The sequence below is a fragment of the Calypte anna genome, chromosome 9 (genome assembly GCF_003957555.1).
Source record: "Calypte anna isolate BGI_N300 chromosome 9, bCalAnn1_v1.p, whole genome shotgun sequence".
Lineage (NCBI taxonomy): Eukaryota > Metazoa > Chordata > Aves > Apodiformes > Trochilidae > Calypte > Calypte anna.
The window spans coordinates 23,400,442-23,469,912 of NC_044255.1; the positions used below are offsets into that span (position 1 = coordinate 23,400,442).

Here is a 69,471-nt window from a genome sequence, read left to right on the forward strand (position 1 = left end):
TGCCTAGAAGAGACACATTTACATTGATCTCTTAGGAAAAAGGCAGAAGAGAAAGAAAAATCAGCTCTGTCTGGTTATCTCCTCTCCCAGACATCTACCTGGCTTCCTCAGAGACAGAGCTGGGCTAACACAGACCACATGCACCAGGCCTTTCACACAATAAAATAAGGTAATCTGAAATGAGGTTTATCTCCCATCAAACACTTAAACAGAAAGCTCCTGGAGGTAAGGATAGGAGGCTTAAACATTTCTGTTATCTTAGAGGGGCTGCCAAAAGAACTGATTCATCTGTTTCACCCAGCATCTCCCAAAAAACACGGGAACTGGAAATCAATTTTCAAGCTACGCCTTTACACCTCCTGTCCCACTGTAACCTCAGGTAAGCAGCACTGACCTTCAATAAGAAAAAACCCTACAGTTTTCATCCAAATGAGCCCAGGATTTCCAGCAGCATCACTGAGGGAATACAAATGTGGTTCCCCCTCTGGGCAGGGGCAGCCAAGGGGTTGCTGGCCTGGCTCAGGAACAGCGTGGCCAGCAGGTCCAGGGAAGGGATTCTGCCCCTGTGCTCAGCCCTGGGGAGGCCACAGCTTGAGTCCTGTGTCCAGTTCTGGGCCCCTCAGGAAGTTCAGGAAGGAGCTTGAGGTGCTGGAGCAGGTGCAGAGAAGAGCAAGGAGGCTGTGAAGGGATCCAGCAGAATTGCTGTGAGGAAGGGCTGAGGGAGCTGGGGGTGTTGAGGCTGGAGAAGAGGAGGCTCAGGGGAGACCTCATCACTCTCTGCAACTCCCTGAAAGGAGGTTGGAGCCAGGGGGGGGTTGGGCTCTTTTCCCAGGCAACTCTCAGCAAGACAAGAGGGCACAAAGGGTCTCAAGTTGTGCCAGGGGAGGTTTAGGTTGGAGATGAGAAAGAATTTCTTTCTGGAGAGGGTGCTCAGGCATTGGAATGGGCTGCCCAGGGAAGTAGTGGATTCTCCGTGTCTGGAGATCTTTCCAAAGAGCCTGGATGTGGCACTGAGTGCCATGGGCTGGGAACCACGGGGGGAGTGGATCAAGGGTTGGACTTGATGAGCTCTGAGGTCCCTTCCAACCCAGCCAGTTCTATGATTCTAAGAAACGGGCAAGAATTAGAGTTCAGCTCTGAAACTGGGCCTTGAGCATGGAGAATATTTCACTGAGCAGCACAGCTTTGCAAGGTGCTCCATTACCAGAACATGGTCACAAAAAAAAAAAAGAAATTAAAAAAAAAGTTTTTAATTATTTTTAAACCATCACTACCTAGAAAAGAGATAGATATATGGAAAAGTAGAATTACAACAGGTAACCAAACTCTTTTGCATTTCATGGTTTGAGCCTGGCTGATAACAAAGGAGCAGGTGGCCACTCAGCCCTCAACCATTTTGGGGTGGTGAAGAGGAAACCCACTCAGAACCCTCTGGCTCCAGACAAGGGCTGGGAGGTTTTTCACTCCCAGTGCTCCCAGGTAAAACAAACTCAATTTCATTTATCATTATTAAAACAGAGCAAAGGGAAAACACAAGGCAGAGCTTCAATACTTCCCTTTTTCCTGAGCCCAAATGACTTTGTTATCCATCTCTCTATCTTGACCCTACAGTCCCCTCCACACCTCCTGGTCCACATCTCCTCTCTGCTCTTCCAAATTGACACAAACCCACCCCAAAATGGACCTTACAACATTTTGCAGATGCATTTAACTTCAGGCACCTCTATAGAAAGCCATAGATACCATTAAATCAGATATTGCAATACTCTGCTAGAGAAAACCTTTGTCCTCTAAAATGAAGTCATTGCATGGGGCAGTTCTCTCCAATTCCAAACCAATTTCAAGTAATATTTCTGAAACTTCAGCCTCAGAGTTGCAGCTTTGCAGACAGGGCACATAAAAGTGTAACAGAGCTCTTACAGGGAATAAATAATGAGGACTGTATCTAGAAAACGACACCAGCCTACACACTGCTTGATAAATATCCCCTATTAAGGAGCTCCAACATTTTACAAGCATACTGGATAACTAGCAGTGATCACACTGTCAAGGTTTAATCCATTTTAATTCACTTTGGAATGCACTGGGGTTTAGTTTTTTTCTCCTTTCAGGAGAAAAAGCCTCCCTGCAGCCAAAGAGTTATAAGCAAAGTTACAGGTCTCTGAAAAATCAAAGCATATTTTACCTGAATTTGGATTATTATATTGAACTTCCCAACCTGTTATGACTTCCTAGCTCACAGCCAAAATGTCTTCACCAAAACAACACAATTTTAACTATTTTCATCCAAACCAGTCCATAACAACAAGCATTTGCTTACCTGAAAGCTGCAAATCCAGGAGGAAGAAAATTCCAGAAAGGGTGGACGCCTTCTACCAGCCAAGGCCCCCAAAGGACAATACCTGGTCTCCAAGAAGGGAAGGGTAAGATTTTAACCCCCTTTAATTAGCAATAATCACCCTGAGGGTTTGCAGCTGTGCTTCATTCTGGGGCAAACTCAGTTCAGCTGAGGTCTGGCAGCACCTGGTGGCTCTCAGGAGCAGCTGGAAAGCCCCCAACCAAAAGGAAAAAGCATGGGGAGATCCAAAGTATTTCTTGGAGGACAATTCCTGGTGTTCCTCTGGGTAAAAAAGCCACGACCCTGCCAAAAAAAAGCTATGGAAATAAGTGTTGTGTTGTGGCTTCTGGGTAACCCCCAAGATGGGGATGAAAAGGGATGAAAAAAGGGGTTTTTCTGGGGGTATCAGGACAGCTTTGTAGTCTTGCAGCAGGATTTGTGCCCTGACACCACTCCAGGTCCTTAGTGATGAAATCACAACGTGAAGCTGTATCAGGGAAAGGTTTTAGCAAAGTATCAAAAATTCTTTTCCTTCCCAGCAGCAGGTTCTGTTTTCTGAGGGGAGGGAGTGTGCTTGCAGCTCCTCAGAATCCATCCAAAATCCCAAATATCCCCTGGCTTTATACAAAGGGCTGAGCTGCCTAACTCAGGGCTTCAGTGTGGTTTTCCTAGCAAGGCACCCAAACCCTTCTGTAGATTTAGCCCTCAAGATGCTAATTAAAGAATTAGCTGCTTTTTGGGGCCCTATGGCAGCTTGGAATAATTTTTCTTAGTGAAAACAGCTGCTCTTCTGATCAGAAACTGAGCATTTCTTTTCCCCTATCCCAGTGTTAAACCTCTTTGTTTGACAGACAGGAGAGGGTTTTCCAAAATAAATCTGTGCAAAGTAGAAGCAAAATGGAACAAATATTTTGGCATTTTTAGTGGGACACAAGGAGATGAAGCACATCCTCAAGTCAAGTAATTCCCTGCTCTGATACAGGCAGAAAAACAAGAAAAACCTTCAAAAAATGAGGGGGTTTCATACTCCAAAACCTCTTTTGCAGAATAATTTGCTTTCAGCCAGGCAGTGGTTCTGTTCTTCTCCTTCCCTTAACCTCCTGAGAAAGCTGCTGGGTTTAAAACTCTGAACCCCTTTGAGCAAGGAGGTTTTCTTTAAAGGATGGAAAACCCCACTGAGACACCAACCCTGGGGGTCTCTGCCTGTGAAAAGAGGAGGCACCTGCATTTGTTTGAGCAGAAAATTTCAGCTAATTTAGGGCAAATTTTGAGCCCAGCTGTGTGGGGGCTGATCTGATGAAAGGCACTGGGTTAACTAACAACACCTGGTTCAGTCAAGATACAGAAGTTAAAAAAAAAAATAATAATGCAGAGAGAAAACATTTTCCAGGCACTATTCTTGATTCATTTTGATAGCAGGTAAAGATAAATCCCTCTCTTCAAAGAGCCAGATTTACCCAAACCACCCCTTGCTGTGCTTAACACACTCAGCTTTACAAGATACTTGTTTTAATGTTTTTTTTACAGAATCAGTGAATTGTTCTGGCTGAAAAAGACTTCAAAGATCACCAAGTCCAACCATGAACCCAACTCTACCCAGCCCAGAGCTAAACCCTATTCCTAAGCACCACATCTGCATTTTAAGCACTTCCAGGGATGGGAATTCAACCAACACCTGGGAGCAGCCTGGGCCAGTGTTTTTTTAATTTAATTTTTAAATTTAAAAAAAATAAATAAACCAAACAAACATTCTTTCAAAATAAATGTGAGTATTTGAAGTGGAATTAAAGGTACCATTAATTAAATTAAAGGTATGGACTGAGAAATGGATGAATATGGAGCTGTGTGTTTGCTGGGTGTTATTTTAGTAACTTGTATGTAAACTTCTTGCCTTCCACTGGTGTAAAGTTACAGATAAAATACATCTGTAGCCCAGGAACCAGCACAGACACTGAGGGGGTTACAGACCAGTGGCACTCTGTGCATCCCATGTCCATCCCCAAAGTCCCCTGAGTCTGGGGGGGACTCCTGGGGCTCCTGCTGCTTCTGAGCTTCTCTCAGAGCCCCTCTGCAGGATTTCAGCAGCTCAAAGTCTCCTGATCTGCATCAGAATCTCCATTTTATTAAAAATCTACATTTTTATGCAGAGCTTTTTGGAAGGAAGCAGGTGTTTTTCTAGTCTGTACAACACTGCCAGCTCCTCTGTGCCCCAGAGGACCAGGCAATTCATTTATGGAGAGGATGAGATCTGTGCAGAGACCCTGAGTTTTTGCCTTGCTTTCTCAAGAGCATTTGCAGGGGTTTATTTATTTTAAAAAAAGTGGAAGAAACTTCAGCAGGAATAGAGGAAATTGCCACTCAGGTGTCCATGTACCTGCTAAAGGGGCTCTTAGGAGAGCAGCACAAAGTCACAGCAAAAAAACTGAGGGTATTTTGACAGTAGATCACAAAGTGATCATCCTAACACCTTGGTTTTCCTCCATGTTTTACCAGCTGCCAGAGAATTCATAAACTGCATCTTTTATACACTCAGACCTCTGGATTTGAACATCAGGGAGGAAGCATCATGTGAAATCCCAAGTTTTTGACAAGGCCACAACATCCCACATGTGAATTGCTGCTATGGAGAGAGGGCTGTAAAGCTGAGGAGCTGAAGGGCCCTTTAGATTTACCTGAGAGGCAGGATCAGCCTTTTTCAAATTGCTTTGGTTTTATCTTAAAATTTAACAGCACTTCTTTGGTGTTAATTTTCTCACTGTACCAAAAAAGAAATAATAATAATAAAAAAAAAAAGGCTCAGGAACTCTACATCTTGGTACCATGTAAAAAGAAGCCATTAGAGACAGGGACATGATTTATGATGGTGTTTAAATATGGTAGGGAAAGGCAGTTTAAGCAACTGAGAGCAATGGGAATAGGGGTCTAATTCTCCCCACTGGCACTGGGATCAGACCCAGCATTCATCAAATGACTGGGAAAACATCCCAGGCTTGTGACTGCCTGAGAAGACAAGTAAATCCCAGCACCACTGAAGGCTAATTAGGAGACTTGAGTTTTATTTCTAAAAAAAAAAAATAATAATAATGAGTGATTGGAACAATTTTGGTGCCACAGTTATTATGCCAAAGGTGGTATAAAGTTCCTCTGAGGAGAGAAAGTGCATTAATAAGGAAATCCATCCAGCCTGACAGCCAGAGACTATTTCATGTCATACATTTATTTCATAAGATTCAGTTCTGTCCTGGGAAGCCAGCTTTGTATAAACATGCCCACAGGTCCACTGGGCCAGCACAATGCCTTAGGATTTGGGATAGAGCCAAGCCCAGCTCCTGGCTGACCCCACATGGGGTTTTGAGCAGCCTTAGCAAGGTGAATTATGCATCTCCCAGTTATTTTTCAAATCTGCAGGTATATTTTTGCCTAGAACACCAGTCAGGGATTTTTTACACTGATTAGATTATCAGTCTCTCAGCTAAAACTTTATATACTTCATGACCAAGCCTAAAGTACTAGATAACACTGATCTGATGAGAAAATACATCTTTTCATGTGATTTCCAGAAACTTACTGCTCATGTTCACAGCTGATTAAGCTCTATAAATCAAAGTCTGCAACCTTTCCCAAAACCAACAGTTATCAGTACTGATTTCCAGAGAAGCTTTGACAGCAGAAGGGTTGCAGGATCTGGCCTGATTGAAACTGCACTTAATGAGTTTCATTAAATGAGTTGAATAGATTAATTATAATTCTGAACTCTGTGGTGTAAAATCTGCCAGTCCTGCTGGTGTTTCAGTGTCCAGCAATGGTTTCCCTTGCACAGGGGACTCACCACTTCTCAGGGCTGCTCGTTAAAACTAATCCATGCTTTGGAAATAAATTTTTGTTCAAAGATCACCAAACCTAGCAGCTAAATCAAAATGCTACACTGACCCTTACTTCTCCTCTTACTTTCTCAGTAACATCTTTGCCCTTTACACCTACAGCAGGATCTCAAAACCATCTGGATACAGAAGAAACCCCGTGAAGACGCTGTCGTCCTCGGCGCTGGCGTAGACCCCGTTCCAGTCCCTTGAGACCTCCAGCCACACTTGGTCACCAACACTCAGCTTCAGGATGGTCAGGAAGGAGGCTTGGTCAATCTCTTGGCCATGGAGTGTCTCACGGGTTTTGGCCACCTTCCTGCTGTGGGCAACCAAGCTGACCCGGGCCGGTCGCCCCCTGACCGTCAGGTGGTAGGCGAAGACGTACGCCCCGGGCACGCTGCAGTTGAATTTCCCAGTGGAAGGGTTGTAATCCTCTTGGTCATTGTACAGGATCTTGTCAAACCGAATGGGAACGTTGGGGGAAGGAAAGGGCTTGGACAAACCAGCACTGAACGCCGATCTCGGGATCTTTGTGGTGTCCCCTCGGGTCCCCTTCGCCCCACGGGAACCTTTCTTCCCCGGGGCTCCTCGGGCTCCCTTGCTGCCAGCCACCCCTTTGGGGCCAGAAGGTCCCATCACTCCAGCAGGTCCCAAGTCCCCTTTTTCACCTTTGCTTCCTTGCTCACCCTTTTCTCCCTGTTTTCCATCCAAGCCCTGCATACCCTCAGCTCCCATCTCCCCTTTGCTGCCTTTCTCCCCCTTTTTCCCCCCTTCTCCTCTCTCCCCCTTCGCCCCTCTCCCCCCAGGCTCCCCGCAGTACCCCTTCTCCCCTGTGTCTCCCTTTTCCCCTTTGTCACCCTGTTCTCCATCCACTCCCGGGGCTCCAGCATCTCCCCTGTCTCCTTTGTCTCCTTTGGTCCCATTCTCACAAGTGTCCCCTTTGGAGCCCTTTTGTCCCTTCAGTCCAGGGAAGCCGTAGTTGCCCTTACTGCCTTTTACTCCAGCTTCACCTAGGGAAAGGGCAAAGTGGAGGGGGGGAAAAAAAGCTTTAAAACATTAGTATTGGATTGCTCTGGAGGAGATGGATATCTTTCACCAAGAGTGAAGGGAAAGGTCAGTGCAATATTCCTGGTTTTCCCACCCAAGATTTGTACCTTGCAGCCCAGGTTTGCCAGGATAGCCGGGGGTTCCGTTTGCTCCTTGGTCTCCTGGTTCCCCTTTTCCTCCTGGAACAGGAACCATCAGGAAATTTTATTGGTATAAAACAACATCATCTGATGGATGATGGCTGAGGATGGCTGGTACTGTTTTGCATGTGTCCCTTCCCTCATTATTAAAACAGAGCATTGGGTGTCTCCATTAAATGCTTTCAGACTCTTGCCTGAACCTCACAGCACCAAGCACCAGCAGGCAGACCACTGCATCCCACCCAAAGGTTGGATTTTTGGCTTTAATCAGCACCAAAAATGCTGTTTAAGAGGTGAATCAAAGCATGAGATCTTCTCCAAAACTGAAGTGAAGGGCAGGTTTTCCTTTTGGTTACTACTGGTTAATAACCAGTAACCTTTTGGTTACTGTTGGATAATAATTGCTTTCCACCTTAGCTGAAATCATTTTGCCTGAGATATTTAATTTGAAATGCAGCTTCTACACCTGCTGGTAGCTTCCATTTGGTTTTTTTCCTGCTCATGTTCCTAATCCACAGCAAGTTGAACTCAGATTTTCAACTCCTATTCAGCACAAGGAGGTCTGAGTGAGATCTTTATGAGCAGCTGAGATCTTTGTGCCTGCACAGCTGAGTGTCCTTGGTTGCCAACCCATATCAGTAAATTCTGATTCCCTTGAAAAACACCTTTTCCTCTAATTTTGTGGTATTTGATGAGGAGAAGAGCATCTGTTTGTGAAATGAGCAATTAGTCTGACTTACCTCTTTCTCCCTTAGACCCTTTTGGACCTGGAGGACCTGGTTTTCCTGGCAGACCTTGCAGACCAGCATCTCCCTTTTCCCCTTTGGCACCTGTAACATAATCACCTCAAGAAAATTACCTGAGTAACTCAAAGGTTTAAGTTCATAAAGATAATTCACAATAACAGGTAGGCAACATAGCACTGAGGGGAGCACAAAATGGAAACTCCTGCTGGGATGCATGCTTGCAGGTGCCCTGGTTGGGCAGGCAGCTCCCCAACCTCTTAGAGGTTTGCATTTCATTCTTGGCTGTAGTTAAAGATTTTTTTAAACCAACTTTCAGCTGCCCTTGAGCCACAGGAGCTCAGACATTCATAAAACATCAGCAGTAATCTCTCTTTAATATTTGAACACATCTAAGGAGCTCCTGTAGATTTCTAATTGCCCCTCTCCTGGAAAAGAATTAAGTCTGCAAATATAAAAGTGGAACCTGGCAGACAGCCCCAAGCTGCATAAAGGATGGGTTGAAAAGCACACAAACTGGCTTCAATTTTTATTTTTTTTTACTTTTTCATCCACTTAGGAATCTAGAGACTCCTGGTGCACATCTGGAAGCAGACTACACCCAACCTATTGGACAGATTTTTTCATCAACACCCAAGGGATGTCTGAGTGCAAAATCCCTCTGCAGCCACTATAATTTCCATTAGCAAATCCCTCCTGAGCTATGGGAAGTGAAAATCCCTGGAGCACATTGTATGAAAAGAAAATTATTTCATTATTTTACCACCTTTCCTCAGATGAATAGTTTCTGTCTCCAATATTACTGCTATTAAAGTGAGCATTTGCAGCCTAACACACTATTCATTATAGAGGTATTAGAATTAGGCACTCTATAGATACATATTTTAGCAGCAGAAAAAAGAGACAAAGGATGTCTTATAAAATATTTAGGTGCTTTATACAGAGCTGCCTCTTATGAGAGCAAATAATTATTTTAAGATTTGAACCCAAAATTATTTTCCTATTTCACTTCCTCTTTTCCACGGGGGAAAAATAAATCCAAGAGGCTTTTATCACAAGCAAAGACACCAAACTCTTTGCAGGTAGTTTTGAGGGTCATAAACCCATGGCTGAAGTGAATGTGGAAGTAAATCTGTGACTCCCTTAGGCACAGGGAATCAAAGGGCACAGCCACATGGGGCACCTACCAGCAGTGAGCTGGGATGGGGCCAGCTCTGCATGTTTTCCCATAACAGTGTGATCCCCCAAAAGCAGTGCTATGTGGAACAAGCTCCTTTTCACAGAATCACAGAATCACAGAATCCTAGGGGTTGGAAGGGACCTCGAAAGATCATCTAGTCCAACCCCCCCTGCCAGAGCAGGGCCACCTAGAGCACTTCGCATAGGAACGTGTCCAGGCGGGTTTTGAATGTCTCCAGTGAAGGAGACTCCACGACCCCCCTGGGCAGCCTGTTCCAGGGCTCTGTCACCCTTACAGGAAAAAAATGTTTTCGAATATTCAACTTGAACCTCCTGTGCTCCAATTTACACCCATTACCCCTTGTCCTATCACTGGTCACCACTGAGAAGAGCCTAACTCCATCTCCCTGACACTCACCCCTTACATATTTGAAAACATTGATGAGGTCACCCCTCAGTCTCCTTTTCTCCAAACTAAAGAGACCCAGCTCCCTCAGCCTTTCCTCATAAGGGAGATGTTCCACTCCCTTCATCATCTTAGTAGCTCTGCGCTGGACTCTTTCAAGCACTTCCCTGTCCTTCTTGAACTGAGGGGCCCAGAACTGGACACAATACTCCAGGTGCGGCCTCACCAATGCAGAATAGAGGGGGAGGAGAACCTCTCTTGACCTACTAACCACACCCTTTCTAATGCACCCCAGGATGCCATTGGCCTTCTTGGCCACAAGGGCACATTGCTGGCTCATGGTCATCTTCTTGTCAACCAGGACCCCCAGGTCTCTTTCACCTACACTGCTCTCCAGCAGGTCAGCCCCCAACCTATACTGGGACATCTTGTTGTTCTTCCCCAAATGCAAGACTCTACACTTCCCCTTGTTGAATTTCATCATGAAATTTTTGGGGCCTTTCACACTCATATTGATGTTTTACAACTTCTAGGGTGTGGCTGGCTTGCAGATTTTTTTCCCTGGCTTTGCAGGAGGTATGATCACATTGGGCATTTGCTGCCCAAATCCTGCCAAGTCATTTCACAGGATTATGGAATGGTTTGGGTTGGAAGGGAGCTTAAAGATCATCAAGACCCAACCCTCCTGGAGGGACAGGGAAAAGCAGGAGACTCCTCAATAGGGTGTATGTGCTGTAACCAAAAGCAGGGAGACAAGCATCACCCTACCTGGGGGTCCTGGCTCCCCCCGGGGCCCCACAGCAGCTGGGCAGCAGTCACAGCAGTTGAAGAAGAAATCAGCTGTGTCAAGTGTGTAGTTTTCAAAAGGGAAGAATGTGGTGGCCCCTTGGGCCACAGGGCTTGGGGTGGGTAACTTGGGTCTGGCAGGGGCTGCTGTGTACTTCACATCTGGGGTCACCTTCACTCCTGCATCCACGGTGGTCACAACCAGCAGCAAAAACACTGAGGTGGATCCCAGGGAGCTCCACATGTTGGCAGCTGCAGGGAAAGATGAGGGCAATAAAAAGGGATCAATGAGTTACACAGTCAGTGGGACATGTGATGTCTTTCTCCCATGAATAGGAATAATTTGATAATTATTTCAGTGTTCAGCACAAGTTCACCTCATAAAAGCTTTGCTCTAAAGGAAGAAACAGAAACAAAATGAAACACCAAGTATTCAAAAAGCCTTGGTTAATTTTTTTTCTTTGCTACTGACTGGTTTTCTGGTGTTGCATATTCTCTCAGTGTAAAATTTCAGGGCTGTCCTTTTTTATTTTTAAAATGTTGAGTTAGCTGAACCAGGGACAAAGAACAAAGTAAGGAGCACACATTTTTTTCCCTATAGGACAGGTGACACTTCTCAGATGACTTGCCATATAAAGAATCTTTGTTTCTTTCTTGAAGCAGGTGTACTGACCTGTAACTACAAAAGAGACAGACTCCCTTTCTTGCTGAAGCTGTAACCCAACCTTTCTTAGCAGCTGAGGCACCTCAGTACATGAAAAAGTCACTATGAGAAACACTGAGTACCTCTGCCAGGCTCAGGTGCATCAGGTCCACACAGCCAGGTGTTTGGGGCTTGGATTATAATCTTTCCATCTTCAAGAATTTCATTTTAGAGGAAAGGATCATGGGGGTTTTTTTCCATTTTCACCCACAGGAATATTATTTAATGGGAAACTGATCATCCACACCAAATCCCCAGTGACCACTGCTGCCTGATGCTGCTCTTGAACCCCAGTAAAGGACAAATTATCCTTTCTGCATGCATGGGGAGCATGAGGACAGGATAGCAGGCACTGATTTTTCTCACAGGCTCCTGACAAAACCTTACCATGAAGAGTTTAAGTGCAGGGTGGGGCTGGTTTGGGAGGGCAAAGCTCAGTGCAGACAGGCAGAGAGGAGCCAGACCTTGCAGCCAGCAGCAGGGATGCAGAGAAGGGAAGTCATCTGCCTCCTAGGAAAAAAAAAAAAAGCCTCAAAATTCTCCTTTTGAATAATAAAGCCATGAAGGAGTGGTTTGCCACTGCTGGAGATAACTACACAAACCCATATCTTCCCATTTCTGTGCTTTACTGTCACAAACCAACAAGCCCAAAACCCAGACAAGCTCCCAGGACATGGCCAGGTTGATGGATTGCAATCAAATGCTGGATAAACATAATTAAGGAAAAAATTACACTTAAGTCTGTGCAGAAAATCACCTGCTCAGAGCAAGGAAACTTTAAACAGATTTTCATGATAAGAGGCAACACTGTTCACAAAATAACTATACCTGAAGATATAAATGCATTTTAATAAAACTGAAATTTTGGACTTTTTCATTACATTAGTTCAGCACCACCAACTCTAAAATCATTCACTTGAATCCCCCCACTAGGAAAGATGATGATTCACAGTGGATACAAAATAAAAAGAGTGAAATTTTGCTCCAGTGACATTCAGCACATCTCTATTTTGTGGGATTTAAATATCCACCAATTGTTTCCTATAATTACATTGTAATAATACACTTCTTCTTTGGGTTTGGTCCCTAAAATTTCAGTATTCCAGTTCCAAACAGGTATTTAACCCCAACCTCACAGCCTGGAAATTAGGGACATGATTGCACTTTTTGCTACTTAATTATTTCAAGTTCTTATCCAGAGGAGGAAGAACACTTGTCCTCATGCAGCTAGAGATTCATTACAGGCAGTAGGATTTTTGGAGACATTATATTGCCACACTGCCTTAAATTCTACAGCTTCATTGCAAACATCCCACCCAAGGACTCAACAACTCTGCCTCCTACCTTATAAATGGTCCTGCTCCCAGGATGACCCCCCCTCAATGGCACTTTGAACAAGACAATCTCATTTTCTGAGAGATTCAGTTTTATTTGGGTAAGGGCTGCTGGCATGGCCAATGAGGAGCAGGGAGAAGGGGGGGATTGGCAAAGTCCCCTGAAAGGTGACATTGAAACTTGAGGAAATTCAAACACTTTCCTCAACTTGCTCTTCACAAGGGACGTTTTTGGCTCTTGCCCCAACACCACTTTGGAGGGGTTTAAGGACACTCAACTCAGAGCATCATTTTGGTACCATCCCATTCTTTGTGACTCTGTTTGCTTCCCCATGGTCAAGGTTTCTCCCTCAGACATGCAGAGTTTGGTATCACAGCCCCCTCCATGCAGTGGGAGTTGAAATAGGGGGAAAAAAAAGAGGAATTTTAGCATTAACTCTTTGGGATCCTGAGTGCACCTCTCTGCATTGAAACCCAGCAGGACACCTGCAGGGGTCGAGCTGCACAACACAATCCTGCTAGGAAAAGGGATAAATCCACCCCAGGAGGGCTGCTACAACCTTGTTTTTATCAGAACTGATAATTAATAAGCTGATTGATTGTCCTCACTCTGTCCCAGCAATCACAGCACTTGTTTCCTTCCCCAGTCACCTTAAAATGGGCCAGGATTTATTCTTAGATTTCCCAGAGCAGTTGGGAAATGGGCTGCAGAAAAAGCAGGAATGTGGGGCTGCTTTTCATCATCCTGGGGAAATATGAGCAAGGAAACCACCTCATTCAACCAGTCTGAATTTACAGCATGCCAGTACACCCAAAGCTCAGGTGCCAGACAAGAAAGGCTTCTTGTTTCAGGCAGAAACCAATCAATTCTCCCTTAATGTAAGTCCAGAGAGTTGTAATACTCTGTGATTTATTTTGTACCCACCCTTTGCTGCACAGCTCTCAGCAATAACAAGTTGATTAAGGGAAGTTTATTACTAAACATGCCAGGCTAGATTGATTCACCAGCTTTGCTTTCCCCCCAAAAAAAATCAATTAGAAGTTTTGTATGGGGATGCCCTAACCCCAGGTAGGACACAGGTTTGTCACAGCTCCTGCAATAGGACCTGGTGCTCACTCCTGCTGCTGAAAGCAGAGCTGGAGCAGGAATTCAAACACTTCTTTTTTAGAAATTACCAACCTTTTGCAACACTGTGTTTGGACTCAATGCTTCAAACTGAAGTTAAAAACATTTGCATCTTCAGCATTTCTGAACAAGATCGTGGACACAAACTGGAGCTAAAAAGCAGCCAAACCAATGATAATAAAATCCTTATTTTCATCTCAGCTCAGAAGTTATTCAGCAGGGGCAGATTAACCATTTTTAAGCAAGATTGCTGCGTTTTACAGTGTTTTTTCCCCACCAAGCAAAGCTGCCCTTTCACAGCCTTCAACTTGATGCTGTATTAGCTGCACACTAAAGCTAAAGCACAAACCACAGCTTGAACCCAGGGTCAGTCCATTTTCCTGAGTAGTTTGAACAGCAGCAGCCTGGAATAGTGTTATTAGATTATGAGACAGCTTTTTTTAATCACCCAGTGCTTACTGAGTTACTGAAGCAGTTTGGAAAACTCCTGGGTTGAGAGTGTAAATGAAGATTTAGCACTAGATTAATCACTCTCTTCATTGGGGGATGTGGATCTATATTTTACTGATATAAATGATGCATGTGGGCCATTAGAATTCCTTCAAAGTACTCTCCAAGCAGACTCCCAGCCTTGTATTTTCTGCAGATAACTGGTTTTGATGGAGAGGTGCAGAGTTAAGTAAAAATAAAGCTGTGTCCTTGCTACTGATTTCTCCCAACTCATCCACCAGCCATGGATCTCTCCATTTTTCCCACCTTCCCTCACCTTTCCCCAACTCTGGAGCTTGATGTTCCTCCTGGCCACAGCAACCTTGGATTTGTAGGGTCCTCTCCTTGGCTTCCCATTCTGGAAGAGAGAGGGACACAGGAAACTTTGGAAATCTCTTTCCTGTTCAATTAATGGAGAGTTTCTTAAATGAGATCTGCAGAGGAGACTCAAAAAGCAGCTCCCAGAGGATTCCACTTCCAGTTTCTTGCAAAAAAGAAAAGGAAAAATTAGACCTGCAGATGCAAGGTGAACTGAAAAATCTGGGGTGGAAATCCCATCAAGGAGGAAAGAGGGAAAACCAAAGCAGCAGCATGGAAAATCAGCCAGGTTTGTAAACAAAAGCTGATTTAAAATCTGATTTAAATTGATTTAAAATCAAATTAAATTGATTTAAAATCAATTTAAAATCTGATTTTAGATCAGTTTACTGGGGGGAGAAGAGGAGGGCCTTTTCCAGGAGATCTGCTCCAATCTGGGAAATCCCTAGAGAAGTGTTAGGTTTGATTTTCTGAAAAACTGAAAAGTGTTCTGGTTTCCTTCACTCATCCCAAAACAATGGAGCTGAACAGAAAACAGACTGAAATGGAACATTCCTGCTATGTTATTAATGAGGGGAGGGAATATTTCCACAGAAGACAGTAAAATAGGTAAATTAATCAAGTCAAGATACAGTTGTTTGCATCCTGGGTGTCCCTACCTGGAGAGCAGGAATTCACCTTCACAGGATGAGAAAAAAGCAGAAGCCTGTAGTGTGGTTTTTTAAGACCCACTGAAAATAGTTTCATTTTCTCCCTTATTTTTCTTGCCTTTTCTGTTTTGCAACATCCAAATCCCATTTCACCACCTGATCACCTTTTTCTCCTTTTGGTCTTCAGTGTCCAGGTCCTCCTGGTGTTTCTGATATTCCTCTCTTTCCAATGATTTATCCACAAAAGGGAAAAAAATATTTAAGTTGCCCTTATTAAGAGCAACATGTCAGAACAGACAGAGCAAAGCTCTGCAGAAGAGCCTTTATTGATCATCAGGTTCATTTTCACCTAAATAATGTCCTTTTTTTTTTTTTTGTACAACATAAAACTACTGAGAAATAATCTGTGAGTGGTGTAAAAAGCACAACAAAGCAAGCAATGAATTTTTTCTTTCAAAAGAAAGAGTTATAAACTAAGTGCTTGAGAGAAATAAAAACTAAAAAATGCCAAAAAAAATTTATTTTGTCTTTGCAGGTGTTCTGTTTTCAGCTTATGGTTTTGGGGGCTTTCATTCATGTTGAGATCTTTGAATACAGTGTGCTGGAAATAATAAACAAGTCATTTATGTAGAAAAAGAAACCACTGCTCAAGTAGGATTTTAAAATGCTTGACTTAATAAAAATCCTGCCATGGGGATTTTCAACTGATGCAAAGGAATAAAATAATCTCCCTGTGAAATCAGTGTAATTGCATTTAGTGGTATTAAGATTTAGATATCAAGGGAGAAATAAGATCTGGGGGAAAAAAACCCCTGCATTAGTCTATGCCAGAGCATCCCACAAAGCCTACACCATATGTTGCTTTAAATGTTCTGAGTCTGCAGGATGGCATTTCAGCTACACTTAAATCCAGATTTATTGCACTTGAAAAGTATAATGGCTAAAAAGATCCAAAATATCCATTTTACAGAAATAAGCATTTAGGGAGTTATTTAAAGACTGTAAGAACTTCATGCTAGCTGTTACATCCCATGGAATCAGTCACCCAAGAGTCCCTAAATGCAGATTTTAAACACCAGTAACATGGATTTATTTATCTGGGAGACTGGAATTACAGCTCAGGACTTGTTCTAGCTGAACTCTGACATGGGTGCCCACTTCTGGAGCCTTTTGAGGAGTGTCAAGTGGCCCTGAAAATGAACACACTGCTCCAGGGCCCTTTGGCAGGATCTGCAGATGCCTCTGCTCTTGAGTAAGAAACACTATTGTGCTCACCTGGTAACTGGAGACAGACAAAAGGTTGAAAAAAATAAAAAATAAAAAATAAAAGTGATAAAATTACCTGGCTCCACTTTTCCCCCCCTGGACTCTCTTTGTGTGCAGGGCTTGGGATGGCAGAGGAACTCTGCTTCCCTGGTGGACTGCTGTTATCCTCCTGGGGGGTGAAGAAACAAAAGAGGCTTCAAAAGCCCTGCTTTTACTCACAGAAAAGGGTGGGATCATTTCCCTCCTGCTTTCCAGTCCCAGGGAAGATGATATTTGCTGGGGGAAGGGGGTCTGAAATGCCAGGCTCACTGATGAGAGCAGTTTGTCCCTTTGGGCTGAGGGTTGTGGCCACATTATGGCTGAGGATGTCAAAGAAGGCCAAGAAGCCCCTGAGGGACACCCTCTGGAACCAGTTGGGTGGTGTGTGTCCCCAAACTGGGACAGTGGGGACAGCAGGAGCTCTGTCACTGGTCCCAGTTCACCAGTGCTGCTGGTATGGATGGGAACTGGGTGGATGGATACACCACAAACAAGAGGTTTCCCAGCAAAATGATTATTTATAAATGAAGTGGAGAAGTGATAGTCAGTTATATGGCAGGGCAAGGAGCACACCTGAGGGATATTTACCAGTGATGACTTCTCCTCCATCTACAAATATGGAGACTCCTGAATTCACAGGTTTAGAGACTAAAAATAAGCAAAAAAAATAAAAACTTCCTCAAAAAAGCACAGAAAGATCTCCACTGCCACACTTTACAGGACACACAGAGCACCAGCTGCTTTATTGCAGCTTCCTGGACATTGTGCTTGCTGCTTGAAATCACCTTCTCCATGTTTAATGTATGAAACCCCTGAGACAGACCCAGAACCTACTACCTAGGGGGTAATGTGCTGCTTTTGTCTTCCTTCATGAGCAAATCCTGCAGCTGAAAGTGGCCACACAGCACTTGGTGATGTACAAGCCAGTATTTAATTATTTTGAGATCAAAATAACCCCAGAAGAAGTACATCATGCCTACAGCAGACCACAGTCCTTCAGGGTTGTGTCTCCAAATTTACAACTAATTACATCTGAACAGACCCCCCCACACACTGATTCAAGGTATTTCTTTCTCTCAGGCTAAATATTTGCCCAGGAATAATCTGGTAGAAATGCCAGTGACCTCTAGCAACAGTCATGAGCTGTAATTTACCTTTTAAAACTACTCACACTCTGGACTTTCAAACTCTCTTTTGGATAGTACCATGGCAAGGAGATGAGCTGCCCGAGTGATTCCATAGGAACATCCAACTTGAACTGGATTTTCTGAACAATTTGAAGAGATGGGAGACCTTTCCTGGCTTCTGGTGGGTGCAATTCAGCAGCCAAAGGGCATTTCTGGTGCCAAAGCAAAGAGGAGAGAGAATGGGTGAGTTGGCAACAAAGATGCACTGGAGCAGTCAATAGGCAGCTTGGACCACTCTGTGCCAATGATCACCTCCATCTAAGCCCTGTGGGGGTTTTTAAACACCTGCATATCCTCAAAACTGGAGAATTTCTAGGAAATATTCCTATGGCACACTGCTGAACTCAAAGAACAAGAAGTGCACCACAAAGCTTTACATTGCCTCTCTTTTTTTTTGTACCCTTGGCTGTTCTGCTTCGTTTGCCTGTGGTCTCACAGCCTTTCCTAAAGCTCTGAAGTTGGTCCAAAAATTGTGAAGCACCACTGTTTAAAACTTCATATTCTAATATTCAAGATTTTATTGATTTTTTTATATATATTTATCTACATCAGGAGTTCTATCAGGAACCCTTTGGCTATAGAGCTGCTGTTGGACTTGGCTTAAGAGCAATTATTCTTATGTGAGGTCCCCATAAAGTTCCACAAACAAAGAAAACTGAGCTGGCTGGCTGCCAGGTTTCTGGAACTTTCTTTTTGCTTATTAGAAGAGGCAACACTTACCAAAGGTGTGTGCTGAGATCACTAGCACAGCAGCCACCCATTCATCAGCAAAGGCCAGGTGGTGTATTCTAAGAACCTGTTAGCCAGCACTGTGGATTAAACCAAATATTATCAGTTTCCATCTAATTCTTTCCCTGGGGATCTCTCTAGCTCCATATACCTGCCACTTGCCCTTTGGAAAGAGAGAATTTAATTAAAATCAGGAGTTTGTGCCTACACACCTTCTGTTTGGAAAAGAAGGAAGGCTGGCACCAATACTCCCAACCCTCATAGTTTTGCCATGAGACTTAGGGCATTCAGTGCTCTTCAAGCTTAATCTCTTAAGCCCTGGAATTGCAGAAAATTGCAGATTTCAATTTAAAAAGTCAGCTCTGAGCCTCCTGTTATAAAGGCTCAGACTTGAGGAGGCAGATGACAATAATCCCAAGTGTAATTATATTTCCATTTTTCTAGTCTCATAATTTCAGATGAAATGACTCAGAGCTTGTAAGATTTAAGGAACATCCACCTGGTGACTACAACCATTTTTACCCAGAGAAACAAGCCCAGTTTCTGAGAGCTGAGTCGGGTTGTGCCCTTGGCAGTATTCAGGTGTATAGGTGTGTATAGCATCACCTCAAATACTGGGATACTGGACTTTCCTAGTCCTCAGCTACACAACCAGGCTTTTAATCATTGCAGGTTTTAAACAAAGATGCTCAAGCTGCACCTGCCCAAGAGATGGCAATGTCTCCCTGTCAGACACAGCCTGTCCCAGGCAAAGTGCTTTGCATCACCAAAAGCTTTTGTCCTCTGCTTATTATTCCACCCTAAACCCTTCAATCACGATCTATTTTAATACTGTGAAATCCAGGCAGCTTGAAAATACCCAGGTTAATAAGCATTTTGGAAGACAAAAAGGGCTTACAGATCCCCACAGCAGCACATTGGATTCAGCAGAGCATCTTGCCCTGCTCCTCGGTGGCACAATGGTGACACGGGGTGACACCGACTCCTTTCTGGGTGATTTTACACCCAGAGGTGTTGCAACACCCCCTGGAAAGAAGGAAATAGGAATATCTACTTTCCTTTGACCCAAATTCTTCTTTGTTTGACAAATAGAAGTTTTGTTATGAAGTGAGTTTGCAGAACTGAAAGTCAGGGGGGTTTAAGGAGTTGTGTGCTGCGACTCTTCAGGAAGCAAAAGAGGAAAAAAGGAAGAAAAATAAAAAAGCAACAAGCAAAATTATTTGTGTGTGTGCTGGACTTCAAATTTCTCAGGAGTCTGAAGCATCTGTAAAACTAAAAAGCAGCTGGGAGGGAGATAATTGTTTTTTCTGACAACCAAACTAGATGCAAGGGAATTACATGGATGCTGAAGTCAGAGGAAAGACTCCCACTGATTTCTTTGGCAACACAAGGTGAAAATTCACTATCCTGGAAACACAACTCTCCATTTAAAAACAGGCCAGAGGCAATGTGAGAAGCACCTCGTGGTTTGGGTCTGGTTCCCCACCTCAGTTTGCTCAGAGCTGAGCTCCAGGCAGCCACACATTGGGTTTGCATCTCCCCATAAGTGTCCCCAGCAGTTGCCATGTGGGGCTGGGAGAGCATCTCCTGGCTCTGCCACTGCTCTGGGACAGGACTTGGACAAGTCAGAGTATCTCATGCTCTGCAGGGTGACATTCCCACCTCCCAAAGCACCATCCATCTTTCTCCCACACACATTTATCCTAATCTCCCCTGGCTGCCCCTGAGAGAAGCCACTGCACAAAGCTCTGCGCCTCATCCAGCAGCAGGAACAGTCAGGGGGGATGAAGAATAAAATCATTAATAAAGAAATGTAATAAATTATAATAAAGAAATGTAATAAATTATGATTACAAATAAATTACATTGGGCTTGGGAGTTTGTTTAGCTCTTCTGATTAGGGCAGGAGCACAGTCAGCTCCTTTCTTGTCACGGGCCTTGAAAAGGGAGAAAGAACAAAACGTGCCTCAGTGGGGAGGATTTCTATGGCAGTAGCTGCTGTTTGGAAGGTGACAAGAGTCTGGTTTGGACTCCAAATGTGGTGACAAGCACTGCCATATGCCAGGCTGGAAGGTGAAATGGAGCATATTTTTACAAGCAGAGCTGAAAGACAAGCAAGGGGGATTCCATGTGAAGAAACAGGGCTGAAGGGGCGGGGGGTGGGATGGAGGAGAACATAGATGGTTTGAGAAAATGTGGAGAGCTTCAGCCAGAAGCTCATCACAAGAGGGCACCCAAGTGCTCCAAACAGCCTTGCCCAGGATGATTTTCCAGCCCATTCCACTCGAAGATGAAGCACAAGCAACCTGGCCCCCAGGTATCATGCTCTGCCTCCTGAAACTCCTTCTCCAGCCAGGACAAGCAGCACAAGAGCCAGCAAACCTTTTCCTGGGATAACTTACTAACAGCTTCTACACAAACCTGGAATTTCTAAACACTGGGTAAATGTGATTAATAGATACAACATGAAAAATCAGGTATTTATCAGACCTACACTTTGCAAACTTGTTTCTGGTGGGAGCAGTAGTAAAGGTTGAATCCGTACAGACAAAGTATACAGGGGAAAACAAACAAAAAACCAAACTCCTGCTAAAAATTAGAGAACTGCTCATTTTAAGAAAATTTCCCATGGTATCAGAATGAGTAGGATTAATCCCAAGGCTGGCTGTACTCACACAGCATTGCAAAAGAGTCTGAGGAGATGAAACAAATAGAGGGTGGAATTGCGTGGTTTTCAGAGGGTGAAAACTTCTCCAGCAACTGGGTGCAACCCAGGGGAGCTCCAGCCTGGCTGGCACTGCTCTTCAGGGGGTGATTCTTTCCAAACCACCCCAAAACACAGTTGCCTTCTAGACAGCCAAACCTGAAACCCCCAAAGAGACTTCATTTTCCTCTAAAACACCCATGGAGCAGTTGGAGGAACAAGCCCTGCAGTCACCACCCCGGCCGTGGGTTGCTGCCTACTCACTGGGTGAAGTTGGGCAATAGTGAGAATCATCCAGCAGCTGTGGGAAGAGGAATGGTTTGTGCCATGGAGCTTTGCCTCTGAAAAAGCAAGGTCTTTGTAGATGAGCCCCTCTGCTAGGAAGAAAGAACTCTGCAGTAACTGGAGCTACTTGTGAATATTCAGCCGAAACCAATCCGGATTCGATACAGAGTCACTCCTCTTTCTGTTTTGTCTTTGTGATTATTTATATGAACACACTTCATAGCAAGTAAGCACGGCAATAAACCAATAAATTTTCCAGTAACACTCAGAGGAAGAGGTGCTTTTAATCCATAAACAGAAATCTTCACACCTGCTCTCAGGCTGAGGATTATACAGACCATGAAAGCAGCTGTAGCAATTTAATATTGGCACAGGGAGAGCAGAGATGTGGAGGAGATCTGACTCATGCAGGATCACAGATCCCACCCAGCCTTTGTACTCAAAGTTGATTAAGCCTTTGCCTTCTAATTACTTGTTGTAGTTGATCTCAGAATGCCACCCAGCTGCTCCTCTAACTGGGATACAGGCAGTGGCCCAACTGGGATTTCTCCACACCACCAGTTAATAGTGGTATTTATGAGGAGAAGTGATAGGCTGGCTATAAATAATCACAAATCCACTGCATGCTGGGTGCAAGGAGTTTCTACATCAGACCATGCATCTTCCCTAGCACGAAATTCCAAAAGAAAACTGTACCATGAGGCAGGATCAGACCCAAGTGATGCCCCACAAACCCCACTTATTCCCAAAGTAGAAGCTACAGCCCACTGGGGTGTTCAGCTACAGCAAGTGGAGGGATAACAACACACAACTGGTTGCCACACACCCCCCCAGAGGTGATTGCTTTATCCAGTCCACCCTATAATTAGATAAAAGCTTGTTCTCTAATTTGTCAGCTTGATTTTATATGCAGCTTTATAAGGTCAGGTTGATTTTTATTTTTTTTGTTGTCAAGAGACCAGTCTGTGACCTTCAAGAGGACCAAAAGAGAAGAGTAACACCAAATCAGGGCAACTAGCAAAGGTTTAGCCAGAGCATCACCTCTGCCTGGTGTCTGGGCCTTGGGATGTTTGACAGGAATATTCCACAAACTCAGCCAACCCGAGCCTTAGGCTTCCTCTGGAAGTTTCCTCTCTGTTAATCCGGACAACCTGAGACAAGGTTGGAAAAAATACATCCAGAGGTCTCACTCCTGCAAAAAGAGAAGAGGTTGGGCCTGGTGGTTTCTTAGTTTTGCAGGAACATCCCTAGGGCTGCTCAGACAACCAGACCTACAGAGCACCCTGCATTTATTCTGCTTCTTTACTTCAAGTTAGAACACACTTATCCAAAAATGACAGAAAGGGCAACTTCAGACCTTGCCTGAGGGACAGAAGAAGAGGAAACATCTGCAGAGGACAGATGTAGATGACCCACTGGAGTTAATAAAAGCACCCTGGTGGCACTTTGACATCACTTGGTCAATATCTGACACTCAAAGCTTGTAAATCTCCAGTGACACAAATGCAGGCAGCTAATGAATGAAGTTTATTACTTTTAGAACATTCACCCCTTTCTGCCCTCCAAGAATCACCATCATCTCTAATGAGCAGCCTCAGAGCCCAGTGGTTTGCCTTCCAGGATGGATGATCCTTCCATCCAGGTGATGTGGGCCAAGGGAAGGTGCAGGAGCTGGCAGAAGGAAATGGGATGGAAAAACTCCTGGCCAGTGAAACCTGCCCTGGTGAGCCACTCACTGGCTTGAACTGGGAAGAAAACTTGACCTGTTGGCAAATATTCCTGCAGCAGGGTGTGTCAGAGCCTAAAGAGTCATGAAATGTTCCAAGAGTGTAGTTTGGACTTTCTAAATGTTCTAGTTAGCCTTTGGAGCAGGTAAGTGATTTTATTCCTGGCTCAAGGGGGTAATTTTCTGGATGTCTCCTGCAGGAGCCAATGCTCAGATCCCCAGTAATAATTAACACAAATCCCCAGTGGTAAAATAAGGAAGGGAACAAATCTTCCAGAGCACCAAACCCTGGGGAGACAAAGAAAGAAGCTGTCTTAATTTTATATACTTTATACAACAACTTTGATATGACTTTTACCATGGCAAGCACAAGACTCCTAGAGAAGCCTGAGGTTCAGGCAGGTTTGGAGGGATGGCAACCCCAAGGAAGGTGGTGGCTGGGTGCCACTGGCTTACTCATCTTTTATTGTAGAGGACTGTTTTTAAGGCATTAGTAGGGTTTGGGGCTCCTTTGGTCAGGTCCTCCATGGCCCCAGGGTCACCTTGCAGCAAGGGCTGTGCTGGTAAATGATGAGAGACAGGGAATGCACAGCTCAGGGAGAGGAAGGGAAAGGAGCAACACAGGATAAATCAAACCACAGCCTCCTTTAGACTGAATCCTGGTTGTGTTTTTTTTTCCTGCAAGCACTAATAATCCTGAATTGAGTCAGGAGGCAGATTTGACCATCCTGGGTGAGGACACCAACCCTTGAAACATCAGCAGGGCTTGGTGGGGCTCCTGCAGCCCTGTCTAAACAGCACTTGATTATCAGCAAATCTCATGGTGAGGCAAATCCTTCTCTGCTGGATAAGGTGGCACATGTCCAAAGGCAAGTGGGAAGCATTCAGATCCCCACTGAGGCTTCTCCATATATAAACAGCAGGAGTGGATGAGGCAAGACACTAAGAGATCATCAGGGAGACAATGAGACTGTGGGAAAGGTCTTTGTACAACTCCTCTTTGGAGAAAATCCTAATAAGTCAGATAAAGCTGTGGAGCAAGTGCTCTGGTGAGCAAGAATGTTTTTGCTAGGATTTTTATGAGACTGGTCTAAGTGGTATCCCCCAGCTCCTATATCATTGGTTAAAAAAAAAACCCAAAAACAAACCAAGAAACATGATTTCAAGCACCATTCACTTGGACACCAGCTATTCCACCAAGCTAAGCTGCTAGGAAGGGGCACAACTATTTGTAAGTCTAAACCAAAGCCTCTGCAAGGTGATTTTTTGAGATCAAAGACCAGGAAAGCATCAATCCTGCAGTCAACATCCATAAAAATAGCAGCAGAAGAAGAAGAAGAAAGGGGCACTGTTCTCCCTGCATGAGCTGGGAATGAGAGCATCACATCCTGAGTGCCCCTTTGCTGCCCCTGCAGCTTTGTTTGTGGAAGTGCCTTTTAAAAGACACTAATTGAGGAAAGAGCCTTTTTTAAAGCCTCGTTAAAACCTGTTCACATTTTAAAAGGACAACTTCAATACCAGCAGCTACATCTGGCCCTTCCAACAGTCTGTGTGCCTTTAGGGCCTCCTGGGGCTCAGGAGACACCTAAACAGCCATAAAGTGGCCTCACTGAGCTGGAGGTGGCCCCAGTGAGCTGGAGGTGGCCCCAGTTAGGGACAAGCCACCCCTGGCTGTAAGGAGGTCCCCATTGAGGGTCAGGCTGAGGGAGTGAAGCTCTGTGGGCAGAGCTGGGGTGAGAGTCACCTCTGGCAGGGTGAGGGGTGAGCTGAGCAAACTTCAGCTGACCTGCAAGCACACATCTTCAAGAGGCAGTTTGCTGCATGGAAAAGCAGAGCAGGTCCTTTTTCTGAGAGTTCCTACCTAGATGTAAAAAGTTCTGCTCATGAATATGAGAACAAGCTGGTGGTGAACTCCCTGCCACAGCCAGAGACCAAAAAGCAGGAGGCAGAGACCATAAAGTGTGAAGAAACCATCAGCTCCATCCCTGTGCTGTCACCTCTGTGGTCCAGAGAGTCACTGGCAAAAGAAACTTCTTCTTTCAGCTGATCAGCCCCTCAATCCAGCTCACCCCTCTGCCACAGAAGGGCACTTGTCCCCAAAGGGGGACAGGGTGCAGAGCAGGGCTCTGGGTGGCTCAGTGCCATGGCTGAGGACAGGCACCCCATGCTACACCCCTGGGTTCCCACATTTTGGGGGGATGGTCCCTCCTAATGGCACTTGGGCAACCTCAATCAGCCTTGTCACCAGAGAGAGCCCTGGTCCCACAAGCACCTGGACCACATTCCCAACACCCTTTTCACACCTGGGAGGCTGAAGGGAAGGATTTTTTTTTTGCCAGCAGAGATGTTTCAGTGAGTCTGTGATGCTCAGCAACCCCCCCTGAGATGGTTTGATGTGTCCATGCACCCAGCAAGCACTGTCCTCATTTTCCACAAGCTGCTCCTTTTCCTACAGGACCAGAGGGAAGTTTTGGGTCCGACCAAACTCATTTCACAGAGCTCACGAGGAGCCATCCAGGGATCCCTCATCCCAAGTGGCACAACCCTGCTGGCTCCAAACCTGATGCCATAGCCCAGCAGCAAACCCCATAAGCTGAAAAAACACAAGACAAACCCCACCCTTTCCTAATGCCACTTAATTAGTGTCACATCATAACAGTTTTAAAGGCTGAGAAATAGGATCAACCTGTCAGGTTGATCTCTGGAATTGCTTGGATGAGATTGGACCTGGTATCCTGCTGCCTGAGGGGGGAAAAGTGAACCAAGTGTTTCTGTCACTTTTATTTCTCACTTCCATCCACTTAGCCAGGACACTATCCCATAGGTTTTTTCCTATAAGGGGAAGGATAAAGAACTCTCAGCCTTAGCAGCTTTAGGGAGCATTTCACAGGATTTCAGCTGAACTCTTGGAATCACTGCTCCATCCCTCTCTGCCAACACCTCAGCTGACACATCCTCCCAGGATGGTTTCATCCCAGCCACATCGCAGCGCTCAGGATTCTCCCACTCCCCCTCTTTCCCCCCAGGGTCCCCCGGGAACGCCGCAGCCAGGTGATGCGTGGCAAGGTCCCCGCACCCTTCTCAGGGCGTTTTGGTGTTTTTCTGGGGGGATGGTTTAGGGACAGGGAGAGAGGAGTTGGTGCAGCCCGAGCTCTGCTGCTGCTTTCCTGCCGAAGAAGCCGCAATGCGTGACGCAAAGAGCGGAGCCGCAGGAGCGCAGGGACAGAGTGCGGCCCCGCGCAGGTGACACCCGCCCCAGACACACCGCGGGGACGCAGCGGGCGCGGAGGGGCGGAGCGGGCGCGGAGGAGCGCGGAGGAGGAGCGCGGAGAAGGGCGGTAGGTATTTAAAGGCGGCGGGGGAAAGCGGGAAGAGCCCGGTGGGGGAGCGGAGGTGCTCGGAGCGGTGCGCGGGGTCCCGCGGAGGTGAGGACGGTGCGGTGCGGGGGGTTTCGCGGAGGTGAGGGCGGGGCGGTGCAGGGCAGGGCAGTGTGCGGGGTCCCGTGGAGGTGCGGGCAGAGCGGTGCGCGGTGCAGTGCGGTGCGCGGGGTCCCGCGGAGGTGAGGGTGGAGCAGTGCTCGGTGCAGTGCGGTGCGGGGGGTCCCGCGGAGGTGAGGGCGGAGCAGTGCGCGTTGCAGAGCGGTGCTTGGGGTCCCGCGGAGGTGAAGGCGGAGCGGTGTGCGGTGCGGTGCGCGGGGTCCCGCGGAGATGAAGGCGGAGCAGGGATGGGCACCGCGGGTATTTTGTGGGGATGGGAATAGGGGGGGCTCCGCTCCTGCTCTGCTCGCCCAAGGGTGTCTCAGGGCAGCCCCAAATGAAGAGGGGGGAGAGGGGGGAATGACCTTGGGCTGAGCGGAGCCGCGTATCCTGCGCTGGTGTCGGCGGTTCTTGAGCAGGCAGAGAAGGAGCAAAGGCCCCGGAGCTCTGCCGGGGCTCCTGAAGGTGTTTGGGGGCATTGCAGGGGCACTGGGGGTCCCTCCGGACTTGTTGCTGTGGAGCTGCAGTCAAGGGTGGGGGTGCGGCCATCAGGAGAGGGGCTGGCTGAAGAGTCATGGAAAAGGAGCCCAACACCCAACATTAGAGGTTGAAATAGGTGGGGAGTGGGTAGAGAAGGAAAGGTGAAGGTGGCAATGCTCCTGGTTTGCAGGTTTCTGGTCTCTGGTTATCTTGGATTTGCTCTTTTCCTCCACTAATCCTCCAGGTGCAGGGATACCCCCCTGTGGTCCCAGTGGAGTTGGGAAATTATGGAGGAGAATCCTTGTAATAAATGCTACTGCTCCCCATTTTGGGGCTGGGTGTTTTAAAATCCTCTCTGGATTGGGATGCTTGTTTAATCTTCTGCTTATGAATAAAATGTGTGGCACAAATAACTGTGTCTTGAGAGCAGTTCCACAAGTCCTTGGAGGGAAGGAAGCTCTCTTTCTGGATGCTGTGGGTTTGGCAGGGAAGCTCTGCATGTTGTTCATCCAGCAGGAATGGAAGATGTGGTGAAAAAGGTCCCTGGAGATTAGTTCAGGGCCATGGGAATAGTTTCTCCATCACTCCTGTGCCCAAAAAAAGCATCTGGGAAAAGGGATGTAGTCAAGAGTGATGTGGTGCTTGCTGAGAGGGCAAAGCATCCATTGCTCTGCATCCATGGCTGTGATCCCATTTTTATGGAGCTTTTAATCTGTGCCACAGTTGTGCACCTCAAGCCAGGCTGCACTTTGGGTGTAGAGCTGAGTTTGCTCCACAAACCAGAGCCCCAAAAGGGACCCAAAAAGTTGGGGTGTGACCCAGTGCTTGGCTGTGTCCCCACAGAGGGGAATCCACTGTGTGCCAAGCACCTGAAGTCAGGTGTCATTCTGGAGACCACCTCCTTCTTCTTCACCCTTTTAATTTAAAGGTGATGGAGCCCAGACCCTGTGGCTTTTCAGGAGAAATCAGCACAGTGGTGCCTTGCAACTCCCAAGAGCTTTGTTGTTCCTTGCATCTTCCCATCCAAAAATTAAGGGTGGCATTTGAGGAGCATTCTGCTGTGTTGATAGTTTGCTGTCTTCAAACCTGGTCACAGGGATGAAGTAGCCTGCAAAAGGAGGTGGTTCCTTAATGCATTTATGGGGTTAAATCAGTTTCTGCAAAAAAAAAAAAAAAAATGGGTCTCCCTGTTGACTTCTTATCTGTTGCTAGTATCTCAGTTCATTTTTCTTTTCCCATTTTAGCCCAGTAACTGGCATGGTGCAACACTGCTTCCTTTCATTAGACCTCAAAGGAGATGCACTTGCACAAGAGTTCAGTCCCTGCTTTCTGCTAATACCTGTCATAACTCTGCCATTATTCACCTTCTCATATTACAAACAATCCAAGAAGAGCCATTATTTCCACCTGCTTTAGAAATGACTCAGTCCAGACCAAAGAAGTCTGAGAAAAAAAAAATTATTTTTGAAAGTGAATCTTTTTGTAGAGCCCAAAAACCTTAGCTGTGATGTTTATAGAGTTGTGCTTAGACAACCTTCTGAACTTTAAAAGACTTTAACCTCCTTGAAGGCTCTAATCCTAAATATCCTAAAGCTGAAAAGTCTCACAAGAACAGAGGTTGTCACCAAGAGCAAAGCCAAAACCCCTCTGAGATACCTCCTGAAACAGTTCTTCAAGAACTGTTTGCAATTTAAACCTGCTGCTGGTTTCTAGCCACAGATTTGAGGCCTTGCTTGGGATCAGCTCTGTTCAAAACCATTTCAATATTCTGTGTTTCTAGTGAAAACCCAGGGAAAGCTGATTTCAACTTGCCAATCTACCTGTCTTTGGAGACTTCAGCACCACAGCCCAGTCCTGCTCCAACCTGCAAGCCCTGTCCCACGGGAAGGGCTCAGAGCTCAGGACATGCTGAGCCCAGAGAAAGCTGAAAGGAAGGGGTTTGGGCTTGAATGGTAAGAGGAAGGGAGTTATGCAAGAGAATGACTGAGGAAACTTCAGAGGAGTGAAGAGCAGAAAATTCTTTGAAAAATTTATTTGGCCTTGGAAGAAAATGGGACAGAGCAGCTCCAGGAAGGCTTTTGTTACAGAGATGCAGCTTCTCTTTGGTTCTGAGAAAGAGGAGTGCACCAATAAATCAGTCAGGCTTCAAAGTTAGAGGTTTTTAAAGGAAAATGGGTTTTAAAAGAAAATGGTTTTTTGCTGGGAGCAGCCTACAGTTAGAGGGAGTAGCTAAGGCATGGAATCAGCTGCAGGTTTAGTGCTCTCAGCTGCTCTGCTGCTACTGAAATGCTTGGGAGCCTCTTGCCAAACGAGATCCCTGGGGGTGCTGCAGATCATCCTTTTCCTTCCTCAGGTCCAACAGCTTATGGAGCACATTTTAAATTACTTCCCCTGTTGTTTTAGGCCATCCTACACTTGATCTGTGTAGTTTACTTGAAGGAGCAAATAGTGTATCAGAAATGATCTGGGTGTAATGCAATCCAGGGGGAGGGATAGTCTGACAAGGATCCTTTTGCTCCAGTGCCCATGCAGCACCCAGCTGATGATTTGGACCCTGGTGGTGTTGAGCAAACAGATGAGGAGTAAGCTTGTGTTCAGAGCTGGGGACAAGGAAGTCTGGGTTGGATTTTGTGCAGGTGTGGCACTGCCACTCCTGGAGTGCCACTCAGAGTTTGGCTGCCTGGTTTGAAGCTACCACAAGTCAAAGGAAAGGCTTTTTGTGACCAAAGGTGTGTGTGTTAGACTCCTGGTGTTATCCATCATGTCACTTTCTCCATTTCCAAGAAGCAGAACAGCACCAATGTGCTCTCACTGAGGTCAGCAGGAAGGAGGAGTTAGTGTTGGAAGATTTGGAAGATGCTGGAGTTCCTTCTTCTGAGGAAAGTAGAGCAGAAATGTGGCTGGAAATACTATTGCATTTCCTTCCTTGCTGCTTCCACTCCTGAAGTATTTTTCTACTCCTGTAAGGTTGGGTTTTTTCCAAAAAAAAAAAAAAACCCCACCAAAACTCCATAGGTAGAGTCAAAGCATGTTCACCCACATACAAAATGTCTGAGTCATGTAGGCAATAAAATTTTACCAGCTCTGGACTGTGTTGTGGTGCTGCAGGGATGCTGGGAAGGAAGAACACAGGGTTTACAAGTGGGGCTGAGCGTGCAGTGAGCTGCTGATTCAGGGAGCTGAATGCTGAGGAAGTGAAACCAGAGCTGGTCTCACTGCTGCAGTGTGGTTTTACTCCAGGAGTAAAGGTGTGTGTGGGGGTAATTATTAAAATTTGTAGGTAAAGATGATTTTTATGATGCATAATTGTCCACAGAGGGAGCTGGCATTACCAACCCAAGAAAATAAGCTTCAGGGTTCATTTAACCATCCCTGTGTTTGCATTACAGTAAGGTGAGGGCTCTGCTCTGTAGATTGAGCTGATGCTATAGGGCCATGGGCTGATGCTATAGGGCCAGGGCTGATGCTATAGGGCCAGGGCTGATGCTATATGTTCAGGCTGGAGAAGAGGAGGCTCAGGGAAGACCTCATCACTCTCTCCAACTCCCTGAAAGGAGGTTGGAGCCAGGGGGGGGGTTGGGCTCTTTTCCCAGGCAACTCTCAGCAAGACAAGAGGGCACAAAGGGTCTCAAGTTGTGCCAGGGGAGGTTTAGGTTGGAGATGAGAAAGAATTTCTTTCTGGAGAGGGTGATCAGGCATTGGAATGGGCTGCCCAGGGAAGTAGTGGATTCTCCGTGTCTGGAGATCTTTCCAAAGAGCCTGGATGTGGCACTGAGTGCCATGGGCTGGGAACCACGGGGGGAGTGGATCAAGGGTTGGACTTGATGATCTCTGAGGTCCCTTCCAACCCAGCCCATTCTATGATTCTATAGGGCCATGGGCCATATTGGGATAGGGGTGAGCAGCACAGACACAAGAGAGGAACAGCCTGAGATGTGGTGTCCCTGGGACATGCTGGCATTTGGATTCTCAGCAGAATTTTAACTGCTGCCTCATCTAAATTTCTTCCTGATGTCTTGCCAATGACTGGGCCACAGGATCTGTATTTCATTCCTGCTGCACTCGATGCTCACTGAATAAAACATTATAAAGCAAACGGATGATGGAGTGGGAATGTGAATCCCTTTGTCATTCTGCTTGTAGTTCCAGAGCTTCCAGTCTGCATAAAATCCAGGGGTTCATCCCAGAGTTAGGTTAGCACTAAGAGGGACAAAACTTTTGATAAATCAGGATATTGTCTGAGTACCAGCAGAACAAACATTCCTAATATAATGAAATTACAAATAAATAATACCAGTGACAGATAAATAACTTGCTGAAAGGTTCTACATTTCAGTTCCCAAAGGGCCTGACTACATGTTTCTCTCTTAAGAGCTCAAATTATCCAGAAATTATTATAAATAATTGTTGCACTTTGCCTTGTCCCATGGACCATTTGGAGCCTGGGCAGTGTGAGTGTCCTGCAGGTGAAATAACTCAAGCCTCAGGAGCCTGGGGCAGGATTTTACTTGAAGCTTCAGCATGAGTTCAGAACCCCTTAGGGTTCTGCAAGAGCTGGCAGCCCTTGCTTCTCTGCTATCCCAGCAATTAGTTAGCAAATGGTCACTTCTGAGCAAATTAAATAGTTGCATTCTGGGGATGGATTGTTACCTTTTTTCCTTTCCTTTTCCCCCCTGCCTCCTCTCCTTTCCTTTTCCCCCCTGCCTCCTCTCCTTTCCTTTTCCCCCCTGCCTCCTCTCCTTTCCTTTTCCCCCCTGCCTCCTCTCCTTTCCTTTTCCCCCCTGCCTCTCCTTTCCTTTCTACTTTGATGATACTTCACATTCAGGATATCAAAGAACCCCCAATTTCATGATCCTGGGCTTATCTCAAGTGCCAGGGTTTGGTTTTCTTCACTCTAAACTGACCTAACTTTCAATCTATGTTGGAAACCCTTGTTATTTGTATGTGTAAGTCAACCAAATGCTCCCACTGAGGGTGTAAGTTGTTTTTCAAACATTCTTTGGAAACCAGACTATCCCAGTTCCTCTGCAAGAATGTCTCTTTCCACAGGAATTTCCCAGCAGGTGCATTTTGCCAGGTGTTGGGCAGAGCTGCAGATTCCTAGTGGGAACAAATCTCAGTTGCTCCCCCAAATCTCAGTTGCTCAGAGCAGAAACTAAAGTACCTAATAGCACCATTCAGAGCTCCAACCCTGAAAATAAGATTTTATTAATAAAAATGGAGCTGAGGCATGGTTTTGGTTCAAATAGCAATTTTTTGATAATTTATCTTTTCAGCTGCCCTGATCTGAGACATGTGTCAACAAGCAAAAAAAAAGCATGCTACAGTTTAAAACAAAAGCTGCTTTACAGGTTTCCCTTCTTGCTTTTTTTGCTTGGAGGTGAAATTGCTGAAAATAATTTGAATATTGCTTAATGGCTTCAGAAGCTTGAATTCTACTCACTTTATTCAGTAACAGTCCTTTTTTTTTTAACAGTTCCTTTTTTCCCCTTCCTTCCTCTTTTCCCCCCCCCCCCTTCCTTCCTCTTTTCCCCCCCCCCTTCCTTCCTCTTTTCCCCCCCCCCTTCCTTCCTCTTTTCCCCCCCCCTTCCTTCCTCTTTTCCCCCCCCCCTTCCTTCCTCTTTTCCCCCCCCCCTTCCTTCCTCTTTTCCCCCCCCCCTTCCTTCCTCTTTTCCCCCCCCCCCTTCCTTCCTCTTTCCCCCCCCCCTTCCTTCCTCTTTTCCCCCCCCCCTTCCTTCCTCTTTTCCCCCCCCCCTTCCTTCCTCTTTTCCCCCCCCCTTCCTTCCTCTTTTCCCCCCCCCTTCCTTCCTCTTTTCCCCCCCCCCTTCCTTCCTCTTTTCCCCCCCCCTTCCTTCCTCTTTTCCCCCCCCCTTCCTTCCTCTTTCCCCCCCCCCTTCCTTCCTCTTTCCCCCCCCCTTCCTTCCTCTTTTCCCCCCCCCCTTCCTTCCTCTTTTCCCCCCCCTCCCTCCCTTCCTTCCTCTTTTCCCCCCCTCCCTCCCTTCCTTCCTCTTTCCCCCCCTCCCTCCCTTCCTTCCTCTTTTCCCCCCCCTCCCTCCCTTCCTTCCTCTTTTCCCCCCCTCCCTCCCTTCCTTCCTCTTTTCCCCCCCTCCCTCCCTTCCTTCCTCTTTCCCCCCCCTCCCTTCCTTCCTCTTTTCCCCCTTATCTCAGCCTCTCTCATTCTGTTGGTGACCACACAGCCTCCATGGGAAGATAGTTTGATTCCTTGCTCCAAGGCTGAATGCCTAGGGATGGGGTTATCCTCCTGTGCCAAGGGGGGGAACCTCTCCTACCAAGGGGGGAACTCAAGGCTGGCTGCTAGGATTTGGTGATGGAGCTGAATAGAAACACAATCCCCAGGCCAGAGAAAGCTTAACGAGGTCCTTGATAGCAATCAAAAGGTCTACTCCTTATTTTAATTACTTCATCCTTTATTCATGTATTCCTCCAAGACAGCAATGTCTATTTAAAGTGCTGGTGGTCAGTCTGCAACCTGCTCAAGTATCAATAAAATCCCCCTGGGGACTTTTTTTTTTGCCCCTAACTTTGGCTGTTTCTTGTGCCAGCTCTGTATTGAGGTGTTGCTGAGGGCAGAAAGCTCCCCTAGCCTGGGGTCCCTCCCCCCAAAACCACTGCAGCATCCCCTCTGCTGCCCTCAGAGCCTTAAAACATCCACAGAAGAGCTCCAGCCTTGCAGTTTCTCTGTGTGGCAGTCAGGCTTAGAAGATTTTTACCCAGGAAAGGTATGAGTTTCACTGCCATAACCCCAGAGTAAATACCATCAACTTAGATAGCATGAGAGGGCCCTTCTTGGCTTCCTCCCCACTGTATAGGAAAGGGCTTGACCTCTTCATTGAAAAATGCTGTTCTTTTTTGCAGAAGGTCTAAATAGAGACACTTCTGGCTCCCAGTGAGTCACAGATTGCCATCTGGGCCATTTTTATTACAGGCTTTGCAATATTTACAAGGTTTTAAGGCCTCTCTTGAGTTCTGCCTTGAAATAAATCATCTACAAAGAATTCTCTCCCATTCATGGCAGGGGAGAGAGCAGTGGTGGCCTTTCTCCCCAGGCTCTACTCTTGCAAGTAAAGGTGTTTACAGCAAAGGCAGGCACTGCTAGATTTAAAATGGAAGCATTTGTGGTGGCTTCTTGATCTAGGGGATCTGGGGATCCCCTTTTTTTTTTTTTTTTTTTAAGTTGGTTGGAAACAGAAGTGCTGAGGTACTAACAGGCTGACCACTGTTCTTACCTTTGCTCTCAGAGTGGTTCCAAAGAATGTCTATCAATATGGTGATAGGTGCATTATATATATAAATATATATGTATTTATATTTATATAAATGTGTTGGGTGAAGGAGGAGGCACAAAGACAGCTCAGCACAGCATTGCAGAGGCACTTGGAGTGCCAGGCTTAGGGTTGAGTGGAGCCTTCCCCAAAAAAAGAAGGGGCAAAAATCTACTTACCTGTGTCAAGCTGTGAGTCTGGCAGGATGCTCTGCTGGCAGGGGAATACAGGAACATTGAACCTTAACTCCTGACAGCACCAGGGACCTAAGGGGAAATAAGATGGAGAAATATGAGCTGTCAGGGTATGTGCAGTTAGCAGTGCATCTGCTGGAGAAAACTTTCACACCTCAGTGACCCAAGTAAGGATGTTACAAACCAAAGCAAGGGTCCTGTGTATGGGGAGTTTGTCTTCCCTTCAGTAAACAGCCACATACCACCAGAATACACTGTACAGATTCCAGAGGCAATAAACCAGGGAATAGTGCAATATATATGGCCTATGCCAGGGGGTCATCATTACTTTAATCACAGGCTGCAGATATTCCATAGTATTTATTGCCTTGAGAGACAGAATTTCTGTTGTCCCAAACAAGCACAAGACTGGAGGGAGGTGACATATCCAAGGATCTCTGGCATTTTAGGCAAGAGAAGTGTAGAATGAAATCATAGATTGGAAAGTTTCCTAGCAGGACTAAAATCTCTGTTCCCTTTTACTCTGAGCTGACCTCAGTGTGTGTGTCCTTAACCCCCAAAATAAAGGAGTCCCTCTGTGAAGCCTCCTACAGTTCCTCCTCATTCTGTCTCTGTATTTCCTCTAAGGAAACGTTTTTAGTCTGAATTCAATGATAATTTACTGAAAAGCAATTTCAACAAAAAAGTGGAAGGCAAACCCCATTTCCTAGTAAATGCTTGCTCAGCCTTTCCCCTTTCTATGTGGATATGGGAACAATGAATTCATAAGGGTATTACCTGAGAGCAAAATCTTTCCTAGACCTGTAACTTGCATTAAATATTCTTTTGCTCTGTAATGGATCTTATTTCTTTGGAATAAGATGAAAAGATTTCCTATGCTACTTGAGATGACTCTTCCCCCTCTCCTTTCCACAGCCTGTCTTTTCTTTCTTCCCAACAATTGCAGAATAATAAAAGTGATCAGAAGGCAGCAGAGTTTTTACAGACCAGTTCTTTTAATCTCATCTTTACTCCAAAGCTCATGGCTCTCCCATCCCTATTTATGGCAGCAGGCCCAAAGCCTTGCCTTTTAAATGCATATCCCTCTGTTTTCCATGGGAACCCTCTGTTTTTATGACCTAATTCATTTTTAATTCCTCCTGCAGAATGGACAGCAAAACACATTCATGCTCAGAATGCAGGAGCTGTGAGTGGCCAAGTGATAGTGTCAGGATCTGTAAGCAGCAGCTGCTGGAGCTCAAGGTTCTGCTTGGCTCTGGTGATGGCACCCATGTCCTAGGTCTGTTTGAACTTTATTTTATGTCCCAGCTCCAACTCGCAATGATGGTCACTGTAGCAGTTTGTGGATCTGGCTGCAGCACAGAAGTTTTGACTGCCTGGAAAAACTGGTGACCAGGCAAGAGTTTGGGTGAGCAGGGAGGGGAGTGGATGTGGGCTGGTGTTTGAGTGCAGAGGGTGGGAGGAGGGTTGAATTTCTTTGGGAATCCCTTTTCTGCATGTGCATAGGGTGTTGATCCTGGCAGCTGCTGAGCAAGCATGATGTGGTTGAAGAGCAGGATGCCAAGAGCAGGTTTAGGACCAAGTTCTGTACCATGGGGGTGGTGGAATTCAAGGGAAATCATCAAATTCTCTGTCTTTCCAGGTCATCTCCTCCAAGCCCCCAGAAGCTGAAGATGGATGTGAAGCAGGTGAAGGACTATCTCTACTGGCTCTACTACCAGTACCTACTGATCACCTGTAGCTACGTGCTGGAGCCCTGGGAGCAGTCCATGTTCCACACCATCACTGTGACAGTTTTTGCCATGGTGGTGTACACAGCTTATGTCTTTGTCCCCATCCACCTCCGCCTGGCTTTCCAGTTCTTCTCCCAGATATTTGGAGGCCAGCCTGGCAGCACAGTTTCCATCATGAACTGAACTGCAGCTCTGGCAGCTTGGGAAATGCAGTGTCTTCTTCAGTTGCCTGTGTTTATTTCTGAAAATGTTGCTTTCCCTTACAAAAGAAAAAAACGTGGCTTGCTGAATGACCAGAGCCAAGATAAAAAAAACCCTCAGGAGAATGCACTGCCTGCATGGGCCCTGGGAAACGAAACACAGGCTGGGGGATAATCAAACACATCACCTGGAATGCCACCTCCACCACCAGCTCCCACTTTCAGCACTCTGATTTAACCTATGGAACAGCACAGGCTGTTTCTGATGGCTGTGAGGAGGGCTACTACACCCATACTACACCTTTACTACACCAAGACATTCTGCCAGGAGGGTGCAGTGGCAAAACCTCCTGTGCCTTTTTTTTGGCCCAGGTTGGAAGATGTAAGGAGCTGAGTGTGGCAGCATCATTTGAGTGCTTGTAGCTGGCTGGTTTATTGACTTCTGTTTGGGATTGGATGGGAGAAGAAATGAGAAGAGAAAGGAATAGGAGTAGGAACTTGAATCCAACTTCTTCCAGTTGATGGCTGAAGGTTCTTTTAAAAAAAAAAACCAAACAAACATCCTAGAGGTTGTCTTGCAGCTTGCTGAAAATGAGAGTAAAACCAGAACTGGGGCTGTTTCAGTGCACTCCTGATTTCTTTGATAAAACCAGACATTTTCTTTCTGTTCCCATTCACCAAGGCAAGCAAAGTGCATGTCTGCACTGGAGTGGGCAGATGATCCAGAAAGCAGACTGGAAATAATATTTTAGTAGCTGCAGGGAAGGCTGCAGAGTGTTTGAAAAGATCTCTGTTATCAAGGAGAAATTAAGATTTATTAGAGTTGCCTGTGGGGAGTTTCTTGAACAATGGAAGGTTTGGTTGTGGTTTTCACCCTACAGCTAAATTAAATGTCAATGCCAAATCCTAAGTTCCAGCTACACAGTGCATGTATCTAACAGCTCATGGTACTGCTACGACAAGTGAGAGGAGCAAAAAAGCTTTCAAATTCTGTTTGCAAAATTCTAGGATTAAAAAAAATCCCTCTTCTTCAGTTTTCTTGTTTGATCAAGCTGCAGTGGGGTCCTGCATGCTCAAAAGGAGAGTTTAGAAATGAAGAGATGTTTTGAGGGTTGATGTGTTTGTGTAGTTTTTTCAGAAAAAAAAAAAAATAAAATTTTATTCTCAGAAAGATTTCAGTGCATGACTCAGCTCCTCCTGGATTTTCTGTTCCTAAATACCCTGGATGTGTGTGGGCCAGGCTGAAACCATGACAGACAGATTTCTCTAAGCCATAAAATGGAACAAAACTAACCACCCAAATATGTTGGAGCTGAAAAAATGACAATATTTACCTAGTGAGTTGTTGAACCAAAAAATACCTCCCAATTTGCTCTCCTCAAGAGATGTTAACTAGATAGTGTGATGATGTAAATGCCATGGCAGCTCCTGCTTCCAGTAACAGCTGAGTTTCTGATTTCTCTGAAAGTTTATTTGTTCCTTGTGGCATCAAACACAACTGCCCTGCTCTCAGGAGAACAAGGAAAAAACACTTTTTTTTTATAGGGATGCAAAGATGACTCTCATATCTTAAGGAGCCCACACCCCAATGTAAGGTTGCTATTTAAACATTCCAGCAAACAGCTTTATTCAGGGAAAGGGAATTTCCCACTGACTTTTCCTGGTGGGATTCCTATCAAGCACTTCTCTTCCTTATTTTTCCTCTTATCTTTGGTTAGCTTTGTGGGAGGTGCACCAAAGATGGAGGCAAACAGCAGGAGTTCCTCATTGGGAAGGTCCCTGCAGCCTTACTGAAGTGAAAATATTCTTTTTATTTGCATTCTTCAGCTTCTTTACTGGATTTTAAAGGTTCTGGGCAAGAGGCATTCACCAGGAGACAGCTGAAAAAATAACCTCTTGCTGCTAAGAAGTCTCATGCAATTTTTCCAACCTTTTTCACACCTTTCTGCTCAAAAAGCTGAAATAACTCTAGCTCCTTAATATTCCAAATTAATGGTTGCCAGCAGGAGATTTCAGAGCATTTTTGGCACACAACTGTGAACAGAGAAATTTCTTCCCCCAGCTGAAAGAGAGAGGAGGAGGTGGGATCCCACTTCTGACAGCCTGAGACCACAGCTCAGAAAACTCTGCCCCAGTTCTGAAATCCTTTTCCTGGCAGATGAAGGAATTCATGGATGAGGTTTTCCCACCAGCTGATACCTCCTTGTCCCCATGGAAGCACCAGGGGGACAGTGGCACTTCAGAGAGGTGCCACAACCCCAGCAGGTAGCTGAGTATGGACAAGAACTCAGTTGTGAAGAGTTAAAGTGTGGGGCTCTTTATAAAACACCTTGCTAGGGCATTCTTTTCTCCTGCTTCATTATTACTGCGTGTTAATCGCAGTTAATTGCTCCATTATTACCCTGTGTTAATTGTAGCTCAGGCTGAGCACAGCAGCTGGAGGTTTTTTACACCAAAAGAAGCAAATGTTAAGAAACATTAAGCAACAACAAGCAGAACCAAGAACCCAGTATTGATAAATGAAACCAAAGCAGAAAAGGAGATTTGCAGAAAGCAGTTGCAGTTTCATTCACCCTAAAAGTACAAAGGCATCATTAATTTAAATGCTGAGACATTGTTGAGCTCAGCTGGCCAGCACCAGATCTCCCTGGTTTAAAATTCCTTTTTTTTAATTTGATTTAATCAAATTTAGCCTTGCTGCTGATCAAGAGTATCAAGGAGCCTTGATCCTGACAGTCCTGGAGTCCTTTGTCCTGCCATCCCTGTAGGATTCCCACATCCTCTCCTACTAAACACTGGAAACCAGGTGGGCTCCTCATTGTCTCCAGAAAGATTGTGGGATAGTCTGAGAGATGAAGGGATACAAAAAAAATCACAATTAAGCCCCAAACCTCTGCCAGCTAAACCAGCTGAATGACTTGAAGGTTCTTAAGCTTACACTGAGCTCTCCAGCTGCCTGCAGAATTTTCCAGCACAAATCCTGAAGTGCTTCCTTGGGATCACATCAGCACTTCCCTCCAAGCCTGACCTGAGCAGACAGGGAAAAACTGGGGAGTCAGTAGGAAAACCAGATTACTCCTGATCAGCATCAGACTTCACCCAAGCTGCAAAATTGTTCAAGGGAAAGGAGGGAGCTGAAATTACAAAGATGTTCTGGTAAAATAAACCACTTTTAAATGTCAGGAAAGTAAAAATTCAATGTAATATCAGTGTTTGTCAGCTAAGAAAGGAGATGAGATGCCTGTAACACCACCTGAAGGCTGGGTGGGAGCACACAGTGAGAGCACAGAGCTCATCCCATGACTCCAGCACCAAAAAGGGCTCCTCTTAACTCTGAATCCTCACACACAAGAAGAAAAGCTCAGCCTGAGCTCAATCAAGAAACCCTGGTTCAAAGCATGGTCAATTTTGTCCTTCATACTCCTCACAGTAAGCAGTATTTTACCTGGATTTGAGGAGTCCAGGTTATAAAAATACCTCCAAGCAATTGACATGGAAACTTTCCAGCTGTAAGGCTGTGATTTGCAGGCAGAAATTATCTCAGAGTTAACATTTGCTATCAGTGCTGGCTGCTCCACCCTTATTTCAGGAGTTTCTCCATTTGGGCAGCTAAGAGCTGATAAAACTCTGGTGATTTTGGTGGTTTGGTAGTCAGCTCCCAAGTGGGGCTGTCCTGGAGGTGTTACCAGGCTGACTGAGATTTCCTAAGCACTGCAACAAGAAGCTGAGAGCTAGAAATAGGTTGTAGAAATTGCTTCACGTGCTTCATTGCTTTAGGACAACGCTGCTGGAGGGAGAACAAGGTAAAACTGGCAAATCTGTATGAAAAAAAAAAAAAAAAATCAGATCCTTCTTTGCTTACAATGACTGAGCAAAAAAAAAGAAGGGGGAAAATGAAGGTAAATTGTGGCAGCATCAGGAAAAGAGATATTGTCAGGCAGGGTGCTGTTTCAGTTATTTTTTCCTGACAGTGACTAAATTTGCTTCATAATCATGGAGTAAATCAGAAATATCTCATTATTTCAAGGTCATATTCAAGGATGAGTTCCAGGCCATGAATCCTTATCAGCTTTAGGTATTTCTTTTAAAAAACCCACAGCATTAACATGGGTAGAAAATGCAGCTAAAACCTAACTCCAGGAGTATTTGACACAAAACAAATGAGGTCAGGCTCAGAAGAAAGCACCCTAACATCAGAGAGGGCTGTAACAGGATTGCAGCAATGTAATTAAAAGACTGGGGTGACAAGGCACAGCCAACAGCCTCACCCATCAGGCTGGCAGAAGAAAGAGCTTCTATCAGTTATTTGCATTCTCCACAGCCACAAATTGCACAAGGAGAGAAGCCTGGTATGCACTAATTATCTGCCAGCTACACAGACTAAGTGATTTATGAGCTAACAGCAGGAAAAAAAGATGGTCCAAACTCTTAACATCCTGGTGCCTTGCCCAGAGGAAGCCCAGAGCACATCCCAAGATATTTCACTCCAAGTAAATACTGCTCAGATCCCAAGAAGCCCTCTCCACATCACAGATTAATACATTTTATTTCCCTTTTCCAGTATTTCTTCTCATATGAGAATAAAAGGCCCAACCTGATGAAATCAAGCAGAGTTAGACCACTGCCAAGGTGTGTGCACCCACATCTAGTGCTGTGCTGGCCCTGCCATCTCACACCTGCTGGGGAGAAACATCAAGAAATGCTCAGTGGGAAAACCTTTCATATCTGGCTGGCTGTGACTCATTTGCTCCCCAAAAATCTTGAGTTATTTTGGTGTCCAAAAGCTCTTCCTCATCACAAATCTATTTTAGTGGCATTAAAACACCTCAGGGTCAGTTCTGCTCAGCACTGTGACCTCTCAAATCCACTCCATCCAAACCTTGGTGCCAGATCACAAGGTTTGGATGCTGAAATCAGCATCACATTGCACCAGCCCTGGGCACTTTTCCCAAAAACTATTCCATAACAAACCCAACACCACTGAAGTCATCTTTTCTAGAAATGGTAAATCAGAAACTGCAAGCATTCATCCCAGCTTTGGGGGTTCCCACTCCCCAGAAGGAGTCTCCAGGCAGTGCCTCTACATTTCAAGTCTATCCCACATCCAAGAAGTTTTTGGTTTTGCAATTTAACAGCTGAGCAATAGCTGCAAAAAGATCTAAGGCATCTTTTAACAGGGATGTGTCAGACCTCCATGTCATGCATGTGCCAGCAAGATGGGAGTGGTGGAAAGGAAAATTCAACCCATTAAAGTTGCAACACTACCTCTTCCTCAGAATTTATCTTGATGAATAATTCTAAAATGCATATAGCACTGTTGCAAGAAGAACAAAAAAAAAAAAAAAAAAAAAAAAAAAGAGAAAGAGCTGAGTGCTAGGACATTATTACATTTATCAAACCTGCTACTTCAGCAGTGTCTTAGGTTACCACTGGTGAGATGCTTAAAGCTAAAATGCTCAAGGGGTTGGGAAGAGTTTCCCTGCCCTCCACCTTCCATGTTTCCCTTTCCTGACTGTTTATGCAATTTTCCTTTCTCAGTCTACACTCTGGCACAAATTACCTACAATCATGCAGATTATTCTCAGGTTTTCTGCCCCAGACCCCTTTGAACTGGACAGGAGCCAGGGAGTGTTGCTTTAGGACTGGAGTGTTTGTTATCTGCACCAGGATGCACCAGTCCTGAACCTCAGACTAAGAAATCATTGTTTAAAAAAGGTAAATATTTGCTCATGAGAACAGGATAGGAATCTTAGTGACTTGTACAGTAGCCAGTTGCTTTCTGTTTCCCTTTTTGCAATCTGTGTATGTTGACAAGCCAGTGGAAGAGGCTGAGCTGCTGAACTTGAGCTGTTGATAAACTAAAAGCTTTGGTTTCTGTGGTTATCAAGAAAAAAATAATGTTTGATAAACATGAAATGGGAGATAGGAGGTGTGGAACAGATGGAGGCTTTTCCTTTTTAATATCCAGAGTATCTTAATTAATCTTGGATGTCTCCTTGTGCAAGTAGCTCAACTTTATGGTTTGGCTTATTATGGTTTGGGTTATTTTGGTTTTTGAAGACTACCTGGACAAATGAATCTCTTGCTATCTGCATGAGAGGCTTAGCAATGATTCTTAGAAAGCTCCAGGAAAGCAGAGGATGCTTTTCAGAGCAAAAAGCTGCTGCTGACATCCCCCAGATGGGGTTTGCACCAAGCCAGCACCTCTGCCTCTGCCACACTGAGCATTCCACTGGCCCAGCACACAGCAGAGCTAAGAATCATCCCCTCCTGGTGACAAACTGCACTGTCCTACAGCTTGGTGACAACCCTTGCACAGGGACTGCTGCTCTTGCAAACCTGATTCAAGAAGTTTGCCCTGCATGGGTCAAAATATATCTTAACCTGGGCAGGCTGGGGAAGTGGGCTGGGGAAAACTGCAGCAAGTCCAAGAAGGCCAAGTGCAAGGTTCTGCAGCTGTGCTGGGGCAATCCCAGGACAGGTTGGGAGGAGAAAGGATTTGAGGACAGCCCTGAGGAGAAGGACTCAGGGGGGGGTTGGTGGCCCAGAAGCTCAAGGTGAGCCCTCAGTGTGTGCTGGGAGCCCAGAAACCAACCAAGTCCTGAGCTGGATCCACAGAAGCACAGAGAGTGCTCAAGGGAGGGGATTCTCCCCCTCTGAGATCCCACCTGGAGTTCTGTGTCCAGGTCTGGAGTCCCCAGCACCAGAAGGACAGAAAACTCCTGGAATGTGCCCAGAGCAGAGGCACTGAAATGCTCAGAGGGCTGAGCAGCTCCCTGGGAAGCCAGGCTGAGGGATTGGGGTTGTTCAGCCTGGAGAAGAGGAGGCTCCCAGGTGAGCTCAGAGCAACCTTCCAATATCTGAAGGGGCTCCAAGAAAGCTGAGGGAGGGCTTTGGACATGGGAGGGGTAGGGAGAGGACAAGGGAAATGGGTTAAAACCCAAAGAGGGGAGATTGAGGTTGGACATTGGGAAGAAATTGTTTAATTTCAGGGTGATGAGACCCTGGGACAGGTTGCCCAAGGAATTTATGGCTGCCTTCTCTCTCTGAAAGTGTCTCAGCCCAGGTTGGATGGGGCTTGGAGCACCCTGGGCTGTGGGAGGTGTCCCTGGGCATACAGGGGGTTGGAACTGGATGAGCTTTAAGGTCCCTTCCAAAACCATTCTGTGATTCTATACAATTTCCACACAAGCATTACCCAGTGGAAAGGAAACAAAAGCAGAGGTACCTGTGTTGTGACAAAGCTGCTTACAGCTGGGTGATGCCAGGTTTTATCCATTGATCAGCTGCAAGCTGGGAGTGGTGTCACAACATGCTGATCCCTCTTGCAAAGCTATTTTGGAGAGGTTTCTTTTCAGCTCTCTGTGTTCCTCCCTCTGAAGTTCAGCAGTAATAATGTCCGTGGCTCAGAGTGTAAATTGGATTGCTAATTGGATTCCTCACAAGGAACTGGAGGAATAGCCAAGGACTGGAAAATAATTGGAGCGTTATCCCAGTAAATTTAGTGCAGATTAGCTCTGAGAAAACAGCCCTGGGAAGTGCCATGTCCCAGGGGAATTACCTCATGCCATTCCTCCCATTCGGATTGCTCCTTGAGCCCAGAGAGGACAAGTTGGGACAGCAGAACCTCTCCTGAAGCACAGCTCTGGGTGCACTGCAGTGTTGAAATTATTTGTCTGCAACTTCCCATCTGCCACCAATAGCAAGCAAAGACAGCCCTCCTCCCCTCAAGGAAGAGGCAAGGTGTGATTTACCTTAACCAGGGAAATCTCTGCTCTGAATCTGCTCTGAATCCCAAATCTATTTTACAGTGAATAGTTAATTAATTAATTTCTTTTTAAACACCAATAAAACCCCACAACTGCATGAAATGCTGTTTGCTTTTGTTCTTCAATTCTTCCCAATTTTACTTTACTGAAAACAAAACCTCTTGGAAGCCATTGGAAGGTCAGAGCACCTTTACCTGGACAAGAGGTCCCAGGAGCTTCTCTGGGAGCTCCTTTCCTGGCTCCAGTTTATGAGGGAATAGTGACCTCAGGTGTCTGTTAAATTAATCACAGGAATTTCTTTGCCATTGATTTATGCTTCCATTCATTGACATTTCTACTGAAAACTGAGCTGCTCTGAGTCTGCTGGCCTGTTTGTTTTTTTTTTGCCTTGGCACAGCTCTTTATTCAAGGCTCATCCTCACATAACAATGAGAGCAAACCTGTATTAAAACCATTTTTAAGTGGTGTATTTGCTCTCCTTGTCAATCACCCAGATCCTTTTAATGTTGGAACTTGGATTGTTTGGTAGCTTGCAGGCTAAGCAGTACTTCTAAAGATCACAAAGAAAATCTACTCCAAATTTGAGGACAAATTCAATTTGCATGAGAGTTCAGTCTAATTCCTGTAATTCCAGGGTCAGCATGCACAGGGGTGAAGTATTTATCCCCCCAAATGAATGGGAATGAAATACTGTGAGATGAAGTAGTGTGCTTAGAGTAAGATTAATATAGACTCTAAAGAAGATGCTAGTAAAAATCTATATACTAGTTAATACTAGGTAATACTGACTGAAAAACAGAAGAGGCAAAGAAATCAGTACAAACTGATATAATTTTCACTAGGAGGAAGATTCAACCAGATGTCTCAATGTACCCCAAAGCTAATTGCTACTAAAAACTAATGGCTATTTTCTGCTTAAGAGTTCTACTGGTTCTGTGGTGTGAACTTTGATTCAGAAATCACCATTGCCAGATGGTTCTGGGGGCAATTTCACATCAACAGTAAATTAAAGGCATCTAATAATTATTATAGCTTAATCAGTGATGGGACCCCTTATTCATTCATGCCTCATGATTTCAAATCAAAACTAAGTCCCCAGCTGGCATGGTTTTTCTTCACTTAAAAGCAGCTGTGCCATCAGATAATCTATTATTATTATTATTATTATTTTTAATTTTAATTCATGTTCTGGGAAAAAAAAAGTGATCTCTTTGCTCAGATACAAAGGGAGAAGTTCAGGCACTTCAGTTTTACCTTTGTAATTTCTATGAAGTGATCACAAGTTGTTGGATGCAAGAAATTAATGCATTTTCAGTCTGGAAGGTACCAGGCTTCTTGCAAGCAATTCTAGAAGTAATATAAATTCAATACCAAACATTCTTACTCTTCAAATCTGTGAATTCCTTTGGAAACACCGGAGTTTAACATTTGGAGACGTTAACAGGCGCAGTTCATAAAAGGGTGAAAAAAACCCTAAAATTATTGAGCAACACCCCTCGAAGATACACAAGCGGCAACCTTCCAGATTTAATTCCTGTTACCTGTGGCTGGCAGCCCCCGTTTACACCTTTTCCAGGTGGTTTTGTGGATGTGCCAACCCCCCCTCACACCGAATTAATGCGAACGAATCAATGCGAATTAACGCCTATCAACAACCGCGACTGCCTCCCTTTCCTGCAACAACAGCACCACACAGCCCCTCAGGGGAGGCAGATTGATAGTTCAAATCGATGATTTTCACAGAAAAATGTTAATTATTGCTTTAAAGAACCACTCATTACAACGCTTCAAGGGGAGAGTCACCTCCACCCCTCAGCCCCCTCACCCCCTCCGCCATCTTGAGGCTCCCGCCCGCCCTCCCGATCCCGCCTCCCGCCTTCCTCCTCCCTTTCCTCTCAGGCCCGGAAAGCGGAGCCTCCGCATGGGTTTCCGCAATCATGGAGTACATGACGGGACCAGCAGCCCCTACCCAAGGCAATATGTAAGCGGGGTGGGCAACCGGGCTTTGCTTTTTTGCTTTTCCTTTTTTGCTTCTGTCGGACGCGGCCTCGGGTTGAGGCACTTGAAGAGGAGGGGGGGGGGGGAACGATACCCGCGGCTCTCTTGAGGCATAGATTTTTCTAATGATAAATGAATAGATTTTAAAAGGGGACTTGCCTCTCTCTAGGCTTGGTGTTGGCGACTGGTTTGTTCTTTTCTTCTGTTCCAGCCTCTGCTGCCAATGCGGCGTTCCCATCCCGCCCAACCCGGCCAACATGTGCGTGGGGTGTCTGCGGGCCCAGGTGGACATCACCGAGGGGATCCCCAAACAGGGCACCCTCCACTTCTGCAAGCAGTGTGAAAGGTGGGCAGCCCTGGCCCGCTCCAGCTCCCATGGCCGAAACCCCTCCTGAGGGGAGCAGGGGCCCGGTTCTGAAGGGAGGAGGAGAGGGCCCGGTTCTGAGGGGAGGAGGAGGGGCAGTGGGCCCGGTTCTGAGGGGAGGAGCGCGGGTCCGGTTCTGAAGGGACGAGGAGCATCGGGTCCGGTTCTGAGGGGAGGAGGAGCATCAGGCGCGGTTCTGAGGGGACGAGGAGCATCGGGCCCGGTTCTGAGGGGAGGAGGAGTATCGGGCCAGGTTCTGAGGGGAGGAATGCATCTCGATTTTGAGGGGAGCATCGGGCCCAGTTCTGAGTTTGGGGAGCATCGGGCCCGGTTCTGAGGAGGGGGAGGAGCAGTGGGCCCGGTTCTGAGGGGAGCAGTGAACCTGGTTCTGAGGGCAGCATCGGGCCCGATGCTGAGGGGAGGAGCGCGAGCCCAGTTCTGAGGGGGAGGGAGCATCGGGCCCGGTTCTGAAGGAGGAGGAGCATCGGGCCCGGTTCTGAGGGGACGAGGAGTATCGGGCCCGGTTCTGAGGGGAGGAGCGCGGACCCGGTTCTGAGGGGGGAAGTGGGGGGAGTATCGGGCCCAGTTCTGAGAGGAGGAATGCCTCCTGGTTCCGAGGGGAGCAGTGAGCCCGGTTCTGAGGGGAGGAATGCCCCCTGGTTCTGATGGGAGCAGTGAGCCCGGTTCTGAGGGGAGGAATGCCCCCTGGTTCTGATGGGAGCAGTGAGCCCATTTCTGAGGGGAGGAATGCCCCCTGGTTCTGATGGGAGCAGTGAGTCCGGTTCTGAGGGGAGGAATGCCCCCTGGTTTTGATGGGAGCAGTGAGCCCATTTCTGAGGGGAGGAATGCCCCTGGTTCTGATGGGAGCAGTGAGCCCGGTTCTGAGGGGAGGAATGCCCCCTGGTTCTGATGGGAGCAGTGAGCCCGGTTCTGAGGGGAGGAATGCCCCTGGTTCTGATGGGAGCAGTGGGTCCCCTCCCCTTGGTCACTGTGTTCTTTGAGGTCCCTCCCAAGCTGTCATCCCAGGATTTCTCCAGCACATGGCTCCATATCCCGTGTTGTGTCCCCAGTCTTTACCCCGTGTATTCTGTGTTATGTATCCTACCTGTTCCCAATATTCCCGTGTTTCCTGTGGAAGTGGGAAAGCTGTGGCTATGTCCAGAAGATGCTTCTGAGTGAGTGCCTGGGATAAATGAGGCAGATTGGTACAGATAGGGCAAAAAGTTGTTGTTTTTGTAAAAAGTTGTCAAGCTGAGAACTGCTCGGCTTGTTTTGAGGGATTCCCCTGGAGTGAAATCTACCTGGATTTCAGCAAGGCCTTTGACACCGTCTCCCACAGCATCCTCCTGAAGAAGCTGTCAGCCCCCAGCTTGGACAGGAGCACCCTGTGCTGGGTTAGGAACTGGCTGGAGGGCCGGGCCCAGAGAGTGGTGCTGAACGGGGCTGCATCAAAATGGCGGCCGGTCACTAGTGGTGTCCCCCAGGGATCAGTGTTGGGCCCAGTGCTGTTCAATATCTTTATCGACAACTTAGACGAAGGGATTGAGTCCATCATCAGCAAATTCGCAGATGACACTAAGCTGGGAGGAAGTGTGGACCAACTCGAAGGCAGGAGGGCTCTGCAGAGGGACCTGGACAGACTAGAGAGCTGGGCCGATTCCAACGGGATGAGGTTCAACAAGGCCAAGTGCCGGGTCCTGCACTTTGGCCACAACAACCCCATGCAGCGCTACAGGCTGGGCACAGAGTGGCTGGAGAGCAGCCAGGCAGAAAAGGACCTGGGAGTCTGGATTGCCAGGAAGCTGAACAGGAGCCAGCAGTGTGCCCAGGTGGCCAAGAAGGCCAATGGCATCCTGGCTTGTATCAGAAACAGCGTCACCAGCAGGTCCAGGGAGGTGATTCTTCCCCTGTACTCAGCGCTGGTTAAGCCACACCTCGAGTACTGTGTCCAGTTCTGAGCCCCTCAGTTTAAGAAGGATGTAGAGGTCCTGGAACAGGTCCAAAGGAGGGCAACCAGGCTGGTGAAGGGACTCGAGCACAGGCCCTATGAGGAGAGGCTGAGAGAGCTGGGGCTGTTCAGCCTGAAGAAGAGGAGGCTCAGGGGAGACCTCATCACTGTCTACAACTACCTGAAAGGAGGCTGTAGCGAGGTGGGAACTGGACTCTTTTCACAGACGACCTTCAACAAGACAAGAGGACACAGTCTTAAGTTGTGCCAGGGGAGGTTTAGGTTAGATATTAGAAAGAATTTCTTCACGGAGAGGGTGATCAGGCTATGGAATGGACTGCCCGGTGAGGTGGTAGATTCTCCGTCCCTGGAGACATTTAAAAAAAGACTGGATGTGGCACTCAGTGCCATGGTCTAGCAACTGCTCCGGTGGGTCAAGGGTTGGACTAGATGATCTCTGAGGTCCCTTCCAACCCGGCTAATTCTATGATTCTATGACTCTATGAAATGCTTCCTGTGCCACAGGTATCTCCAGCCTCCAGGAACCTGGGTTCAGTGCACTCTGGAATCGAGGGAGCTGCTTGCTTTGTGCCTCAAAAAAATCAAAGCTTCACTGAGCAGGGTGGGTATTTTCACAGCTTGTCAAGTTTTATCACCCAAAAATCAAGTTCTGTGGGGTTTGAGCCTTCCAGAGCAGCTGTTTGTGCTCTTGTAGAGGTAATAAAGTGATTTATATTAAGTATAGAGAATAACAATCTTATTTTATGCAAAATATATTGGAATTTGGGAGGATTCAGCAAGGAAAGGTTTTAACAAAAAATTTCCAAGCATACTTGTGGAAGTTGTTGGTGCAATTCTGTGACTTCAAACCATGCAGTGTGCTGCTTAGGTGGGAGTTGAGCAGGATTAGCTGCAGGAAGCCAACTTATTTTTCATGCATCTTAATTTTTTTAATTTTTCTGTGTATTCTTAAAATGTAAATATGATTCTTGTGCTTCCTGATGGTGGAATGAAAAGGAGCTGCAGAGGTTTGTGTGTAGACTAAACTGAAAGTCTCACCTCTACATCAGCAAAGTATATATCAGTTTCAGAAGCTTGGCAGAGGAAAAAAAAATCTGAAATACTGTTTTAAGCAAAAAAAAAATAATTTTAAAAATGTTACTGCACTGCTCAAGCTTTGAGTTTCAAGTGCCTCATTGAGCTTCTTGCTGTTGGGCTGGGATTTAAATGTACAAAACTTTTGTTACAGTAAATGCATGGTTTTTAGTTTTGGAGATTAAATTGGTTTTTAAGCCCAGAAGTCCTTTGTACTCTTCACTTTGGCAGCACCCAGAAATCCTGCTGGATCCTGCTCATTTCCAACCTCCAGCAGTTTAGGTAGATCAGCCCCTGTGTTCCAGCTAAACACTCTTAATTTGGATTTAATGGAGGTTATTAATTTCCTCACTTGGTTGAGGAGCAGTGAACTTAACCATACATTTTTCTAGGGGGTAGAAGTGCAAGTTTTTAACACCTGTACCAGCACAGCTGCTGGCAGGAGCTGAGTTCTTCTTCTTTCCCACTGCCAGGTGAGGCTGATTGATGCAGGCTTTATTTGGACTGAACCACACTCTAAGAGGCTGAAGCTGAAACTGACTGTTCAGAAAGAGGTAAGTGAAGTATGTGGCTTTTTAAAGAATTTTATGACAAATAGTCTGATTTTATTTAATTTCTTTAATTATTATTACTTTTTAAGTAAGTGGATCTCATAGGTAAAACCCAGCATGTGCTTACTGTGAAGGAGTATTGATTCCATCCTGCCTAAAATGCCATTCCTCACAGATTGAAGAAGGTTATGGACTATTGCAGTAAAAAAAAAAAAAAAACACTATTATTTGTGACCCAAATACAGCTGTCTGTCCCATAATGTAGTGTGGAACTTATTGCAGGATGCTGTGGTAACCAGTTTGGCCAGGCTAACGAGGAGACTTTTTAACCTTTTTGGGTTTTTTTGCAGGTGCTGAATGGAGCAGTTCTTCAGCAAGTGTTTGTGGTGGAATACATAGTTCAGTCTCAGATGTGTGAAGACTGCCATAGGATTGAAGCCAAGGATTTCTGGAAAGCTGTAGTCCAAGTCAGACAAAAGGTAGGGGCAAAAACTGAATTTTGGGGTTTTTGGCAGAAGAATCAAGTGGACAAATCTTTGTCATTTTCTCAGGAAAAGATGCACTCACATTTGCACACTGCCCCAGGAAAACATCTTGTGTTCTCAGTGGGGGTTTCTTTTCTTACTGATTTTTTAGTTTAGAAAAACTTCCTCTCCACTCCCCAGCATTATCAGCACATTCTTTTTTAATTCTTTTTAAATGGTGGCTGGCAGGGGGAAATACTCAATATCCTTCTTTATTTCAAGGCAGTGTTGGAAACAGTAGTACAGTTGGGTTTTTTTTTAATATTTAAATCTTGTTTGAAGCAAATGATATCTTCAGCTACCAATTATTTTATTTTTTATTACAAAAGTAACAAACAAAAGCTTTAAATAATTGGGGATATTCAGAGCACATCTCTGAAATCTTTTTGGTTACTTGGAGCGAGCAGACCTTGGATTGTTCCTTCTCCAGATGATCTTTGGATATAAATATTTCTTCTGCATTTGCACTGGGCAGTCCTTAAATAACCTTGATAATTTTATCTTGGTTTTTAGACTCAGCACAAGAAGACTTTCTACTATTTGGAGCAGCTGATTTTAAAACACAGGCTTCACCAAAACACACTTCGCATCAAGGAAATCCATGGTAAGTGTGGTGGCTTTGGTAGCCTTGAGGTGGAATATCTTCACCTGTTCTAGCCTGGAAGGTGCTTGCAGGAGCAGCTGTGTACAGGTAAGCAGTAGGTTGCTTACCCTGTGCATTGTATTTGAAAAAAATAATAATAATATTTGAACTAAATATGTTCATTGAGCTTTCTTTTCTTTAAGATGGGCTGGATTTTTATTATTCTTCAAAGCAACAGGCCCAGAAGATGGTTGACTTTCTGCAGTGTACAGTTCCATCTAGGTAAACCATTTATTCTTATTGCCTTGACTACTCAAAAGCTTTTGGGAAATTTCTTTAATCCTTCATTTTTAATGAATTTTCTAAGAGCAAGTGTAAAGGATCTGGATTCTAGTTGGAACAGACAAAATCCCTTCTACAGCAGTCCCATGTTTCCCACTTGTAAAACTAATCCATTTGAAAACAAACCCTCCTGCATTTTTGTTTCCTTAATTCTTGGATTTGTGGTACCTAGCTCTACACTTTCATTGCTGATTCTCTCCTGTTCCAAGTAATCTTCTTGCTGCCTAAAAACTCTGTTTTTATCTTCTACAGAGCAAAATCATCCCAACGTTTGATCTCTCATGATATTCACAGTAATGTCTACAATTACAAAAGCACTTTCTCTGTGGAAATTGTTCCAATCTGCAAGGTAACTTTTCTCTGTTTCATCTTCAGGGTGTTGTACAGTGTGGGTAGAGTTTGGGTTTGGTGATGGAGTCCTGGTTGGGTGTGGATTTGGAGTTCTGGAGGGATCTACTCCCAATGAAGCATGGAAAGCAGCTACCTCAGAGAGGTTGTTGGCTGTTATTGGGTGAAGACTTGAAAACACAAGCTTAAAAATCTGTTCCAGATAATTCTGAAGATTTAATCTTGTGACTAAAAATGAAGGAAATACATGTGGGACTTTTTTTTCTGTCTGCATGCAGGACAATGTTGTCTGCCTGTCACCAAAACTGGCCCAGAGCCTTGGGAACATGAGCCAGATCTGTGTGTGCATCAGGGTGACAAGCACCATCCACCTCATTGATCCTAGCACTCTGCAGAGTAAGTTGGGGAATTCTCTTCCCTTGGCACAATTTTATCACTCTTTTTTTCATTAAATCTTATTTTCTTAGACCCTGACATAGAAATTTCATAGCAATCAATCTAAGATGCAGTTCTTCAGGTTTGATTTCCACAGTATCCTAGGCAAAATGTGCAGGCTCACTGCCAACTTCTTGGTCTCTGCAGAGCACTTATTTTTGTCAGGTGTATTCCTTTATTTCCACTGGATTGTGAAACCAGCCCCTTTGATACCAAAATCCCTGTGCTCTGGTTGCTATTTGCTGGCAAGTTATTTTAATTAGGATACATCCAGGAGAATTCTTTTTGTGGATAAGAAGTCTGTGCTTTGCACATCTGAGGTGTGATTTGCCTCTCCCAGATCAACTGTTCCTGTAGCACAGCTCTGCAACATGGGGCATGTCCTAAATACTGGAGTTACCATGACAAACTTCACCAAAATGCATTTGGCAGTTGCCTGATGTTTCCTTTGAATTTCTTTGCAAGAAGTTCTTTGCCCATGGGATGGTTTTGGGGGTTTTTTTTCCTTTCCAGTTGCTGAAATTGATGGCAACACCTACTGGCGCCACCCTTTCCATAGCTTGTTCCACCCCAAACAGCTGGAGGAATTTATCATTATGGATATCAACAGAGTTCAAGAAAAGAAGAAAGGGGCAGGAGCAGGGGCAAAATCAAACAAGGTAGGACTTCCTCTCAGTTTGACTCCATGTTTGGGGCTTTCCTCTCCTCTCTCCTGCTCAGCTGAATTTCTGCTTTTGATCCATTCCACCTTGCACAGTCAGTTGCAGGTGTTCCTGTGCCATCTCGCTGGCAAAAGTTCTTCTCAGGAAGATGTGCAGAATGGTTTTTTTGCTTGGAGATGGCACAGGTGTTGTGTGAATTCCACTTCCAGAATTTCTCTTCCATTGAAGAGTTTAAACTCTACTTCTTACCAACATTACTGAAATTTATTTATAATAACTTTGCAGCTCTTCTTCTTTAGATTGCTCTTGAAGTATAAACCCATTGCTTTTTAATCAATGAATCAGTACCAACCATTTGCTTCTCAGTCAAGAGCTATATATACTTAAAAGTTATGAAATACTAAAAAACCACCAAACAAGCCCTGTCCTGTGGAATTCATGTGCAAAGTTGTTGGTGTGTCCATTCCCTTACTTGGGCTGAGATTACCAATGAGGAGTAACAAAAATACATTGGATACTTGATGTGGAAATCCAAGTCTAATTAGAAATGTAGTTTAAAACAGGAAGACAACAGTGCAGATGTTGTAAGAGGACAGTGAGTTGTGTTGGATTACAAAAGTGGTTTATTTTCCATTCCTCAAGCACACCCTGGCTGAGGCTTGGGTGCAGAAAACCTCAGAGCTGAACGCAGACCATCAGTACTTCTGCTTTACTCACCTGGGACACATCCTGAATCCTGGAGACCTTGTCTTGGGGTTTGTTCTGTTTCTTGTTGTTTTTAAATTAAATGATTATTTCAAGACTGAATTCTCTGGGTTCCCCACAGGCTTCTGTGTTCCTTTCATCCTGGCCTAATGAGGAAATCTTTTTTTCTAGCAGAAATCCTCCTGTGAAATGGGCTGTTAGGAACAGCTGAAGTATTGACTTTAGAGTCCAGATGGGAGTAGCAGTTCAGACACAAGGAGATGGGAGGGATTTTTAAAACACCAAGCAAGATCTTTTTGTTTAATAGTGAGAATTATCTGTGGCAATGGAACGTGGAATTCTGTTAAGATCAGGCAAATTGGGTAATTCTCCAAAAGGCAGAAACAGGGGTGTTATTTGAGCTGTCTTAAGGCCAAGGGAACCTTGGGGGGTGTTGCTGTTTGGGTTCAGGAGGCTGGGGAGCAGAATTTGGGAACAGCAGCTTCCCAGAGTTAGTCACAGTCACAACACCTGCACATTGAGTGGATTTTTTTATTTCCTCTCCACTTCATTTGGAAACATTTCTCTTTTCTCAGGAGCTGTAACTTGCACTGTGCTGTTCTCTAATGCAAACACACCCTGAACTGAATTCAGTTTTATAGACTGACTTAGAAGGGTAGGTTTAAAAATCCCTTTTATTCCAGATTTTTATTCCTGTTTTTATTCCAGATTCGACCTGGCAAACTGCAACTTAAATGATGAGTTTGCCAATAAGATGAACCCCCACAGCATTCCTGATGTGGTAAGACCATTTCATTTCTCTGGGCAAACTTCTCTGTGTTACTCAGGGGTGTTTTGAATGATGATTTTCTAATGAATCCCCACGAGTTCCATAGTGCCTGGAGGAAGAGGGGATATTAATATTGAAATGTGAGCAACATCCACTTGGAGAGTTATTTTCTCTACTTCAGTTCTTCAAGTGGTGGTTAAATAATACATTTGCTTTAACTTTTGCTGAGATTGTTCACACTCTGGTGAACATCTCCAGTGTTTGTGTGTTTTCAGGACAAAATTCAGAGCATTTGGAAACCTTTGAGTTGTTAAATCCTTTATAGGTTCTGTAGAAAACTTGTGAGTGCCAGGCTGACCCTGCCATTTGTTCAGCTGGTTTTACAGTTGCCCAGGGGTTGTTTCAGATTTCTGAGGGTGTTCTCAGTGGTATTCCAGGTGTGTTTGTGTGAATAAATCCCTGCTGGGTGTCACTCCAGGTGTTAATCAAGAAGAGCTACGACCGCAGCAAACGTCAGCGGCGCAGGAACTGGAAGCTGAAGGAGCTGGAGAGAGACAGAGAAGGCACAGACACAGATGATGAGAGGTTTGGTGTCTGCCATGAAGCTTTTCACTCCCCCCCTTACCCAGGATGTTGAGTCTAGAAATCCCATTCCTCAGCTTCTGCTGAGGATGAGGCTGCTGTGACACCTGTGCTGCTCTGAAGGGGGCACAAGCAAAGGTTGCTGGTTCTGCTGGACCTTGAAGCAGGCTCAGGGACAGAGCTGTAAAAGTGTTCTCCAAAGAGCAGGGCCACTCCACGTGGTTCCTTCTCTCAGAAGTGCTTCAAGCCACCTTCCTTACACTTCTCCTGTCTTGACTGCCAAGTTCTCAGGATGCTGAGGACAGCAGGACCAGGGGTGTGTGGAAACAGCCTAAATCCTGGAATCTTAACACTGCTGTCTTTTCCAGCTTGCTGTTGCAAAGTATTGAAACAGTTTCTGTTTTTTTCCAACAGCAGCTTAAAGTATGAGACAAGTAATAGTGGAAACGTTGTGTCTGCACCTGACTGTGTCTAGAGGGACACTTTTGGTGAAAACCATGCTCCTCACTCCTTTGTTCAGTGACAAAGCTGATACAGCAGCAGGAGATTCTAAATAATGAATGGAAACAACGAGGCAATCAGAGTTAAATGAGGACAGGCAGCTGAAGTTGTTTGGAAACTACTGGGTGCTAATAAAAAGGGCAGAAAGGATGAGATGGAAATACAGGAATGATATCAAACCATGTCTGAGAGACTGCAGGTTGCAGTTCTTCCACAGGGCTTCTTTTCTTTGATTTGATTTAGTTTTATAAACTTGCCTAAATCCAGAAGAAAAGTGAACCAATATATTAAACATCTTTTACAGGCAGTACCAGGACTTCCTTGAAGATCTGGAAGAGGATGAAGCCATACGGAAGAATGTCAACATTTACAGAAGTAAGGCCTTTCCAGGCAGTTAATTGCAGATCAGGGCTCTTGGGGTGAAAGTATTTTTACTGAAGTTCTCAGTTTGGATCCTTTGAACCTCCTCATGCCCAGAGAAATGCTGCCATGGAACAGCTTCAGGCATCCAGTGTGTTTTATGTGCCCTGAATGGATGTTTGGGTTTTGTTTCCTTGCCTTTAACACAAGAGAGAGAAACCTGTTTTCTCCTGCACCCAAAACCCTTTGCTGGGAGAAGGATTGGATACTTAATTCAGCATTTTCCATGAGGGCAATGACCACAATTTGTTGGGTTTTAGGAGGGATTGGTTTGGGTTTTGTGTTTTGTTGCTTGTCTTGGGGACTGAGGTTTTTTTCCCCTCTTATTCCTTGGGGTTTTGGGTTCTCTTTGCTCAACTGTTTGTTTTATTTGGTTTTCCCTGTTGCTTTTTTAGATGCAGATATCCCAGTGGAGAGTGACACAGATGATGATGGGACTCCACGAATCAGCCTGGCTGAGATGCTGGAGGATCTCCACATTTCTGAGGATGCCACTGGTGGAGAGGGAGCAAATATGATGACAGAATAATTCCTTAAAGCAGTAAATATCCCTTTGGTGAGGAAAAATTGCCCAGAACACAAGCAAACATTGCAGATCACATCAGCATGGAAAGTAATGTGATAACTACCACTACACCTCTTAATCATGGTCTTGAATTCATATTTAATATACAATATTCAGCAATTAAAGGTAAATTTCTGATGCAAATACTCCTATCTAAGTTCCAACAGTTCTTCCCATCCCTGAGTGTTCTCTCCCTGCAGTGTAAAGATCATCTGACTACTTTCAGGGTTATGTTTTGGGAATAATAATTGTCTTTTCCTGAAGACAGCTGGCAAGGAAGGATGTCCAGAGGGAGAGATTCCATTCTGGTTTGCTAGATTTGTAGGTAGAGAACCTTCCTACCACTTCTTGCTTTCCTTCTTCACAGGGGAGGGATTTTTCCTGTCTTAATCTTTTTGCTACAGTGATTTGAAGCCTTTTGTGGTGCTGCTAAATGATTCCATGTAACTATATTTTGGGGAATGTGTCTTCTGCTCCCTTTGCTAAGGGAACTCCAAATACATAAAAAACTTCCCTGGAAACTGATGGAAAATGCAGCCCTTGATCTGAAAGACTGGAAAATTCTGTGAAGTGCAATGAATATTGTTCAGATCTATATTCCATGCCTGTATCAGCAATCTGCATAATGTCTAATTAATCCACCAACTATGAACTATTAAAAAACCCCACACAGTTATTTTGGGTCCAGCATTATTTAGTTAACTTAAAAATCAAATTCCTCTCTACCACAAAGCCTGAAGAGGACACAGGTGGTGTGGAAGGACATTACAGCCTTGCATTCATCTGGTTTTAATTCGTTTTTCCTGCACAAAGCTGGTTCAGTAGAAATTTTAGAAGGAGTTTATGTGCATGTACATCTGGTTTAATTCCATATAAGTATGGAAGCAATAAAAACATTTTATTACACATTTTACAGTAGTTACACCTGCTGGTAGTGCTGGAGAGATGTAGATAAACTCAATTTTAGTGACCAGTGAGCCAAATCTCTGGAAATTGAAGGACTTTATTGTGTACCCTGTAGCCAGTAAACACATCCTGTGCCTGGATCTGTTTTGGGTGGTGAATTTTTTTTTCTGTCAGAGGTAAAATTGATGAAGCCTTTACCTTGTGTAGCTTGGTAACAAACCTCCTGGTGTTGGCAGGCAAAGGGGGAGCTGTAATAAAGCTTTTTTTTTTTTTAACCAGGGCTGTTTTGCTCAACCCTTTCCCTTCCTCTTTAGAGTCTCTCTGTAACTGCAGATGTATTGGTGTCCTGGCTGTCACCCTGTGGGTCACTGCAGGTGTCCCTCTTCTTTCCCCCCCCCTTCTCCGTGCTCTGTTGCATCTCTGAGGTTTCAGGCAAGGGCTGGAAAGATCCCATGCTGTGCAGACCAGTCAGATATCTAAGTTTATTTCTTGACTTTGGGTGCTTTTGTTTGCTGGCTGGTAACACATGGTGACAGCTCTCCAGGGAGTGGGTAAGCTGCCTCTGCTTGAAACCAAAGTTCTAATTTTAGGTTCTTGAGTTTACAGTGTCCCTTTAAGAGCTGGGAGCCAAAAGAGGCTGTACCAGGAAATGAAATGTTTGGCAGGGACTTCTGACTGACACTGGGTGAGTAATTTGACAAAAAGTATTTAATTCATTGTGGATAAAAAGCTGCAACCTACCCCACATCTTTCTGAAAATCTCTTTGTGGATTGAGCCACACTTTAAAACTTCTCTCATTTGAGTTGCTCCAGTCATAATTCCTTCCTGATTACTTCCCACCCAGATTTGGATAAATTGTGAAGCAAAAGAGGTAAAGCAAAACATCCCAAGGGGTTTCTTGGGGCAGAGTGAGGGTTGCTTTCAGGATGTGTGTGTGTGAGAGTGAATACCAAACAGCAGCAGTGTCTGCAGTTCCAGGATGGTTACATTTGAAGAGGACTTATCAGAAGACTAAAAAGATTACTTTGTAAACTATTAAAAAAAATAAAAATAAAGAGGCAGCACAGGCAGCTGAGGAGATTCTGTTTCAGCAGAGAGGTTTCATCCTTCAAAACAGAAAAGATTTTGTTCTTTGAAGGATTTCCCAGTGAGAAACCAAACAAAGGTTCCTCCAGCCTTTCAGCCCTGTCAGATGAACTCCCCTGGTTAGGAGTGGTGAGAAGTTACCCAAAGTAATGGAGTTGCACTTGTGTTCCCCCTTAGTGAATTACTGAGGGGAAAGAAAGAGGGAAAATACCAGATCTAAACTTTGTGGGGTTTTAGTGCTCAATTTCCATTCTGATCACCAGTGAATCACTTTTTTTTTTTGCTTTCAGTTGCCTTAGTGAGCAGTGTGTGCAGTAGGTACCAGGAGCACTTGAGGTATTAGTGTGATTTTATTGAAATTCAAAGTTATTCTATATAAAAATGAAAATAAAATTAAATTGTCATGGGAGAAGCTGTGGAGAGCTGTGTAATAGGAGCTGGGTGCAGGCTGGAGAGCACACAAAGCAGGACATGCTCCATCTGCAGCCAAGTTGCTCAGAGTCTGCTGTGGGTAACTAATTATTCTTCCTGTAATTGGATCCTTTAGAAGGTGGAACACGAAGTGCCAGGTTTGCTGTAGGGATCTTTCTAGGAATGACCAAACCCATTTTGCTTGAAAGGCTGTGAAATCCTGGGGAGAGGCATCAGCCCTCCCCTCAGTGCCAGTTCTGTAGAAGTTGGCCTGGAAAAGCTGAGCAGTGCCTGTGATGGATGTGACAATCCACCTGGTGTCACTCTTCCCTCATGTCCCTGCCCCCCAAGCAAGCTCCTCAGCTCTCCTGAAGAAAAGATAACCATAAACTCTCAGAAACTTGTTGGTGTGCTCAGGCAGCTCCTAATATTTTCATTTCAGTTTAAAATCACACCAGCCTGAGGAAAAGTAACACAAAAGCTGCTTTCATTTGGGCTTTTTAAAGGACTTATTCCCAGCAAACTGCTGCTTCTGCCAGCAGATTCAGCTCTGCTTACCAGGGTCACTTTTTTTAGCTGCATTCTCCCAGAACAGTTAAATATAGGGGTGAGCCTCGGGTTGGGTTTCAGAGGGGTTTTGGCAAGGTTTGCTGTAGCTGCTTGCAGAACAGAATTGCCTAGCAAAGAGCTTTATGGCCCTCAGAATTTAAAAAATGTTTTCTGTGCTTTACCCTCATGGGAAGCTGAGAGATAGGAACCTGGTTAAGGCATAGAAGAAGCAGGGGGTGAAGTGTAAAACTTGCCAGGATTTCAGTTCCTTGATGAAAACCCAAAGCATAATTGTCAAGAAAGAGAAGTGCCTTGGTGTATTCAGTTTTATAAAACAAAATTATGATGTGTGACACCAATCCAGAACTAACCTTTTTCACACCAATTAAGAAAATGTTTTAGGTGTGCCAAGGGCTGAAAAAAAATCTTGAAAGTCTCTATTTTATAATAATCTTTGCTGTTAAAAGTTTTGTGAGGTAGAAGGAAACTAAGGTGCAAATTGTTGGGCAGGTTGTTTGGATGCCACTCAGCATGATGGGACTTATGGGCTGTAACAATTATGATTAACATCTTTATTATGGTTTGTTTTTTTTTAATTTGGGTCTTTTAGGGTGGGTCTGAGATGGAAAGGGCTGCAATTTTTAACCCAGACCTCTGCTGAGATGATTTTATGCTAATGTAGGAAACCTTGACATATATTAGTGAGTATGAATGCAGCAGGAGAGAAAACCCTGCAAGTAATTTGAAGCCCTAGATTTGTTTCAGCCTTTTCCTTAAAAAATGAATGATCTTATTGAAAAAAAGCCAGAATTAGGTCCTTGAGGAGCCCAGAGTCCCCCAGGGAGGGGAATTTCCAGGCACTTTGTCTAGATCTGAGTGAGAGGGTTGTATAAAAGTTTGGGTATTTGTAGCTACTCCAGGTCTTCTCTTTGCTTTGACCTTTTAATATCCCCTCCAGTAATGTAACCAGAAACTTCTTGTAGGTGTCACTGAGAGCCCCAGCACTGTGGTACCTCCCCAAATGGTCACCTGGTACAGTTCATACACAACTCCCTGCACCACAGCAGGATGCAAGATAAAAGTTTATTTAATCTCAAAATGAAATTATTTTCATGGAGGTTTCTAAGACAATGAAAAAGAAAAAAAAATCAGAAGTGAAGTGTTTAATGCTCTCTAATGCATCACTTCATTTGCAGAGAAATCAGCCCTGCATGGCTGTGTGAGGGCAAACAGCCTTGGGTAGCTTCAGATAAGACTTTCAACTAGAAAAGATTAGAGGATATGAATTCTCTCAGGGGGTTTGCTGTGGGGGTTTTTTTTATCTGGTGATTACAAAGTGATTTCAGCAAGGTCAGGAATGACATGGTGGTGGAAAGCTCAGGCACCTGCAGACTCATCAGCTGTTTCTCTGCCTGGTGTATCCTGAAAGAGGAGGGGTGAGGAGAGTTTTCCTCTGGCCTTCAAACCAAACCATAAATCATCTCATTATACATATAAAATGTTAACATAAAGCCTCTCTTTTTGACATACTAGGTTTTTCTGGAGTGTTGTTTTGTTGACCTTCTATCCAAAACAGTGATTTCTAACCAAGGGACGATGTTTTGGGGTTCTGCAGTTGCAGGGTCCATGAGGACACCTCCCAGCACCCCGAGCTGTGCTTCCCATCCCAGTTCCTTGGGTAGGGCAGGCAGTTCATAAGGGAGATGTGAAAGTCAGTGAGAGGAGGGAGAAGCTGCTGGTGGTGCAGAGAGGAAGAGGAGCAAATCCCTGGCTTCCTCAGGGAACCATTCACACTTCCCAGTTCTTCCCTTTGAAAAAGAGCCAGAAAAGTACTGTTCCATATAGCACTTCCCCTGTGTACTGGAAACATCACTAATATAGGAAGAAGTAATTAACAAAACTCTTAATTAAGCTGCTGTATGGAGTAGTTTCAGCTGAAGTGAGGCAGAAAGTTTCAGCCAAGCAGGACTGAGGAATTCAAGGTCAGCTTTGTGAAAGGAAGCAGAGCTGTTGTGAACTCAACACTGCTCTGAACATCTCCATGCAAGATGGAAAGGATTATGTTCTCAGGGATGCAGAGGCTATTAAGTGCTGACAAGTTCATCTTGGAAACAGGATTTTCCAGTTGGATAATGAATAGCTAAGATAAGAACTCCAAGTACACTGGGATGTAAATAGCATAGAGAAAATGCATATGTTGTAGCAGGAAAAACAATAAAAGTAGCAACAAGGAGCACCAGCTTCTCTGAGGTCTCCAAAAACTGTTAGAAGGCATCAAGAGTGGGGGAGGTCAAGTTCTGAGCACAAAAAAATCATCCTCTTGATTGCCTTTAGGAAGTTTGAAACTATTTGGATTGATAAAATAGAGATTACAGCTTAATGAGAGATAAGCTTTAAAACTCCTACAATAATAAACCTTCATAATGAGGGTGCTGTGAATCCACCACTAGGTATTACAGCTGGAAAGATCAAACAGTTCAGAGGGAACAGCAGGAGCTGTTTTGCTTTAGCAGATGTTTATTATTTTGTCCTTTAGTTTCAACCCTTGCTGAACCAGCACTGGTAAAGAGTACAATTTAAATATGAGCTTCCTTTAGAAAAGTCAGGGAAGCAGTGATCTGCATGGTGTTCCACAACACCCTCACTTCCCTTTTCCATCCACAGGGACAGAAACTTGTGTGCCAGCACAGCCAGGGAGGTCAGACCTGTCCCCAGAGGTGGGGAATGGCAGTGACATTAATGTCCCAGGTTGGTTCTGTGTCAGAAACCTTGCCTAGCTCAGACTGAGAGTTCAAACCCACGTTTCCAACCCCTGAAATTAATGCCTTTTTACAGCCAGCACGTACTGCACATCCCAGGGTGCTGCTGGCTGTGGTCAGCAGGCCTGGCAGAGAGCAACCACCTCCTCCTCTCCCTGTGTCTGGTTGACACCAAACCCCTGCAGACAACAACTCCAACCAACCCACCACCTCTTCTCCCATGCACACCCAAACCCTCAGCCCACATGGCAGAGCTGGGGAGGCAGAAGCCTTGGAGAGCTTCAGATAAGACTTTCAACTAGAAAAGATTACAGGATATGGATTCTCTCGGGGGGGTTTGCTGTGGAGAAGCCACCTCCTGCAGCAGGCAGAGGCAGTGAGGGTCTGACTGTCCCTTGATAAGCAAGCTGACAAGAGGCAGGAGGTGACACAGCCCCCCAGCAGCTCCCCACCAACCTCAGGCAGGCTCTGTCTGGGGCTCTGCCTGCAGATCGAGAGCTTCTCCAACTTTGTGAGGAAGTTTGTCAGCTGTTTGTTGGAGCAGAAGCTGGGGCGGTGGGATGGAAGTGCCACCAGTGGTAAGAGGGAGCTGAACTTGGTGCAGGTGTTCTCAGAGAAAGCAGGGAATAATATTCCACTTGTTATTCCTCTAGGAATAACTCTCCGCTTCAGCCACACAAGAGTAAAGGTTGTTTTGCAACACTTATCAGCTGGGTTTTAAATAAAGAAACGTTGTGACCACTCCCTGTACCAATTAACTGCAAACTCTGCTGAGGGACAGAAAAATCTTGGAAAGTGTTGCAGCAGGCTGCAGATATTCCAGGTTGGATCTGGCTGTTGTCACAGAGCTGTAGTGAGTGTGTGGCTGATCTGACACCAAATCGGAGCAGTTCCTGACCTCCACCACCTCTCCTTGCCCAGCTGAGCATGCACAAGCCTGACATTAGCAGATGTCTGGAGCCACGGCCTTGCTCTATCAATTCAACCCCTCAGGCTCCTGGGAAGAGTGCGCTGGGAACCTGCCCAAGCAGGTTGGGGTTTCAAAACTGAAATTGCAAGGTGGAGTTGGCATAGAATGTTTGAAATCCTCTTCTGCAGCTGAGTGCTACACGCAGGAGAAAAGCTTGCAACCAGGGAAATAAATGGAGAAGTTTGGGGGCTCTTAGCTCCCACTTGGGCTTTTTTTTCCTTCTCTGCTTTTTGGACATCTCCCATCAGCCCAGGCTGCTCCAAGCTCCATCCAACCTGACCTTAAAACCTTCCAGGGATGGGGCTTCCACCACCTCTCTGGGCAACCTCTGCCAGGGTCTCAGCACCCTCATGGTGAAGAATTTCTTCCTGCCATCCAATCTAAACCTCCCCTCCTCCAGCTGGAATCCATTCCCCTTACTCCTACCACTCCCTGACATCCTAAAAAGTCCTTCCCTAGCTTGCTTTCAGTCCCTGATTTTCAGGGTCACTGGCAGGCAGAGCAGGCAGGGCAGCTCCACAGACACAAAAGAACACCCCAGGCTCTTGGGGCAACCCCAAGAAACACCCACCCAGTGGGTTTGAGCTGGGGAGGTGGCAGTAAACACAGACAGGGGACACTTTGTGTAAACTGTGACAAGAATCCTGATCCCCTGAGCTGCCTTCCCAGGGAAAGAATGCAGTAGGTGCACATTTCCCAGCATGTATGATGTGTAATCCTGCATTTACTTATCTGCATCACAGACTGACAGTTTAAAACCATAAATATTGTCTTCATAAATAATAGCTGACACCCTTAAAATGTGCTCACCTGTTCCCAAACATCCATAAATGCAATGTACACACTAAGCATGACAGCTGCTAGGAGCACATGCAAGATATTTACCACTTAAGCCATTAGAATATTTTAATAAAACATGCAAGCTAAAACATTAAATACAAGTTTGCTGGTTGGTTTTTTATTTTTCAGATTTAGGGACTCCTTGGGTATTGTCAAAAGAGCTGTAAATTTCAGCTCAGCTGCCCTCATTTTCCCAGAGAAACTCTTTTCACATCCTATCTTATTTTCCCCTAATTATAATTGGGAAAGTAACATCTCCTGGTGAGATGACGAATCAGATAATTAGTGTTTTCACTTTGTTTGGTCTGTGACCCAATCTCATTTCATAAGTCATTTGATTGCCACTTCCTCATAACATCCTATTCCCTTGCAGGAGAGGATATTCCAGAAGCACCTGGGTGCTGGAAAGGTGTAAGAAAACTCAGCTCAGGGTGGGTGGGAGCAACGTTGCCATTCTGTTACTCTGTGTGAGCAGTGCTACTCCTTTGTTATTCTGGGATGACACCAAGCTGGGGGGAGTGTGGATCAGCTGGAAGGCAGGAGGGCTCTGCAGAGGGACCTGGACAGACTGGAGAGTTGGGCTGATTCCAATGGGATGAGGTTCAACACAACAACCCCATGGGGAGCTCCAGGCTGGGCACAGAGTGGCAGAAAGGGAGCTGGGAGTCTGGATTGCCAGGAAGCTGAAGAGGAGGCAGCAGTGTGCCCAGGTGGCCAAGAAGGCCAATGGCATCCTGGGCTGGCTCAGGAACAGCGTGGCCAGCAGGTCCAGGGAAGGGATTCTGCCCCTGTGCTCAGCCCTGGGGAGGCCACAGCTTGAGTCCTGTGTCCAGTTCTGGGCCCCTCAGGAAGTTCAGGAAGGAGCTTGAGGTGCTGGAGCAGGTCCAAAGGAGGGCAACCAGGCTGGTGAAGGAACTCGAGCACAGACCCTATGAGGAGAGGCTGAGGGAGCTGGGGCTGGAGAAGAGGAGGCTCAGGGGAGACCTCATCACTCTCTACAACTCCCTGAAAGGAGGTTGGAGCCAGGGGGGGGTTGGGCTCTTTTCCCAGGCAACTCTCAGCAAGACAAGAGGGCACAAAGGGTCTCAAGTTGTGCCAGGGGAGGTTTAGGTTGGAGATGAGAAAGAATTTCTTTCTGGAGAGGGTGATCAGGCATTGGAATGGGCTGCCCAGGGAAGTAGTGGATTCTCCGTGTCTGGAGATCTTTCCAAAGAGCCTGGATGTGGCACTGAGTGCCATGGGCTGGGAACCATGGGGGGAGTGGATCAAGGGTTGGACTTGATGATCTCTGAGGTCCCTTCCAACCCAGCCCATTCTATGATTCTATGATTCTATGATACAAACACCAGTTCTAGTTGCCAAGTTACTTGTCCTGCTCCTTCATCCCTGGCCACAGGCACTGCAGGTTTTTAAGGCTGAAGATTAAAAAAACAGACTGGGGAAAAAAAAAAAAACAACTACGGGGAGTCCAGCTCATTAGTTACAATCTGCAGACTCAAAAATTCATGTTTCAGGCACTGCTCAACAGGTATAAAAGAGGGGGAAGAAGGGGAATGAGGAGTTTAGGACAAATGGAGAGAGATTTTATTTTAGAGTTTCCATTGGGTTTCAACTGCAACATCCTTGTCAAACCTGAATATGTAGTTTCATGGTCTGTATATGACATGGGTGCCTTACCAGGTCTTCTAAAAGTAAAATAAAAATTATCCTTTTTTTTTTTTTAAGTCCAAGAAAATGGGAATTTTATTATACATTTTCAAGGATGAATATCCCCACATTTTTAATAAATCACAACGATGACAAACCAAGCAAGCAATCCATTGCATTAAATAACTGAGGAAACTAAATAAATAAGAGAAGCATTCTATAAAATACACACATCCCAAGCTTGGAGGACCAGCTTAGAGTTGTACAGCATTGTGCCAAACCTCTCCTGTACACATCTCTCCTGTCAGCAAAGCTATGGCAGGCAAGAACAAATGTGTGCCATGGAATTTCTCAAGATGGAAACTCTCCACAACCAAGCAGCTCACCCTGGAATAACAAAATATGCAGCCCAGTTATTCCTGTACCAAACCCAGCTTCAGAACTCCAGCCAGGCTTTAAAATTGAAAGTTCTTCAAGGAGTTGGTCAAATAATAAAAACAAGGGCTGATTGGAATTGTTCTGGCAAAATAATTGGCTGTCAGAGAGTCCTGGAAGGCAGAAGGACATGAAGAGGGACTGCAGAACAAAGCAGTCGTTGCACATGCTCTGAACCTGGTTCTAACCAAAAAAATCTGTGTTTGGTTTGGTCCAAAGGTCAGGCTGCCATGTTACTTCACCACAGAAACAGTGTTTTCATGTTGGTTTCCAAAAAAGTGCCAGAAGAACTGCAAAGCCATGCTGATGTGGGCAGGGATGAAGATGTAAGCAGTGTACAAGATTGTCACTAGCATAGTGATGTTGAAAGTGTAGAAGAGCAGTTTCTCCCAGGGCTCCATGAGATAGCTGCAGGTGATTAGTTCAAACTGGCAGTACAGCCAATAGAGATAGTTCTTCATGCCCTTAAAATCCATCTCCAACCTTGTGCTGCTTCCCAAAGCCTTCCCTATTACAATAAAGGATTGTTAGGAAGAATAGAAACCTTACAAAAAAGAAAAAAAGAAAGCATATAAAACATAAAAGCTTCCTATGGGTAGCAACTCCCTGCTATTCAGTTTGCTGGTGGGACCATTTTTAGGGAAGGATGCTTTAAAAATGGAAGAGATCTCAAATTCCAAGATCACAAATACATTTTAAGGATAAAACATGATCAGATAGCAGCAGCCTAGCACCAGTCATTCATTCTACCCCATCCCATGAAAGGCTTTGCTTTTATTCCTTTTGCCTTTCCAACCTTCAGTTCTGAACCAGTGAGCCCAGTGCTGACCACTGTGTACTGGGCACCATTCTTTACCAAAAAGACTCCACAATATCTCTTTTCTTACAGAAATCAGTTACCCAATAATTGCTGCAATTCTCTTCTCCAAGCAGCTCTACTTTCATAACTTTGCCTTGTGTTGGATTACTTCAGACTCTGGTGAAGTGGCTTAATTCAAAAAGCCCTTCAAACCCTCCTCTCTCCTTCACTACTCCTGGATTTGGATGTAGAACTTGGCTAGAAGTCTGTTTTCTGATGCTGTGGACTGAATTTTATGTCTTTATGAATTTTATGCTTCAGTTGCTGCTGGAATGCAGACTGGGAGGATGGAGAATACTAAAAATACAGAACTACAATGCAAGGAAACTGTATCCAGATCATCCAGCTTCTGTAACTGAGACTGAGTTGATCTGTTGCCAGAATTAAAAGATAGAAATTTATTTTTAAGCTCTGTGGTCACATTAATGCTAATAATTACTGTTGCATTATTTAATTACCACAATACAAAACTGGGGAGGTAAAGAGAAAACACAACTGTTTCATTTACTGGGGCTTCCTGTCATTTGATAAATACATGGAGTTAGAATTAAAACTCTGATTCCTCACTTTTTAACAGGAAAGTTAAGAACTTCTGGTATCAAGATCTGTGGAAAAAAAAACCTCAGTCCACAGAAATTAAACACAGCTTCACAGATCTATATAGAATGGGATTTTATCCTCAAGTTTTTAGAAAAAAGTGGCTTCACCTTTTCCATTTTACTTCCACAGCTTCCCCACCTTTTTTCTGCCCAACAGGTGAGCTAAACTACCTAATGCTTGTGTCATTAAAAATTATTATTAGCTAATTTCAGTAATATCCTTACTATATCTGTCACATTTTTTGCTTTTTTTTCACTAAACCTGGTATATACTTAAGCCTCTCACCATCCAATGTATTGCTAAGCTACTCTGAGGCAAGGCTTTTCTTAGAAAAAAACATGGATTTTTGTAAAAAGCAGCACTTACCTCTTCCCTTCTCCCTGGTGACAAAACGTGGAGGTGAGAGATGCTTCCTGACACTTCTGACTGTTGCAGCTGAACAGCTCCTCTCCAGATCGAGCAGCAGAAACAATTAACTTTGATCCTCAATTACAGAGCGTGTCCTCCACACCCCACCCCTTTTCACCAGTGCTCCAAACTCCTCTGGCCAAAGCTCTCTGCATTATGCAACCAGGACAGAAATTGGTACCACACTCTCCAGATGGTATTGATTGGATAATTTGGACAGTCAGAGGGGAAGAACAGGTACAGACAAGGCTGAAGTGCTATTTAGGACAATCTGCAAAAAAAGAAAAAAAATAAATATAATGTTTACAAGTAGTGCCTTCCCTAGTTTCAGATCTCTACAAAGTATCTCCTGGGCACGCTGCCCAAGTTCCAGGCAGGTGCAATTTAATGTCCTTGTAAAAATCTGGTGTCAGAATTAAGCAGCCACAAGAATGCAGCTCAATTAATATGTCTCCAAATGAAGGCACCACCTCCTCCAACCTTTGATTAACACCACTTCCAGCCAGTTGTCAGCCTTCTCTGCAGCCTCACCTCAGCTCTCTTCCTCCAGAAACCTCAGGGGAGGAGAGAACTTGGGGACAAGATTTCTGCAAGGTGAGTTTTCCCTTTAAAATGCTCCAAAATAAAAGCAAGCCACAAGTGCTTGGGGCCTTTTAATGATCTAATTGGAGAAGAAAATGAGGTGGAAATCTGCATAATACACCATGGCCTAAACTATCTGCCTGCAGTCACTTCCAAAAATGACTCAGCTGTGTTTAGGGACAATATGCCACAAGGAATGTCTCAGGCATCTGAGCCTCACCTTCTGTCTTCCCTTCCTTCCCAAACACAGCCTGAGCTGATCTACTAGTCAGTGCTGACCTACACCCTCACCTTGTTGTTTCCCCCACACTTTTCAACAAAACAAAGGTTTTCAGTTTAAAAGCTGTCCCCATTCCATAGAAAAATTGACAAGTGGCAAGCCACTACCCTGGGCAGCAGAAAGTGGGACTTGTCTGAGGTTGGTGTAGCTCTCTACAGCTTCAGAAAGTTCCCAGCTGAGAGCTCTGTGAAGGAGTGAGGTGGCAGAGCAGAAGATCAGGTGTTTTCCCAGCAATAAAACCTTGGGTTAAGCAGAATCTATTCCCAGTGTGGATGCTGTAAGCAGATCTGGGATGGTGATGTGCAGAGCCCACAGGCAGCCCTCATCCTCCTCCTCCCTTGCTGAGCAGCCACTCCTGATGCTCTTCCCAGCTTCTGCCCCCAGGGGAAACAAGAACTGATGGAAACCTTTCACAATTGGGCATCAGATGTGTGTAGCTTCACTCAGGATACAAAATCTGCCTCAAATGCCTACATTTTAAGGCAGTTTTGGCCTTGTGAGCTTTAAGATGCTTTTCCCTATACAGATAAGAACCAGAAATAGACTTGAAAAT

The 69,471-nt window shown here is 45.2% G+C and overlaps 4 protein-coding genes across 7 annotated transcripts; 2 read left to right on the forward strand and 2 right to left on the reverse strand.

The window, feature by feature from the left end:
- Positions 1-6,315: 6,315 nt before the first annotated feature.
- OTOL1 (otolin 1) lies at positions 6,316-11,632 on the reverse strand. The gene is made up of 5 exons (XM_008493965.2): positions 11,593-11,632; positions 10,485-10,754; positions 8,129-8,218; positions 7,356-7,427; positions 6,316-7,211 (listed from the first exon to the last, which is right to left on the reverse strand). The coding sequence occupies exons 2-5, from the start codon at positions 10,744-10,746 to the stop codon at positions 6,316-6,318; spliced, it is 1,320 nt and encodes a 439-aa protein (XP_008492187.1). The 5' UTR covers positions 10,747-10,754; positions 11,593-11,632.
- Positions 11,633-26,072: 14,440 nt separating this feature from the next.
- Positions 26,073-36,407, forward strand: SPTSSB (serine palmitoyltransferase small subunit B). 4 transcript variants are annotated; one of them, XM_030456301.1, is made up of 2 exons: positions 26,073-26,109; positions 36,134-36,407. In XM_030456301.1, the coding sequence occupies exon 2, from the start codon at positions 36,165-36,167 to the stop codon at positions 36,405-36,407; it is 243 nt and encodes an 80-aa protein (XP_030312161.1). In that variant the 5' UTR covers positions 26,073-26,109; positions 36,134-36,164. The 4 variants fall into 4 exon arrangements, with proteins under 4 accessions (XP_030312161.1, XP_030312159.1, XP_030312160.1 ...); XM_030456299.1 differs by lacking the exon at positions 26,073-26,109 and adding an exon at positions 26,431-26,492; XM_030456300.1 differs by lacking the exon at positions 26,073-26,109 and adding an exon at positions 26,437-26,451.
- A 9,653-nt stretch (positions 36,408-46,060) lies between these two features.
- Positions 46,061-57,631, forward strand: NMD3 (NMD3 ribosome export adaptor). Its single transcript, XM_030456559.1, has 15 exons — positions 46,061-46,174; positions 46,403-46,537; positions 49,029-49,125; positions 50,072-50,152; positions 50,500-50,628; positions 51,187-51,277; positions 51,460-51,538; positions 51,851-51,947; positions 52,225-52,342; positions 52,895-53,040; positions 53,686-53,798; positions 54,457-54,529; positions 54,996-55,102; positions 55,905-55,975; positions 56,416-57,631. Exons 1-15 carry the CDS (start codon positions 46,131-46,133, stop codon positions 56,547-56,549), a joined length of 1,515 nt encoding a protein of 504 aa, XP_030312419.1. The 5' UTR covers positions 46,061-46,130; the 3' UTR covers positions 56,550-57,631.
- Positions 57,632-66,422: 8,791 nt separating this feature from the next.
- Positions 66,423-66,665, reverse strand: LOC115598775 (serine palmitoyltransferase small subunit B-like). The gene has a single exon (XM_030456438.1). It carries the CDS (start codon positions 66,663-66,665, stop codon positions 66,423-66,425), a length of 243 nt encoding a protein of 80 aa, XP_030312298.1.
- Positions 66,666-69,471: the final 2,806 nt, after the last annotated feature.

What these genes read in the sequence shown, in the direction of transcription:
- OTOL1 (XM_008493965.2), bottom strand. Translation starts at nt 10,746, where the DNA reads ATGTGGAGCTCCCTGGGATCCACCTCAGTGTTTTTGCTGCTGGTTGTG. An exon ending in GGGGGAGCCAGGACCCCCAG is followed by an intron (nt 8,219 to 10,484) that starts GTAGGGTGATGC and finishes ATTATGTTACAG; the next exon opens with GTGCCAAAGGGGAAAAGGGA. An exon ending in AGGGTCTAAGGGAGAAAGAG is followed by an intron (nt 7,428 to 8,128) that starts GTAAGTCAGACT and finishes TTCCTGTTCCAG; the next exon opens with GAGGAAAAGGGGAACCAGGA.
- SPTSSB (XM_030456298.1), top strand. Translation starts at nt 28,920, where the DNA reads ATGCTGAGCCCAGAGAAAGCTGAAAGGAAGGG. An exon ending in GAGAAAGCTGAAAGGAAGGG is followed by an intron (nt 28,952 to 36,133) that starts GTTTGGGCTTGA and finishes CTGTCTTTCCAG; the next exon opens with GTCATCTCCTCCAAGCCCCC.
- NMD3 (XM_030456559.1), top strand. Translation starts at nt 46,131, where the DNA reads ATGGAGTACATGACGGGACCAGCAGCCCCTACCCAAGGCAATAT. An exon ending in CCCACAGCATTCCTGATGTG is followed by an intron (nt 54,530 to 54,995) that starts GTAAGACCATTT and finishes GTGTCACTCCAG; the next exon opens with GTGTTAATCAAGAAGAGCTA. An exon ending in GAATGTCAACATTTACAGAA is followed by an intron (nt 55,976 to 56,415) that starts GTAAGGCCTTTC and finishes TTGCTTTTTTAG; the next exon opens with ATGCAGATATCCCAGTGGAG.
- LOC115598775 (XM_030456438.1), bottom strand. Translation starts at nt 66,665, where the DNA reads ATGGATTTTAAGGGCATGAAGAACTATCTCTATTGGCTGTACTGCCAG.